Genomic DNA, 70,167 nt, shown 5'->3' with positions numbered 1-70,167 from the left:
CAGGTACACATGTCATACACAGGCATGCAACTGGCAAAATCCTCATACACATTAAAAGTAAGATTAGTCAATCTTTAAACAATGTCTTATCACATTGGTTGTACATAATAATTGATTTTTCTGTGATGTTTTTATATGTGTGTATAAGATATTTTTGGTCATACTCACCCTTTAATTTCCTCTCATGTCCCCTTCCTGTTCCCCCAACTGTCCCTTTGGTCTTCTCAGTCTACTCTCCCTCTGCTTTTGTGTGAACTTTGTTATTTATAGATGCCAGGGTGACAAGTCATTTATAGAAGCATGGGAATCCTTACTGGTGACCACAACACTGAACAAAATGTCTCTCCAGATGCAGCACAACTCAGAGCAGATAGATTTCCAGGGAGGTGTGGCACCTCTTCAGCCCTTCCCTCCATGAAGGGAGGGTGCACAGGCTGCTCTTGTGCAGGGATCATTAAAGCTCTCAGGGCTGCTGAGAGGTCCACAGTGCCACTGTGAGGCCAGGCTGGAGAACAGCCTTTCACATCATCCCGCCCTTCCTGCTCTCACATCCTTTCTTCCCCTCCTGTGAGGTGTTTGTGACCCTTGGATGGGGTGATATGGATGCTTGGTCTAGTAACTGCGTTTCCCCATGCTTTGGGCTCATCCTCCTGGGACCACATTTGGTGGCCTGGTTGGGGAACTCTCCTCTTGCCTCCTTTGGTCCCCCTTTCCTCTCTGGCTTGTGGCAGTTGTTGGAGCAGGCCATAGCAGGCAACTAAAGATTTCTGTTTGGGGAGGTTTCGCAGTGAGATCCAAAGGCCTTCAGACTGTGAATCTGAAAGTAATGAGCCCTTTTCCCCAGCAGAGCTTAGCTTGTACCCTGACATACCACGACCTCTGCCTGACTACTGAAGCTGGTTTAGAGTTCCAGGCCACCCAAGCACTTTTCAGACTGAGCCATTTGCAGGGTCAACAGACACTCAATTGCATGTAGCATGGGGGTGGGTGGGTGGGGGAAGCGAGACAAAAAGCATGTATGGGAAGTCCCAACTGACTGTGTGAAAATGCCTTTGCAATTTTAGGGGAGGGATACATGTATGGTAAGGGTCCCTGTATAGTTCCTGATAGCAGCGCATGCTCAGAAGCTTGTTTCATTCAGTTCTTGTTGTCTAAGCAGAAGACAGTTTATTGAAGTGGCAGCCAGAATCTTCAAAAGTCAGTTTTGGTTGCTGAGAAGATGGCTCAGTGGGTAAAGCCACTTGCTGTGCAAGCATGAGGACCAGAACTCCCATCCCTAGTACCCAGTGGGACACCTACTCCAGTCCTCTGCAGACCAATCCTACCAAGGACCAGAGTGAGACCCCAGACAGCTCCAACCTCTTTGTGTACAAAATGTCCTCTTCACATATTTGCAAATACCATATTTTCTGGTGTATAAGATGACTCCTGACTTTAACTTATCTGGTTAAAATATAGTTTGGAATATACTCACCATATAAGACTACCCTTGGTCCAATGCACACCCTGTACAGCAGACTCGGGCTGCAAACTCTAAGTTTAAGCTGTAGGTCGTCCTATATGCCAGAAAATAGCTACAAAGTATCAAGATGGAGATGAGTGCCTGGGGGACATATAAAGACATCGTGCTGGTAGGTGGGAGCTGGGTGGGAGATGCAAATTGGGTGATAATTGGGGCCCTTGATGTTGATTCTGCAAAAAACAAAAGTCAGAGAAATCCTGGATAAAGTTAAAATCATACCTCCATCAGCACCTTCCTCCGACAGGCAACCAGAGGAACTCATGTGTAATAACTGTTTTACAAAGTCCCGAGGGGAGGGAGAAGTATATGCGTGATGTCTTTGCAGAGCGTATTTCATTACAAACAAAAGCAAGTATCTATCAAACCATCAAATAATTTGATATGTGTCCTGTGGTTAGAACTTTCTGGATGTTGTGAAAACTGGTAATGTTTAATTCTGCCAGAGGAATGTAGTGAACCCTTTCAAAGTGATGGTGGAGGTCATGAAAAGGCAGCTATAATGGAGGAGGAAAAGGCTAGAAGTCAACAGTGATGCATACAGACTTGGGTCTCATTAGTAGGCCATGTAAGCCTCGGTTATTGGTTAATAGGGAATACGAGACGCTGAGAAGTGGGATGGAAAGAGCAATCCTTGTGGTCATCACTGGGTCTCCAGACAAGGACTCTCTCTGCCCAGGAATCACTCACTCAGTCTATTAAATGTGATGAAGTGCCTTCTGATAAAGTAGGTAGCAGCTACTTGGCCTTTCCTTCTGCAGCTTTAAGAATACAAGATGCAGCCAGTGACTGCAATCTGCTATGGAATTATTCAGATCTCTCATTAGTTCCGCATCATCCTTCCATTCATCCATAATACCCTTTGCTACAAGATTAATGCGTGTCAAGGTCATTTTCCTTCTGTCCAGGAGGAAGGAGGACTTTCCACTGATGTTGAATCACCAGGACGCACCAACTATTTGTCCTTGGTTGTGCTGAGAAAGCCTGGTGGCCTGTAAAGTGAAGTCACCTGCAGACCACACACAAAACCATCATTCTTCTCTTCTGATAGACCCATCATCTCCTGAAAGGCCAAGTCTTGCTCCACCATCTTAGTGGCCACTATCATTTACACATGACTTGTTCCTTGTTAGCCATTGGGTACCATGTTACTCAAGGTTGGGCCAGGCTCGGCTCTTTCTCACAAATACATTCACCATCTCATTCCCACATGTGCTCTGCCCTTCCTCCCTCTTGCCAACTGTCTTTGCCTCTGTGGTCTATCCCACACTTACCACTGGTCTTGGTCTTGTACCATTTGATGTTAGCCAGCTTATTCCTGAACTCCTGCCCCAAGCCCAAGGTTTCCAGCCAGTGGGTCAAACATATCCACACTTCAGTGACATTTGCGGTCTTTCCCAGTTACTCAAAGGCTTGGCCTTGTTTTCATTATCAAACTGAAGAAAAAAACGTTCCACCTACTGAGGACTGTCCTTCACACTCTGGCTGTCCAGGTGTGGTATGGGCCTTGACAATGGAGTTGCGACTAAGGGAGTATGTATCTGTGAGAGAAACATGTAGGTGAGTCCAGTGTGGGAGCAGACCATGTTGCTGTGACCTCAAGCATCCTTCTGAATCACAAAAGTCAAGAAAGCCTCTGTTCAAAATATCTACCAGTTCTGCAGGGTTAATTCTGTGCCATCTCTGCCTGTCTTCAGTTGGTGGGACCGCTCAGATGCACACTGTGTCATGAGTTTTATCAAGTGTTGAGTCATTAAATATATCAAGAGGCTGAAAAGGGGGACTGGTGAAAATTTAAAGCCAGCTTGGGTAATGGAATGTGATCCAGCCACTCAATCAGTCAATCAATCACTCAGTCAATGAAAAAAAAAATCAGAAGGCAGCATGTGTAGTAGTGTGTGGGCTGTGGCCTGATGCATGACAGGAAGGAAAGTTAGGGGTGAGTGAGAGGGAAAGCTGGAAGAGTTATGGACCTGAGGTTGGGAAGGGATGGATGGTTTGTGGAGTACAGTGCCTGCTGTCCTGCCCTGTGTCCTCTAGACTGTGTATCCTACTGCAGTGACTTTCTCTCTGTTGTCTGTTTTTCTCTCTGTGACATTGGAAGGGAAAGAGTAGGGTGCTGTCTGTTGTACACAGACATGCTAGAGACAACCTTATGTCCTAGGGAACAGGGCACTAAATTGAGGCAGTGTGGCCAACCAGGAATCAGGCTCCTCCATGCTGGTCCCAGTGTCCAGGTTCCATGGATCACCTGGACTCACCTGTCAGACACCCAACCAGGCCAACCAGTAGAACCACTGAGTGGAGCACAGAGCCTGGGTGCTATGACTGACCTTGGTCACTCCTGCACAGGGCATGGGTGGTTTCTTCAGACCCAGCAGACACCTGTGCTGAGACTTGAGCTGCCAAGAAACCCCAATGCCCAAGAGGCTCTGACTCACAGAAAAACTCTTGCAGTTCATTCTGTCAGAGTGTCTGGTGTTTTTCCACAAGAAAGATCACCTCTCCACTACCCCACAAACCACAAACCACAACCCCCACCCACCCCCTCTGCCACAGGTCTCTCTTTCTTTTCTAAAGCTGTCTAAGGTCTCTGGCTCTGGTCCCCACCCAGCCACACCCTGGTCCTCATTCCCCCATACCGCCATGCTCTCTATCCCTGCACTCACACTCAGGGCTGCAGCAGGACAGATGGGCAAAGAGCACTGAAAGGCAAAAAGGATGCCTGCTGGGCCAGGTGCTGGGCCTTCCCTACCAGCACCATAAAGGAAGGATAAGGCATGACAGCTGCTTTTCAGAAGCCTAAACATACTGTGAGAATTCACACATCCTTTCTCTCAACTCTGTATTTGACAGTTGTTGCTATTTTCAGCATGAAAAGGAGAGAGTGCTGGGCCGACAGCATTTATATCATTTTCGTCTTGATTCCTGATATCCTGATGGAAGGTCCTGTGGGAAGTCAGTCTTGGGCCTCTGCAGCATGGTCACGCCCCTTTCTCTGTAGTCAGGGTTATTAGTGTTATGAAGAAACACCATGAGGAAAACAAATTAGGGATGAAACTCCAGCTTGTGTCAAGTTGACATAAAATAAGCACAACTGTCACTTGTCACCTTGACACACAAACACAAAACTTTTCCTTTTCTTGTTTGGACACAACACTTTTCTTATTTAAACACTTATTTCTTTACTCCCTTTACAGCCTGATCCCAGGCCCCTGGTACCTAAACCACACAAAAGAGTCAACAAAGGGACTCAGAAACTCTCCCTCAGGAACATTGGCACACAAATAAGCAATAAATTACGTTCATACAGGCTAGGGCCCAGTTTCTGTGTGCGAACTCAGGAAACACTTCCTACAAGATTTCACCTCAGTGATCTTGCTCTCTCCTTCATCCCAGCTGATGCTCAGCCCCACCTGACCAGAACCCACTGTCCCAGCAAAGCAAAGGTTTGCTTTTCTTCTTCTGGTCTCTGGTTAACCACAGCTGATTCTTCACCTCCAGCTGACCAGATACCACACATTCTTGCACCGATGGCTTGGTAGAGCCCTTGCTTCCCTCTGAATCTTCACTAGCCAGGCTGCCATCTTCTGCACTGCTCTCAATACTGCCATCTTCTGCACTGCTCTCAATATTCTTCTTTTCCAAGCTATCACAGAATGGCTCACTGAGCTCTCAACACTCAGGGACTGCTCTAGACCATTTCAAAAATCTTCCACAATCTTGGTCCAAGTACATCATTGGTTCTGTGACAGCAGGACCCTACAATCCTGGGCCAAGTTCTGTGCTAGTTAGAGTGATTATTGCTTGAGGAAACTGTTGGGGTATGGGTGACCTGCTGAAGAAAGACATCAAAGCAGTATGCAAAAAGCAAACAGCATTCATTCTGCAGAAGTTCCAGCAAGCAGGGATCCCCTCTCTCCTCAAAAGGACGACCATGAAATGAGCACTCAGGGTCAATTTATACACAGTCAGAGGGATTTGTGATTAAAATGGATTGGTCAGAAGTGGGTCAGAGCATAAGAGGGGATTCAGGATTGGCTGCTTGTTTGGTTACTGGGGACTTTTTGAGTTATTGAGATTTTGGTTCTTAACTCAGGAGTAAGCCTTTGATTTGATTGGATAGGACCAGTTGTGTTCTTTACCAAGGCCATGAAGTAATAAAAACACTGTATCTGGTCATTTTTGACCTGTAAGCTGATTGGCTGCCCAAGAGCTGACTATGAATCATGGGTTTTCCAGGAATTGTTTTCCTGAAACAGGATATCGGCCTAGGTAGGCAGAGTGAAAACTTGAAGCCTGTCACAGAGTTGAACTAGGCGAGGAACAAACTGTGGTATCTTGTGGGATCTGGGTTTCCTGGGGGAGAATCCCCTCAAAACATCAGGGTGAAAAGCAAGGTGAGGGGAAAATACTTGATTTGTCTTATACTTCCGCATCTTAGTCTATCACTGAAGAAAGTCAGAGCAGGAAGTCAAGCAGGAGCTGATACAGAGGCCATGGAGGAGAGCTGCTGACTCCCTTGTTCCCATTGCTTACTCAACCTGCTTCCTTATAGAACCGAGCAGTGGTGGCCATGCCAGCGGTGGCCCCACTGACACTGGGCTGGAACCTCCCACATTAATCATTAAATTGCTAATTGGCATATAAAACTGCCCAGAGCTCAGTCTTCTAGAGACATTTTCTCAACTGAGGCTCCCTCCACTCTGACAGCTCCATCTTGTGTGAGGGTGACACAAGGGTGGCTTGTAGTCAGTTTCAGGTGCAAGTGTCCATAGCATCTTTGGTTTCATGCAAATGTCCATAGTTATCTTGGTGTCAATCTGCAAAGCCATGTGAGCCATTTAGCTCTGGAGTGAAGCTGAATGTCAGTACCTCGGTTCAGGAGGGTTCTTTTCTGAGGATGCCCAGAAAGGAGGCAGAGTTGGTGAGCAAGGGTGGAGAGCCTGGGTCTGACACCCTGAAGGGCACTTTCAGGCTCACTGTTGTAACTCGGATAGGATCCTCTGTGGCTCTTAGATCCTGCCTTCTAACTCACTCCAGGATGTATTCTGAAAAACTGGCTAGATTTAATGTTCATATCACACTAAAGAAAACACTTATTTCCTTGTATCACAGTTTTTCTCTTGGACCCATTGCCGAAATGAGAGCACTGGGTTGCCAGTGACACATCAACCGTATCCTATAATTAAACCTCTCTGGTCATGGTTCAGGCAATGATTCTCTGACTCTTATAACTAAGCCTTCATGGCTCTGTGACAGGCCCCTCAGCTGTGAGAGGGCTGCCCTGCGTACTCAGCAGATCCTCTCACAGGAAACCCTGCTCAGATTCTGGCTTCCTTGTTAAAGGCTTCTCTCTGCTGTCCACTCCTACCCTCTGACCTCTTGTTTTTTCTCCCATCCTGGTCAGTCTCAGCCTGCAGGATTCTCTCACAGACTTTTTCTCCTGCCTAGATGTGTACTTTCCCTCACCTTTGCTGCATACCTCTGTACAGGAATTTAAGGAACAATTAGAAACTGCCCTCTTCCGCTCCAACAGTCTCTGATAATACTAAGGGAGTTTCTTCTGTAACCCAAGTCAACCTAAGAGTTTTACTTCTCAGTTCTTGACTTCACTGCACCCCTCTATTGGTTCTTAATGAGCTCTGTGCCTGAGACACCTTTTCCCCACTTTGTCCTGACTAAGTGTGCACTCTGATGAACACCAATCCTGACCCATACTCCTCACTTTTCCTGTTACAGAGTAAGGAATTGCTCCCATGGGTAAAAACAAGAAACCTTCCCTCAAAGGGATGAGACACTTTATTCTGGAGGTAAATATGAAAGACCATGGGCAGGCTCCCAGAGTAACCTCAGATTTAAGCTCCCCATAATTTTATGTGGCAGCTGTTTTATGAACTTCTTATAGCAAAGAACCAAGGAAAGCCATAAGTCAATAATCTTTCAAATATATCTGTATAGACACCAGGCAGATGGGTCATAGCAAGTCTGAGAGATCTCAACTTTGGGCCTCAGACACTCTCTGATAAAATTATTAGCTATGGGGTTGGGGGAATCTAGATGCCTTTTCATGCATTGTAAGAACATAACTAATAGTCACAAGAATATTAGTTTTCTCACATATGGACATAGGCAGTAAATGGGTCCTAAAGGGACTAAACAATCTACCTGCTATAACCAGGGTCATTATCACAACCTGGTTTCAGCTGAGTTTTCAAGTTCTTAAGCCATCTATACTCTAATAAATCCTTATCTTAACTCTGAATTATTCCCAGCTCTGAGCCTATCAACCCCTTTGCAGCCTGTATGGGAAGCTTTTCCTCCACACCAACCTCTTATGAGATGCAGAGGCTATTGTGTCTCAGTATATGATTGGACAGACACTCAAGGATGTCACTGGATACAACCATAAGTGCAGCTTAAACTCTGACCCCACGTTTTCAGGATAAGCTCCAGTTATAAAAGCAGGGCAGTAAGTTTACCTTACAATCTTCCACAGGATGCAAAGTGATGCATGGGATATGTCTGAACCAGCTCCTCTCAGGCACTGCTCATCCCTCCAACTGTCTTCAAGGACAAGACTTGTCTCTGTGGGTTCATCTGAGAAAGGTAAGAGCGCTCAGCCTGCAAAGGCTGACTGTGAAGATAGCATTGTGGCAGTGTGATCCATCACTACCTTCTACCCCAGCACCTATCTGTCAGCACTGAGGACTTCTAGACCTCTGCGTGACGTCACAGTCTGGCCCTCAACCTCAAGCAACAACCACCCTTCCCTTCTCCAAAATGTAGGTCAATCCTCTGTTAAGTGTTATGGTCTATCACCCAATGGCAGCTCAGCAACGCTAGCCAGGGCTCTCAGTGCCCCATTCTCAGCACTAAAGAGAGCCTTTCCCAAAGGAAGCCATCGACAGCATTTGTCCATGAATGATCTGATGACCAGGAGGGCAGAAATGCAGATTCAAAAAGGCCCTCCCTCAAAAATAAAATCAAAATATGTTCTTTTCTTAGCCAGAACCTAATGCTTGGAGTCTCACCTAGTTCCTCGGGCTACCTCATGCAATTAGAGGGTGAATCCTACCCAGTCCTGCCATCTCAGGCCAGTGGTTGAACAATGGTCCTATAAAAGGTATTATCTGAGAAGACATGAGCTATTCCCCCTTCCCCTTAACTATTCAGATAGCAACATACAAATGGCCCAGTAGACAAGGCCAGGCCTTAGCTCATAACTATAGTTAAAAACCCCCATTTCCTCTCAGTGGTAGTGTGTCTTGAGAAGTCAGTTTCTGTTTCGGTTTACAATGTCTGTCCTTTTCATGAGTGTTTAAGTGACCGTGTAGGCTTGTGGAGACCAAACATTACCTTTGCATGTCATTCCTCAGGACTCAGTGTACACTGTGTTCATAGCCTCTGGACTAGAACACACCAATTCAAATAGTCTGACTGCTCAAGTCCTCATGCTTGTGCTGGGGGTGGGGGGCGAGGAGGGTGCTTACCATATCACTGAGTGATCTCTTTCTCCCTTTTTTTCACTAAGACGTTTCCATCATTTTTGGTCAGCTGGATGTAAGATTTCTATGCCTATGCCATGGCCTCCTTGTAGTTCTTGGCATGACAGTGCCCGCTGGGACAGTTATCATCACATGTACGGAACCTTGGCCACTGTGTGTTCTGTGGATTGCTAGAGGCAGCCTTGTTTTAGGATTTGTCTTTACTCATCTTTCTTAACCAAGCTAACTATCATTTTCTTCAGTTTTCTTTCATACAGTAGAAATTCTTACCATAGGATAATTCTATATCCAATGTACATAGAAATAATCATGAGAAACAACCTACGTGTCCCTCAGTAGAAGAATGGATAAAGAAACTCTGGTACATCTACATTATGGAATACTACTCAGCTATTAAAAACAAGGAATTTCCAAATTTTGTGGACAAATGGCTTGAACTAGAAATTGTCATAATGAGTGAGTTCACACAGAAGCAAGAAGAGCTAAATGGTATATACTCACTTATATCAAGACACTAGTCCAAGTTGTACGTCCCCATGAAAAACTGTACCTACCAGGAAAGTGGGTAAGAGGGGAGGACATCCTATTGAGACTTTAGGTGTGAGAAGCCTGGGAGAATGAGGAAATAGAAGGATCCAGCGGGTCCTGGAAAACTACAGGCGAGTCTGGGCCCTGGGGTCCTCCGCAAACTATGGCAACAGCCAAGGAAAATATAGGCAGTAAACCTCGAACCCCTACCCGGACTAGCCGATGGACAGAACATTCTCCACTGTTGAGTGGAGAAGGAGATCTGACTTTCACACAAACTCTGGTGCCCCATATTTGAACATGTCCCTTGGATGGAGATGCCTGGTGGCACTCAGAGGAAGGACAATAGGTCACCAAGGAAAGACCTGATACCCTATGAGCATATACTGGGGGAGGAGGTCCCCCTCAGACACAGACATAAGGGAGGGGAGTAGGGGGGAAGTGGGAGGAAGGGAGGAATGAGAGGATACAAGGGATGGGCTAACAACTGAGATGTAATATGAATAAATTAATAAAAAATATTTAAAAAAAGAAATCATCATGAGTGTATGATCTGAGCTTTGCTCACTTTTTCTAACTTATTATTTACTTTTGCTAACCCACTCCTCCTGAGAGGCTGGGGGAAGTCTCCCCTGTTCCTAACACATTGGGCAGATGTCACCCTGAGCAGTGTGATATGACACTGTGGTTGGTGTGAGGCAAGCATTGGTCAGTGGCGCAAGCTTAGTCTCTGTTGGTGAGTGTTTGGTCTGGACGCTGAGTTTTATTTCTATCAGCAGACCTTTCATTTGTTTGAGGGAAAAAACAGGTTTTTTGCCAATGTACTGTTCTCTCACTGGACTCCTATAGTGAGAATGAATTCTGAATAAGTGAGTAATGCCAAGAATCAGTGCTCCTCTGTGAGTCTTCACTTACAGGGTCCATCCAATTCACAGCTGTAACTGGCAAGTTCTTCCAATCACCTTTGACAGCTGGCCCCTGGCCCACATAGGCTCTTTTACTCCAGTACTCAAAGCTGACATTATTTCCCAGTTTTCCTGCTTTCATCTGTCAAGTTCTGGTATTACAGGAAGCTGCTACCCATCTCGTATGCTAAAAGAAATCTTTAATTTAAGACTAGTATGTGTGAGTGTTGACTTACAGACTGTCAGGTATATATGTTGGAATGACATAGCTGGGTCACGTAGTACTTTTATTTTTGTTAAATTTTATCTTGTATTTGGGTGGGGTGTGCATACACACGTGACAGAGGACAACCTTTGAATCTTTCTGTTTGGTTGGTGGGTTTTAGTTTTTTTTTTGCCCATTATGTGTCTGTGGGTTTTGGGAAGTAAACTCAGGTTGTCAGTCTTTCACAGCAAATGATTTTTTCTGCTAAGCCGTCTCATCTGCCACAGATCTCAAGCTTTTAACATCAATTCAGCTAAGAACAATACAGCTAAAGGGTCTAGTCTCTGCAATGGAAACCTTAAAACAAGAAATGGCATTGTTGTTGGGGCCAGGGAGAAAGAAACAGTTTCTTCCTGGTTGGCTCTGAGGCCTGATCCACAGGAGGGAATTCATGCCTGGTTCTGGAAACCTGCAAACACCCAGGGCTGGGCTGTCACAGGCCCTACAGAGGAACTAGCTATTTTCCTATAAATGTTCACTCTGACAAACTGCTTCTAAATATTTACATTGACACCCTGGGCCTTTTGATGCTTTCTGCCTTGGTCAGAAGGGCCTCTTTCCTGCACTGGGCACCAGTTAATCCTGAGGCCTGATCACAGTGCTGAGATAAAGTGGCTGTTGTGCTGAGCCCTGAGTGGGACATGGATATTGACTCAGCTCTGAGCTCCAAAAGCATGTCAATAGAGAGAGATGGCAGAATGTGAGAACCAGAGGGGGTGAGGGGTGCTGTGACATGAAGTGGATATTATGCTTTGAATTCAGAACAGCTGTAGTTACCTGCATAAGGTCAGGCCAGTCAGAATTCGGGTGAGGAGCAGTGGGCAGCTGATGGCTGATGCGGGTTTGAGGGTCATTTTTTCTTTGGGTTTATGGTTGCTGCTAGGTGTCCTGTGCACCAGAGAAAGTTAAAGGGCAAGAGTGAGGCATAGATATGATCAAAATACATTATATACACATATGAGCCTCTCAGAGAAGAACTCAAAGTGGTTTATGTGAGGCATGGGCTGGTGAGATGGCTTTTTAATAACAGTGCTTGCTGTCAACATGATGACCTGAGTTTCATGTGATGCCATTGTCACTGAAGAGGTGGCCACATGAAAGACAAAGGATGTTGTGGGCATAAGGTTATTGTGAAATTCAAGTCATGATTTCTGTACCCTCATATCTGGTTGTAATCCTTGTTCTGAGAATCTCCTGTGTCAATGTTGTATATGCATTGCTCCCCTAATATGCCAACAAAGCAGCTTATAGACAGTCCATAAGCAGGGAAGAAAATAGGGCTCAACTTCGTGTCAGCCAGGGAGAGGTAGTTAGAGGAAGAAGAAGGAAATTCCGCCATGGGACAGGTCAAAGTGACATCAGCAGAGAGCAGCTAGAACAGAGAACGCTACGGAGTGCAAGTATCTCTGGGATGTACACTAGGAAGGAGCCAGATTAGCTTGCAGGGTTAAGAATAGAGTAATAACTGCTCAGTGATTGTGTTGTGAAGTTTACTGTTAAACAAATATAAATGAGTCTCAATTATTTGTATGATAGCCAGGTTAAGAGAGAAAACAAAAACCTAACACAGCTTTCTAAAAATAACTGTAGCATGATAGGCATACTTTTTAAACCTATTTTTATTTTAGTTTCTTATATATCTTTCTCCCTTCTCCAGTCCAATGCCTTCTAACACCCCAACACCAGGTAGGAGAGGAAGAAAGTTAGTCTGGAGGAGGGGTGTAGTTCCCTTTGGCTACCGCCTGCTGTTTTGGTTCATTGTGTTAGGCAGGGCAATGCCATTCTCCATCATCAGGATCCGCAGCCATCAAGAACTAAGGCAGTAGTAGCCTTCTCTTCCTCCTCAGACTGGCTCCTCCAAGCATCCCTCTCACAGCCTTCCTTCCTCTCTCTCTGGGCTCTTGAATGTCTTCCCACTGGCAAAGACCCCGTCTCTGCATCAGGCATTAGCCTGTTAACACCATTCCTGAGCTCTCTCAGGAGACAGTTACCAGCTGTGGACAAGCGGGAGCAGCACGCACATCCCAAACCTGGAATTAAAACAAAAGCATGTTTATAGAACATCACTGAGTTTTTAATGAAACCAAAATTTCCACCATAGGATGTAAATATCTCATTCATGCTTATAATGGTTCCATGTTAAGGTCATGTTTTAGAGATACTTGGTTAAATGAAACATATTGCTATTTTTTTTTTTAAAGAACCAAGAAAGTGTTGGTGTTTGTCCTAAAATGGCCACTCTCAGACATGCATCCCAATGTCCAAAAAACTAAATGCTTTTTTGTTAATTGTGTTTTAATTTTATTAGTATGTGTGTGTGCGTGCCTGAGTGTCTGTACATGCAATGCATCTGTACAGAAACACATAAAAGTCAGAATAAAGAGTAGATTCCATGAAACTGGAGTTACACATGGTTGTGAGATGCCATGTGGGTACTGTGAGTTGAACCTGGGCTCTCTGACAGAGCAGAAAGTGTTCCTAACAGAGGAGCCATCACAGCCATTTGGCTGCCGAAAGACAAAATTCTGAAACGTGTTCATGTGCTTCCTCGCCTATGTGCTCTTTCCTGTTACTCACATGGCCACGTCTTTGGGTAAAGAAAGGTGAACTTAACCCGTATCTACCCCGAGGATGCAGTTGATGAACTGCACGGAGATCTGACATTTATCAATCACCTCCTGCAAGGCCACTGACAGTCCCTCTCTACCGAGCGCGTCTGTGGAGCTGTGTCCCTGTGGTCACCCTGCTGTCCAATAGCCAATCACAAGCCCTGGGAAATTCTCCTGCTTCTGTTATGACAGTAACAGCATCAAAATACAAGAACTTTACAGAGACACCAAACTCATATGCTGAGCTGAAGGAAACGGGACAACATGGCATTCTTGAGCTGCCCTGAGGCTGAGGGTGACTGGCGGGCTCTGGGGAAGAGATGATCAACCCTGGAGGTGCTGGATCTGAACTGGAGATGTCCTTTACATTCCTACCTACAGACAGGCACATCAGACTTCATCCTTTGTGCTGCACAAGTGCCCAGGACATATTAGTACAGATTTTACTCCAGGGTCCTGTTTGTGGTATTTCATGAATTAGCACATTCTGCTGTGGTTTGGGCCCATCAGTGACAACACACACACTGACACACACACACACACACACACACACACATAAACTGTGATCACATACATAATTAAATCCCACTAAACTCCAATAAATCCATGCCCCTTATATATAAATGTCACCAGCCACTCCAGCTACATCTAACATGGAGGAACTATGAGGCAGTGAGTTCAATGCACAGTGATAACTGACCGTGAGCAAGTATCTCTTGCAAATTATTCAGAACCACAAGTACACTCAAGACAAGGCTGTCTGTAAAGAGCATGGCAGCTGGTCCTACAAGTGAGGCATGAGGAATCTTGATTGATTCAGTGGATGGACAGACACTCTTGTGCCTGAGCAGAAGTCAATCATGCATTGGGCACGTAGCCAGACTAGGAGGATTGGGAATATAGAGCAGGTAGTGAGACACTTGCTGTGCAACAATGAGGATCTGAATTTGAATTTTCAACCTCCCAGTCAAGGGCTGGGCGTGGCTGGGTGAGCCTGTCCTTTCAGCCATACAGGAGGTAGAAGCAAGAGGATCAATGAAGCTTTAAGGTGCCAGTCTAGCTCTGGTTCAGTGATAGACCTTGTCTCACAGGGAATATGGTGGATTTTGTTCTATCTATTGTGTACATGGTGCATAGAAAGTGCACACATACATATATCACACATATACATATCAAACAAAACTGAAAGAAAACAAAGCCTGTTTGCAATCAAGGATTGATCTCACACTGTTGCTTCTCGTGGTCTAGCAGATACAGCAGGGGATGGGCAGCATTTGTGACGTTCAGGAGAATTATCAAGCTGCATCCTATCATCCTCAGAAATCAAGCAGATTTAAATCACAGTCTTGGGGAACCTTTTGTTGGGTTATGAGAAGATAATACTTCATTTCATTTTTCCTGTCCCTTGTTTGGATCCTTGGTCCTTGGACTCTCTGTCACCTCAGGAGGACTTTCCTGTTTCATCCTCCCCTGACAGTGCTATGCTAACTCTTGTAGCCTCCTGTGCCCAGCAACAGTCATCTGCACATCACTGTAGAGTGTGAGTTCACACCTAAGAAGGAGCATCGCTCTAGGGACAGATAGCCTCTGGGATGGGCAGTGGATTGGATGAGACCATAGGGACCCCTCTCCTATGTGCTTACCAGACAAAGCCTCCCAACACCAAGAGTGAGAACCCAGCCTGTTTCTTTGCCATCCGCAAACACAACAGACTACTACGGTGATGACTCCAAGGACTACTGTTGCTCCTAGAGACCAACCCAAAATGTTGGTCCATGGAACCTCAGTGGCTGATGAAAGTTGCGTACTATTTACTGCAGTCGGATTCTCAGTGGCAGATGCAAGTTGGGTAGTAGTCTGTGTAGTAGCTGGACTCTGGGTGGCACAGATAGGCTGGTTGGTATCTGCGGTCTTCGTTGGTGATTCTTTAAAATATTCAGAAGGAAAAGCATAAATAAGGCTAAAAACATGCTTCCATTAGCAACTTCTCTCTCTAGGCAGCACAAGGAGCTCATGTGTGATAACTAAGTTACCAGATCCTCAATAGAGAGACAAATAGGCTGTGTGTAAGATGTCCTTACAGAGTTGATTTCCCTAACCAAGAAAGCAAAGGACCATTGAACCATCAAAGGATGTGACATATTTACTGTGATTAGAACTTTCTGGATGTTGGCACAACTGGTGATGTTCAATAGAGGCAGAAAAAGATAATGAAGCTTTAAAAAGGGATGGTGAAGCTGGTGGAAGGGCAGCTATAATGGAGGAAGAAAAGGATAGAAGTGTAAGTGATACAGGCTTGGCTCTCATTTGCAGGCCATGTAGAGCCTGGGTCATTGGTTAATAGGAAATGGAAAACATGAGGAGGTGAGAAGGAAAGAGGAATCTCTGTGGTCACCGCTGGGTCTCCAGACAAGGACACTGCCCAGGAATCTCTCTCAGTCTATTAAATTTGATGAAGTGCCCTCTGATAAACTAGGTAATACCTACCTGGCCATTCCTTCTGCTCCATTAGGAATTCATTGAGCTTTTGACTCCATTCCGCTATGAAATTATTTAGATGTTTTTTTAAATCCACATCATCCTTCCATTCATCCATGATACCCCTTGGTCCATTAATCAGTGTCCAAGTCATACGCCTTGTGTCCACAGAGAAGGAAGACTTTCCACTGATGTTGAAATGCCAGGAGGCATCAAAAACTTGTCCTAGGTTGTGCTGAGAAATCATGGTTGCCAGTAAAGTGGAGTCACCTGCAGACCAGACACAAAATCATCATTCTTCTCTTCTGATAGATTCATCATCTTCTAAAAGGTCAAGTTTTGTTCCACCATCTTAGTGGGCACTATAATTTACACATGGCTTGTTCCTTGTTAGTCATTGGGTACTATGTAATTTGAGGTTAGGCCAGGCTCGCCTCTTCCCCACAAATACATCCACCATGCAATACCCACATGTGCCCTGCTCTTCCTTCATCTTGTCAACTGTCTCTGCCTCTGTAGTCTATCCCACACTCACCACTGGTCTTGGTCTTGTCCCAGTTATGCAGCCTATCCCTGAACTCCTGCCCCAAGGTGTCCAGCCACTGTGTCAAAGATTTCCATTCTTCTGTGGCACTTATCCTCTTTCCAAGATGACCCAAAGGAGTGGCCTTGTTTTTATTATCAAACTGAAGGAAAACCATTCCATCCACGGAGCAGTTGACTACAATCCAGCGCTCTCCAATTTGGGTAGAAGCATTGACAATGAAGTTGCAACAAAGCGAGTGCAGATCTGTGAGACAAATATGAAGGTGAGATCCAAAGGGAGGGAGCAGACTACGTTTCTATGACCCCAAGACTCCCTCTCAAGCACAAAACTCGGGAAGACAAGCCTCTATTCAAGATGTCCACCAGCTCAGCCTCCTTAAGTCTGTGCCATGTTTGACTGTCTTTGCTTGGTGGCACCCTTCAGATGCACAGCATGTCACCAGGAGGATGTATCTCAGAAGTACTTTCAGTGGGTTTGATCAAATGTCGAAGTATAAAGTATATCAGAGAGTATCTATGCTCTCAGGACTTAAAATCTAGCTGAACACACAGGGGAAAAGGAGGCACCATAGAACACAGGGTAAATGAATATGGAGCCTGGCTGTTCAGTAAATGCTCCTGGAGAAATGCTGCAACTTGGCATGGAAAGGGGAGCTGCCCCCGGCAAACACACTGTTCATCTGTGTTCCCACTTGGTCACTTAACACAACAATGCTGGGCATCAGCTCCCATGTTCTCCCACACTAAACCGCACATCTAATTCATTCTCAAGCAGAGATCTCTGCCTGTCTGTGACCTGCTTGAAGCCACATCTCCCTCCTCTTCTTTAGGCAGCCCTTGTTCCCCAGACATTTTACTCACAGCTAAACATGCTCAATGCTATAGAGCTATTCTGTGAAGCTGACTGCACAAAGAATCAGGAAAAACCTAGTGAGGCATGGGCATATACATGGTTGTGAGCAGCCACTTCACAACTCAGCCTTCACCTCATGCTTTAGACACACAGGTTTTTAGTGGTCAGCAAACAGCCACGATTTTCTGCAGCTGATGCCCATGTGCTACAGGAATGACTTGTGGGAACCTAGTCAGAGGCTGGTCCATACTGCATGGATCACGGAATCCAGACCCTTTAAACTGGTCTCCCTCCAGCTCCCTCCCACTCCCCTCCTCCCTACGGCCTCTTCTCACAATTTTTCTTCTCATCGCCACATTTTCCTCCAAGTCTACTTTCTGTCTCTTACCCCTAAGATGTGAAATGGATTCCTTTTCATCCCTGAGGTTCTTTCTCATCTCAATAGACAGTTTGATGGGCCTGCACGGGAACCCTCTGCAGTCCCAGAACTCTCATTTGATTGTGAGCAAAAAGCCAACAAGGCCCACACAGCAAAGTGGAGATGACAAAACGAGCATAAGCTTTCTCTAAGAAAAATCCATTTAGGAGCTGGGTCAATGGATGGAGTGCGCATGGCTGAAGAAGGAGCAATGAATGGCAAATGCATGTCAACTAAAGCAACATGGCAGCGTCGGGTACCTGTGCTTGGAGGAAGATGGAGCCAGAGCACTGTGAGTGCATTGGACAAGTGATGTGTCACTGGAAATGGCACCGGGTTCCACCAAAAGGAGAGGCCCCAGTGCCAAGGATGAGGAAAATAAACAACAGAGCTCCAAAGAGGACACCTACAGGAGACAGCACCCCCTGAAGAGTGCTGAGCTCAAACTAGCACAGGAAAGACTCACAGCTCTCAACACCAATTTCAATTGATCGAAACTGTTTCTGCTCATAGGAAAACAGCCATAACTCACCAAAAAGGACCCTAGCCTTCAGAAGATATCAATGACAAAATGGAAACAAGAAAAGAAAGTTGTCTTGTTTTCCCAAAGGGAAGTTGATCAATTTTGTGTGTTTGGAATTTTTTCCTGAGGACTGACCAACATCCCAGCTTTGGACAAAGCTTCTTTATGGAAACACTATAGACAGGCCACACCTGCCAAAAAACCAGCCAGGCTGCCTGCTCACCTTCTCTTCTCTATCTGTCCCCCAGATCCAATACCCCAGTCTCACCCCCAGCTCTACAGCAGAACAACCATGGCAGCCTTCCCTGCCCCCTCCTCCAGCTCCCATCTGCAGGGTATCCTACACATCCTCCACTTACAACCTCCCTTCCACAACTGGTGCCTCTTTTCCTGCCTGTTCCATGCCCACATCTCCAACAGGCTAAGCTGATGATCCCTGCTCACCCAAGGATCATTTCTCCCAGGAATACAAGTTTGGCTGAGGTGGACATATACATCTCCTGTGCTCCTGGGACTCAATACCCCCAGCCTCATCCCCAGCTCTGTAGAAGGAAACCAGCTGTGCTATCCCTTTCCTCTCTGACCCCATCCCCAAGGGATCACAGGGACTTTCTCCCCTAACCTTCCTTCAGCAAGGTCATCCCAGTATCCCAGGCTCCAACACCAACAAGCATTCCCTGTCAACACACCAATGGAGTAGGTCAGAAACCAGACAACACACAGCCATCACACTCTGAAATCCAGGGAGGAAAGAGAAACCGAGGAAGAAAACACCCACCAAAGACAAATGCAGAAATCAGCACCTGGAATTACAATCATCCCCAACTCAGAGGCCTGGGGGCCATAGCAAAACCACAATCAATAACAGGCAGGGCAGTGTGTCTGCAGGAGAGCCCAGCTATCCTACCACACCAGGCCCTGAATATACCAGCTTAGTTAAAGCACAAGAAAATACCTTAGAAGCAACTTGATGAAGACACAGAGGTCCTTAAAGAGGAAATAAATTCCTGAAAGAAATTCAGAAAAACACAAATAGCTGAAGGAAACAAAGCAGGTCAAGGCCTAAAAAAGGGATCTAGAATTGATACAGAAAACAGAAATGGATGGAGTTCTAGAAATGACAAATTTAAGAATTTTAATAGAAACTACACAGACAAGTTTTACCAAGAGAAGAAAAGAGATGGAAGAGAGAATCTCAGTAAGTAGTGAAGACACTACAGAAGAAATGGATACATTGGTCAAAGAAAATGTTAAATTTAAAGAAAAACCTGCTGACACAAAACGTCCAGGAAATCTACCCTCCTGATCATCAACTGAGAGAGACAGATATAGTATGGTTTGCCAATTTGGATTTTTTTTTTTTAATACAAGGTTTCTGTGTGCAGTCCTGGCTGTCCTGGACTGTCTTTGTAGACTAGGCTGGCCTAGAATTCCCTGAGATCCACCTGCCTCTGCTTCTCAAGTGCTGGCATTAAGGTGTATGCTACCACTGCCCTGCCAGTTTGGAATTATTTATTTCCTGACTTAAAAAAATAAATAAATAAAACTTCCACATAAATGAATACCATTGTCTCAGGCTGCCTCAGGAGGCCTGGAGTACAAGGTCAGAGCATCCATATGGCCCCACTCTATACCATTTAACTGTCCTACAAAGTGGGAATTGGTGCCAGGTCCTCTGCTCTGACTTGTGTGCTGAGAAGGGATGGGTTTGCTGGAGAGAGCCCTCAGCCAAGCCTATGTGTTGTGTACGTTGCCAGCTAGTGAAGGAGGGTTCAAAGCCGGTCCTGAGTGGAATAGTAAAGGGGGGTGAGCTGGATGGTGGTTCAACAATAACCCAAGGGGGTTGTATATCCTGCGGCGGCCACACAGGCTCTTATTTCTTACAATCAGGTGCAAGTTTCTAGCTTAGGCTACCGAGTGAGGTCAAGGCTAGCCTGGGCTACAGAGTGAACTTCTCCATCAACAGTCACAGACCTTTGTGTGGAGGGCTGAGAGTGTGTGGAGCAGCCCTGGCTGCATGTGGCAAGCCACAGTGAGAAGTTTACAAGCAAAGAGGCTCAAGAATGGCCTAGACAAAGCTAGTTTGGGTACAGAGGGGAAAGGCTGGGGTGAGGGCTAGAAGGAGCTTGGGATCCAGATTCTTCTGGAAAGAGTCTCTGGACTGAGGGGCCCTGTCCTCCCACATTGTCCCCCTGTCACTCCCCCTCAGGATCACAAGCAGGGAATTCACTGGCTAGTCCTAGACACAGACACCTGGGCCTCCCCCCTCCCCTTGGAAACTCAACCTCTAGCCCTGAACACATCCATCCTTCCTGTCCTGTCTCCTCAACCCCCACCTCCTCCCTCAGTAGGCTTGCCCAATGGGATCCCCAGAACTCACCTTGTAGCCCTGAACCCAGACAGACAGGCAGCACAGACAGAACAAGCAGGGCTGTGATCAGCTCCATAGTTTTTTTCTCTGTTCCAGGGGTGAGATTTGAGCTGCCTGAAATGGAGGGAGGGGAAGCCCATCAGTCACTCTGTGATGATAGCCCCACCCACAGAAAGTTCTAAGGAGCCCACTCACCAGAGCAGAGAGACCCTCTGCAGCAAAGCTGGACAGAAGGCAAAGAAAGTGGCCCCAGGGAGCTGCAGCTGAAGGGCCCCAGGCACAGCCAGAGCTGGCAGGAGGACTCTTCAGTGTGGCTGGGTAGCTGAGCTCCAGCTCCTTCTGAGTTGGCTCACTTCCCACAAAGCCAGGCCCTCCCGAGCAGAGCACCTCCGCCAAAGCTGCCCTCAAGTGAGATTGTGCCAGGCCCTCCCTCTCCCCAGCTCTGCGGGGCACTGCTGCGGCCAAAGTTGCACTTTAAGGTCCTTAAAACACTGTCCCTGCCAGCTCGCCACCGCTGCGCCCTGCCTTTCCCTCTTCGCGGGCCCGGGCGCCGGCGCGGGAGCGGGCGGGGCGCGGGGCGCTGCCCCACCGGAAGCACTGGGAGGCCGACTGCCAGAAGTAGGCTGGCTTGTACTCGGTGAGTGAAGGGAGCCCGGTGATTCAGTCCCCTGCATCTAGGCTTGGGACTCCTTAAGGGCACCTCCAACTGGGAGCTGAGGCCAACAGGCAGAGCAGGGGCCACGCTGGGGTCCTATTCACTGCTAGCTGAGGGAAACTTGTTGCCTGCACTCCCTTCAGGGCAGATAGCGCTCCCTCCCCCTTTCCTCCAGGATGCTCCTTGAGACTCAGGGCCAGCAGCCTCATTGCAAAAGCTCCCTGTCCCTTTCCTTTCAGCTCTCCAATGGCCACTGCCTGCTCCACTCTCCCCTGAGATAAATAAAGTTGCCTTTTCCTATACCTAGACTGCACTAGTTCTCTCCTCTTTATTTATGCCTTTCTAGGACCCAACACAACCAGATAGGCAAGGAACACTGGCTACTGGCTACTGGCTGCAGTGTGCATGCTTTTGTGGTGTCCACTGTCCTCCCCCCGCCCCCCCCCCCACACACATAGGCTCACCCTCCACCCCACCACCTGTGCACCTCCAGCTGCCTGCTGTCTCCCTAGGGATCCTTCTGACACCTCTCTGGCTGTGGCTGTCCATCTTCCCAACCCCACATCCTCTCCTCCCATCTGCAGCTCTGTGTTCTGTCTGCTCTTGTCTTTGTTGTGGGTGTCTAAATTTTTATTATTATTTTATTAATTGATTGATTGATGCACATTGCTGTTTTGCCTGAATTTATGTCTGTGTAAGGGTGCATGCCTGGAACAGTAGTTACAGTTGTGAGCCTCCTTGTGAGTGCTGAGAATTGAACCAGGGTCCTCTGGAAGAGCAGCCAGTGCTCTTAACCACCAAGCCATCCCTCTAGTGACTTGTCATCTTTTCTACGTTTTAAAAAGCCTGAGGAGTCCTGCCCTACCAGGGAAGTGAGAGTTGTGCTGTCTGGCCTCAAGCTGACTCCAGTGACCTGCTCTAAGCTTCTGGCTCTTTCTCATTCTCTGCCTCATTCTGTCTTCACCTTAGGTCTCTCCCTCTGCAGCCTGTATCTCTCTTACTGTCCAGGTAAAAAGGCGCTCTCTTTTCACTTGGTCCTCAGCTGGAGCGATTTATCTGTCTGTTGGGTCACGCCAGTCATTGCAGTGCAAAAGAGTCTAGTTTGTATGGATTCATAAAGAACTAATGGTACCTTAATAAACAAAAGTCGAGTAATATCAGCTGAAAGATACAGGATGGTGGGAAAAACTACTGAATTCCTCTACAAGCTTCCAAAACCTGGGGATCCTCCTGTGTCCGGGATGACAGGCACAAAGCATCCTTTCTGAACTATTACTTGTGGGGGTCTATGAAGGATGAAATGCAGACTCTCTTGCTGACAAGATATGCATTTTCTTAGCTGCTCCTGGAACCACCCTTCATTGCAGCTCTTGGGAGGCAGAGGCAGGCAGATGTGTGTTGAGTTAAAGGCCAGGCAGAGCTGCATGGGTCAAGAGTGTCTCAAAAAGCCATAAGTACACAAGCAAACAAATAATGCCTAAAATCAGTTTCATACACAACGTCCACCACTGGCAGGCAGGAGGTGAGTGACTCTGTCCACACTTGGTGTTTGTGTCTTCTTTTCCTGAGTGTAGTGAAGGGCAGGGGTGTTGCTCAAGGTCCAAAACCATGCCCACACACTCTGTGTTCATCCCTGGGCAAGGGGTGCCAGATAACAGGCAAGGCTGTGGTTCTTTAGCTGTTTTCATCTTTTGTTTGAGACAAAGGGGTTCACTGACTTGGGGAATAGCAAGAAGTAGGCTAGGCTGGCTGACCACTGAGCCCCAAGAGTCCACTGGTCTCCACCTAAGCAAATCTGAGATTCTCAGCAAGCTCCACTACAAGCCCCATTCTAAACTTGGGTCCTAGGAGTCAGACTTGAGCCTCCATGAGAGGCAAGCACTCTGTGACTCAGCTATCTCTCCACCCTCAGCTTCTTTCCACCTAAAGAGTTTCTGGTGGGTGAGCTTCTCAGTTGTAGTATTCGTCCAGTCACTCATGCAGCAAAGCAACCACTGGTCAAATACCATTCATACACCTCAAGTGCATCTGTGAGGCTGCTGTAGAGATGAGCCAGAGTGAGCTGTTGAATCTGGAACACTCCCTACGCAGGGTCTTCTACACACACACACACACACACACACACACACACACACACACACACACACACTTGCCAGGGAACTTCCTGAAGGGAACTCAGAGGAGAGTTATAGCTGTGTCCCCACAGGCTTAGCTTGAGGTCTACGTGATTGAGATTCGGATGCCCGCTATGGAAACACTGTGAGGAAACACAGACATCTTTATGTACTTAGAGTTTCTGTACTTGTTCTAAGTGATTGCTTACGTGCCATTTGCTCTGCCAGGAAAGCTGCTAGCTGTGCCTATGATTTAATGTACTTATTATCTACCTTAACCCATATTGTGGTCTGAGTGATGTAAGTGTGTGTGTGTGTATGTGTGTGTGGGTTTGTGTGTGTGTGTGTTTCCATGATAAGGTTCCCTCCAAAGGGGTTAATACAAATTGGCGCCTATATAAAGGTATACATATAAATTTAGTCTAACATTCCTTCTAATTCCCTGGATGTCACCAAATATCACAAATTAGTTACTTTGACTTTGATAATATATAAACTTGACCTATACCAACCATACAAGGTCACCAGAGAATTAAAGAGAGGTGCTAAAACAATCAATCAATACCACTTCATCACCCTTTGAAGCCATTTCAAGCTACATGTGTAAAGAACAGGAAGTGGTGAGGTGTGGCCTATGTCCAGGATTTGAAGACTTTAAGCGAAGAACCTCCCAAGAACTTTTAGAAAATACAGTACAGTATAAAGTACCCAGTAAATGTGAGAAAGTGACATGAAATATTATACTTGTGAAAATATGGTCACAAGAAAAAGGAAATGCTTTTGAAGAAGAAAAGGTTTCCATAGTGAATGAATTTATTTTCTAAACACAAACCCAGAAGGTTAGTCTTTGTTACAAGAAGATTTGCTAACTTATAAAATGCTATTTAAAAACAAAAATCAAATAAGCAAACAAATGTTTAAAGATAAAAAAATTTCAGCCGGGCATGGTGGCTCAAGCCTTTAATACCAGCATTGGGGGAGGCAGAGGCAGACAGACCTCTGAGAGTTCAAGGCCTGGCTGGGCTACAAAGTGAGTCCAGGACATCCAGGGCTACACAGAGGTCAGGGAGACCGTCCAGGTTGGACTCTAAGCAGTATATTTTCAGCATCCTAAGAGGAGGGTCCTCTGTGCTTCCAAGGGAGGACACATGGACAGCAAGAGCTTTACTCACCACAATAGGGGGCACAGGTAATAAATGGAAATTAATGGAGTCCTCTCAAGGCCCCAGAAGTAACTGTTGGGACTTGAGCTGACCTCAACAAAACAAAGTTACTTTGTGACACAACCATACCCTTAAATGTACAACCAGAAGAGGAATAAACAACAACAACAACAATAACACAACATCACAAAATTAAATCCTGCAGTCTCCCCCTGGGATTCTCACTTCACCTGGATAGTTTGGAAACCTGGTGTTTTAAGCCCTACAAAGAGTCTTTCCAGCAGCCAGCTTTAAGCCCCTGTAAAATGCTTACCAGGCCCCCAAGGCTCTCAAGTAAGGGACCATCTACTGGGTGTCAGAAAACTGAATCAGCAAGTACCAGCCACTTCCCTTCCACACTGCAGACATTACTCTAGACCCTGTCCATCTTCACATCCTGCCTGCTTTACTGCCAGGCCCCAATGCTGGGGGTCATTGTGTGGTGACATGATTCACACTCTTGTGGTACATGACTGTGACCCTCAGAGGTTATAGAATCTGAGGCTCATCTTCATAAAAGCTCATCCCTCTCCCCAAGCTAAACCATTTGCCTTCTGTAAGGCTCTCTAGCTGATGTGTATGGGGGGGTTAGTAGTTATGTGTATTTGTCCCATGGTTTCCATGTGACCCATGTGCATGTCATCATCTGGAGAGAAAGTGGCTTCCTTACAGCCCATGATACCCTGATTGTACATGTTCTTCAGTTCTGGACACACTAAAAGCAATCTGGCTTGCAATACACTCAGGCAACCCTTATGCATTACAAGATTGACCAGAAAGACCTCCTGACATTTCTTTGAGTAGAAACCAAACCCATCCACAGGCCAGACAGAGAGCTTGTCCTCGCCCTATGCTGCCTGAGTTCCCAGTACCCCTCTCCCTTGCCTTCAATATACTCCCTAAGGACTCAACAGGCTTGAGAGTAGGACTCTGCAGACATGACAGAGGGATGGTCACTGACACCATAGAGGAAGCTTTTGCTCCAGCTGATGTCATTCCCGCCAGCAGTCTGCAGGACACAGGATGGGAATCAGGAGTGGTGGCCTTCCATCTCTGCTGTTCTTGAGGATGACTTCCCCTTTTGTGTCCTAGGGCACTCAGCTGGGACTCCTCAGAGCCTTGTGGAATTTTGTTTATTCAGTAAATCAGGTAGGAAATGAAGCTAGGCTGCCTGACAAACCAATACTCTTAGCCCTCAGGAGCCTGAAGAAGGGGATCTCTGCAAATGAAAGGCAGCCTAGGTTGCTGAATGTGACCTTTCCAGACAAAAGAAAAAAAGAAACAAACAAATAAGGTTGTGTAATATTATCCTTCCACAGAATAAGTGAATGAATGAATGAATGAATGAAATAGAAATAAAAGAGGCAGCAGGTGTAGTACTGTGTGGGCTGTGACCTGTTGTATGATGGGAAGGGAACTTAGGGGTGAGTGGGAGGGAAAGCTAGAGGGATTGTGGGCCTGAGGTTGGGGAGGGACCTTGTAGAGTGCAGTACCTGCCATCTGGCCCTGTGTCCTCTGGACCCTGTTCTCCTACTACAGTGTCTTCTTTGTCTGTTGTTCTCTCTGAGATCTGGGAGGGGAAACAGTAGAGTGCTGTCTGTTGCCCAGACATGCTAGAAACAGTCTTATCTCCTGGGGGACAGGGCACTAAATTGAGGCAGTGTGGCCAACCAGGAATCAGGCTCCTCCATGCTGGTCCCAGTGTCCAGGTTCCATGGACCACCTGGACTCACCTGCCAGAAAGCACCCAGGCCAACCAGTAGAACAACTGAGTGGAGCACAGAGCCTGGGTGCTATGGCTGACCTTGGTCACTCCTGCACAGGGCATGGGTGGTTTTTCAGACCCAGACATCTGTGCTGAGACTTGAGCTGCCAAGGGAGAGCAATGCCCAAGAGGCTCTGACTCACAGAGGAACTCTTGCCATTCCTTTGGTCACAGTGTCTGCTGTTGCCCCACAACAAATCCCTCCTAACTTCCTCCCCACCCCCACCCCTGGTCTCTCCTCCTTTTCTAAGGTCTCTGGCTCTGGTCCCCACCCAGCCACACCCTGGTCCTCATTCTTGCCACACTGCCATGTTCTCTTCCCTGCACTCACAGACAGGGCTGCAGCAGGACATATGGACAACGAACACTGAAAGACAAAAAGAGGATGCCTGCTGGCCCAGGTGCTGGGCCTGCCCTCCCAGCACCAGAAAGGAAGGATAAGGCAGTTTGTTTGTAGTCTTCCAGAACTCCTCCTCTTCACCCTGGCTGTCTTCCAGCGTCAGGGGAAATGCAGCTTGAAGGCATGTTTTTTTTTCACCAGTGCTTTCCTGGGCTGCAGGACTCTCAGAGAAAAGTTAAAGCTTCCATTTTTGTGTGGTTTCCATGTCCCAACTCCCCCAAGTGAAACATTGCTTAAACACAATCACCTCCTTTGTCCTTTGAGCTACTTTCTAGAGTTTTGTTATGGAATAGAATGTGGCAAGGAGGTGCCATGGCAGGCCCATGACAAGATGTGTCCCTGAGAAATTACAACCAGCAACAGATATGATAGAAGGACATTTATTGGTGGGAGGATGAGGACTGAAGGCCTGGAAAAGGGGTAGAGGCAGAGGAGTGAGTATAGACAGACAGACAGACAGGTGCAGAGCCATGAGGGCAGAGAAGGGCAGAAAAGAGGAGAGAATGCCAAGAACACACACACACACAGAGAGAGAGAGAGAGAGAGAGAGAGAGAGAGAGAGAGAGACAGACAGACAGACAGACAGACAGACAGACAGAGGCAGAGAAAAAGAGAGAGACAGAGACGTAGAGACACAGAGAGACAGAGACAGAGATCTGGGGGTGGCCAGCTGTCTATCCTTTTATTAGGCAGCTCAGACCTGTTGCACCTGGGGACAGTGGCAGGTTGTGGCCTCAGCAATTGCTAGGTCCATGAGGGCAGGCCAGCTGAATCACCTATGTGCTAACAGAGTTGTCATAATTGATTTCAAGTCATTGCCTGTGTGCTATTTGGTCAGCAGATGGAGCTGCTAGCTGCAACTGTGACGTGATATATTTATCTTCTATGTTTGGACACAATTTAGTGCTATACCCTGAATATGAATGAAGTCCCCCAAAGCGGATGAATTCAACCTGGTTTTGGAAAAACAAGAGACTATGTGATCTTGTGCTTTCAATTCGTAAGGCATTAGCAAAGGCCACAAATTTGTTATTATAAATTTGACCATATACAACCTTGACCTAACACAAATCTCCTACAAACAAACAATGTCCCCTGACGATTTAAGTTGTGTGTTAAATGCAAGTGGCCACCAAGCCAGAGGATGCTCTCCAGGTGCAGATGCAAGTGGTAGTGAGCCACCTGTGGGTCCTGGGAAGTAATGGAACTCTGGTTCTCTGCCAGAGAAGCCAGTTCTATTAAAAGGTGAGTCATCTCTGTAGCCACTAAGTTACAGGTTGAAATGAATTAACTGATAACAACAGAAACCTTCATACCATTTTAAACTAAATCAATAAATTACTAATCAGGAGAGCTATTCTAACTATATAAATGAGAACCAAGACAGTGTCATATATCCTTTGCATTTCATGTTAGAGTGACATTTTCATATATATATAAAATATATCTCAGCTCTATTAACCACTGCATTTCCCTCCCCTTTCCATTCCCATTGGACTCTCTGCTCTTTAGGGTGCGCTTGCTTCTACTTCCGCCTCTGTGTGCGTTCTCATGTGTGCCTCACTTAGTTTAATTAGGGTTATCTGAGTGTGGGTGAGGGGTTAAGTACAGGAACATGGGCGACTTAAGAGGGACTGCACCACTGATAAAAATAGTCTCCCCTCCAGCTGCACTAGCTGCAGACACATCCTCAGAGAGATTTGATGCCTCTTGGGCCCCTCCCTCCACGAAGGGACGGTGCACAGGCTGCTCTTGTGCAGGGATCATGAGAGTTCTTAGTGCTTCTGGGAGTGAGGCCATGCTGGAGAACAGCCTTTCATGTCATTCCACCCTTCCTGCTCTCACTTCCATTCTTCCCCTCCTGTGAGGTGTTTGTGACCCTTGCATGGGATGATATGGATGTTTGGTCTAGGAACTGCATTTCCCCAAGCTTTGGGCTCATCCCCCTAGGACCACCATTGGTGGCCTGGTTAGGGAACTCTCCTCTGCCTTCCTCTAGTTCCTCTGATGTTTGTGGCAGTTGGAGCTGTCCATGATCAGGTGATGATTTCTGTCTGAGGAGGCTTTGGAGAGACACCCAAAGGCCTCCGGGCTGCAGGCTCAACCATCTTCAGTATTCTGGAGACAGGGGATATTAGGATGTAAGTTAAGTCTTCTCTGCAAGGGTCATGGGCACATGTACTTTTAATATTTGTATCTTATGGTGAAGGGAGCACGACAGCTGCTTTTCAGAAGCCTAAACATACTGTATGAAATGACACATCCTTTCTCTCAACTCTGTATTTGACAGTTGTTGCTATTTTCAGCATGAAAAGGAGAGAGTGCTGGGCCGACAGCATTTATATCACTTTCATTCCTGGACAGATATCCTGATGCAAAGGCCTGTGGGAAGTCAGTCTTGGGTCTCTGCAGCATGGTCAAGCCCTTTTCTCTGTAGTCAAGGTTATAACTGCTATGAAGAAGCACCATGAGAAAACAAATTAGGGATGAAACTCCAGCTTGTGTCAAGCTGATACAAAACTAGCACAACTGACACCTGTCACCTTGACACACAAACACAAAACTTTTCCTTTTCTTGTTTGGACACACGCTTTGCTTATTTAAACACTTATTTCTTTACTCCCTTTACAGCCTGATCCCAGGGCCCTGATACCTAAACCAGGCAAAGAGTCAACAAAGGGACTCGGAAAATCTCCCTCAGGAACATTGACACACAAATAAGCAATAAATTACATGCATACAGGCTAGGGCCCAGTTTCTGTGTGCTAACTCAGGAAACACTTCCTACAAGATTTCACCTCAGTGATCTTGCTCTCTACTTCATCCCAGCTGATGCTCCAGCCCCAGCTGACCAGAACCCACTGTCCCAGCAAAGCAAAGGTTTACTTTTCTTCTCCTGGTCTCTCCTTAATCACAGCTGATTCTTCACCTCCAGCTGATCAGACAGCACACATTCTTGCACCAATGGCTTGGTAGAGCCCTTGGTTCCCCCTGAGTCTTCACTAGCCAGGCCACCATCTTCTACTGAGCTCTCAACACTCAGTGACTGTTCTAGGCCATTTCAAAAATCTTCCACAATCCTGGCCCTAGTACATCATTGGTTCTGTGACAGCAGGACCCTACAATCCTGGGCCAAGTTCTGTGCTAGTTAGGGTGATTATTGCTTGAGGAAACTGTTGGGGTATGGGTGACCTGCTGAAGAAAGACATCAAAGCAGTATGCAAAAAGCAAAAAGCATTCATTCTGCAGAAGTTCCAGCAAGCAGGGATCACCTCTCTCCTCATGAGGACGACCATGAAATGAGCACTCAGGGTCAGTTTATACACAGTCAGAGGGATTTGTGACTAACTTTAATGGATTGGTCAGAAATGAGTCAGAGCATAGGAGGGGATTCAGGATTGGCTGCTTGTTTGGTTACTGGGGACTTTTTGAGTTATTGAGATTTTGGTTCTTAACTCAAGAGTAAGCCTTTGATTTGATTGGATAGGACCAGTTGTGTTCTTTACTAAGGCCTTGAAGTAATAAAAACACTGTATCTGGTCATTTTGACCTGTAGCTGATTGGCTGCCCAAGAGCTGACTGTGAATCATGGGTTTTCCAGGAATTGTTTTCCTGAAACAGGAAATCAGCCTAGGTAGGCAGAGTGAAAACTTGAAGCCTGTCACAGAGTTGAACTAGTCGAGAAACAAACTGCGGTATCTTGTGGGATCTGAGTTTCCTGGGGGAGAATCCCCTCAAAACATCAGGATGAAAAGCAAGGTGAGGGGAAAATGCTTGCTTTGTCTTATACTTCCGCATCTTAGTCTATCACTGAAGGAAGTCAGAGCAGGAAGTCAAGCAGGAGCTGATACAGAGGCCATGGAGGAGAGCTGCTGACTCCCTTGTTCCCATTGCTTACTCAACCTGCTTCCTTATAGAACCTAGCAGTGGTGGCCATCCCAGCGGTGGCCATCCCAGCAGTGGCCCCACTGACACTGGGCTGGAACCTCCCACATTAATCATTAAATTGCTAATTGGCTTATAAAACTGCCTAGAGCTCAGTCTTCTAGAGACATTTTCTCAACTGAGGCCCCCTCCACTCTGACAACTCCATCTTGTGTGAAGGTGACATATAACTAGCCAGCACACCCTCAGAGCTGGCTTGTAGTCAGTTTTAGGTGCAAATGTCCACAGTTATCTTGGTGTCAATCTGCAAAGCCATGTGGGTCATTTAGCTTTGGAGTGAAGCTGTGTGTCAGCATCTCGGTTCAGGAGGCTTCTTCTCTGAGGATGCCCAGAAAGAAGGCAGAGTTTGTGAGCAAGGGTGGAGAGCCTGGGTCTGACACCCTGAAGGGCACTTTCAGGCTCACTGTTGTAACTTGGATAGGATCCTCTGTGGCTCTTAGATCCTGCCTTCTAACTCACTCCAGGATGTATTCTGAAAAACTGGCTAGATTTAATGTTCATATCACACTAAGGAAAACACTTATTTCCTTGTGTCACAGTTTTTCTCTTGGACCCATTGCCGAAATGAGAGCACTGGGTTGCCAGTGACACATCAACCGTATCCTGTGATTAAACCTCTCTGGTCATGGTTCAGGCAATGATTCTGTGACTCTTATAGCTAAGCCTTCGTGGCTCTGTGACAGGCCCCTCAGCTGTGAGAGGGCTGCCCTGTGTACTCAGCAGATCCTCTCACAGGAAACCCTGCTCAGATTCTGGCTTCCTTGTTAAAGGCTTCTCTCTGCTGTCCAGTCCTACCCTCTGACCTCTTGTTTTTTCTCCCACCCTGGTCAGTCTCAGCCTGCAGGATTCTCTCACAGACTTTTTCTCCTGCCTAGATGTGTACTTTCCCTCACCTTTGCTGCATAACTCTGTACAGGAACTTAAGGAACAATTAGAAACTGTCCTCTTCCCCTCCAACAGTCTCTGATAATACTAAGGGAGTTTCTTCTGTCAACCTAAGAGTTTTACTTCTCAGTTCTTGACTTCACTGCACCCCTCTATTGGTTCTTAATGAGCTCTGTGCCTGAGACACCTTTTCCCCACTTTGTCCTGACTAAGTGTGCACTCTGATGAACACCAATCCTGACCCATACTCCTCACTTTTCCTGTTACAGAGTAAGGAGTTGCTCCCATGGGTAAAAACAAGAAACGTTCCCTCAAAGGGATGAGATACTTTATTCTGGAGGTAAATATGAAAGACCATGGGCAGGCTCCCAGAGTGACCTCAGATTTAGGCTCCCCATAATTTTATGTGGCAGCTGTTTTATGAACTTGTTATAGCAAAGAAACAAGGAAACTCATAAGTCAATAATCTTTCAAATATATCTGTATAGACACCAGACAGATGGGTCATACCAAGTCTGAGAAATCTCAACTTTGGGCCTCAGACACTCTCTGATAAAATTATTACCTATAGGGTTGGGGAAATCTAGAGGGCTATTTCATATATTGGCAGAACATAACTAATAATCACAAGAATATTAGTTTTCTCACATATGGACATAGGCAGTAAATGGGTCCTAAAGAGACTAAACAATCTACCTGCTATAACCAGGGTTATTATCACAACCTGGTTTCTGCTGAGATATTAAGTTCTTAAGCCATCTACACTCTAATAAATCCTTATCTTAACTCTGAATTATTCCCAGCTCTGAGCCTATCAACCCCTTTGCAGCCTGTATGGGAAGCTTTTCCTCCACACCAACCTCTTATGAGATGCAGAGGCTATTGTGTCTCAGTATATGATTGGACAGACACTCAAGGATGTCGCTGGATACAACCATAAGTACAGCTTAAACTCTGACCCCACGTTTTCAGGACAAGCTCCCATTATAAAAGCAGGGCAGTAAGTTTACCTTACATTTCCTCCACAGGATGCAAAGCGATGCATGGGATATGTCTGGACCAGCTCCTCTCAGGCACTGCTCATCCCTCCAACTGTCTTCAAGGACAAGACTTGTCTCTGTGGGTTCATCTGAGAAAGGTAAGAGCGCTCAGCCTGCAAAGGCTGACTGTGAAGATAGCATTGTGGCAGTGTGATCCATCACTACCTTCTACCCCAGCACCTATCTGTCAGCACTGAGGACTTCTAGACCTCTGCATGACGTCACAGTCTGGCCCTCAACCTCAGGCAACAACCACCCTTCCCTTCTCCAAAATGTAGGTCAATCCTCTGTTAAGTGTTATGGTCTATCACCCAATGACAGCTCAGCAACCCTAGCCAGGGCTCTCAGTGCCCCATTCTCAGCACTAAAGAGAGCCTTTCCCAAAGGAAGCCATCGACAGCATTTGTCCATGAATGATCTGATGACCAGGAGGGCAGAAATGCAGATTCAAAAAGGCCCTCACTCAAAAATAAAATCAAAATATGTTCTTTTCTTAGCCAGAACCTAATGCTTGGAGTCTCACCTAGTTCCTCGGGCTACCTCTTACAATTAGGGGGTGAATCCTACCCAGTCCTGTCATCTCAGGTCAGTGGTTGAACAATGGTCCTATAAAAGGTATTATCTGAGAAGACATGAGCTATTCTCCCTTCCCCTTAACTATTCAGATAGCAACATACAAATGGCCCAGTAGACAAGGCCAGGCCTTAGCTCATAACTATAATTTAAAACCTCCATTCCTTCTCAGTGGTAGTGTGTCTTGAGAAGTCAGTTTCTGTCTTGGTTTACAATGTCTGTCTTTTTCATGTATGTTTAAGTGATGACTGTGTAGGCTTGTGGAGACCAAACATTACCTTTGCATGTCATTCTTCAAGATTCAGTGTGCACTGTGTTCATAGCCTCTGGACTAGAACACACCAATTCAAATAGTCTGGATGCTCAAGTCCTCATGCTTGTGCGGGGGGTGGGGGGGCGGGTACTCACCATGTCACTGAGTGATTTCTTTCTCCCTTTTTCCACTAAGACATTTCCATCATTTTTGGTCAGCTGGTCTCTGTTGATGAGTGTTTGGTCTGGACGCTGAGTTTTACTTCTATCAGCAGACCTTTCATTTGTTTGAGGGAAAAAACAGTTTCTTTGTCAATGTACTGTTCTCTCACTGGACTCCTATAGTGAGAATGAATTCTGAATAAGTGAGTAATGCCAAGAATCAGTGCTCCTCTGTGAGTCTTCACTTACAGGGTCCATCCAATTCACAGCTGTAATTGGCAAGTTCTTCCAATCACCTTTGACAGCTGGCCCCTGGCCCACATAGGCTCTTTTACTCCAGTACTCAAAGCTGACATTATTTCCCAGTCTTCCTGCTTTCATCTGTCAAGTTCTGGTATTACAGGAAGGTGCTACCCATCTCGTATGCTAAAAGAAATCTTTAATTTAAGACTAGTATGTGTGAGTGTTGACTTACAGACTGTCAGATATATATGTTGGAATGACATAGCTGGGTCACATAGTACTTTTATTTTTATTTGTTAAATTTTATCTTGTATTTGGGTGGGGTGTGCACACACACGTGACAGAGGACAACCTTTGAATCTTTCTGTTTGGTTGGTGGGTTTTAGGTTTTTTGCCCATTATGTGTCTGTGGGTTTTGGGAAGTAAACTCAGGTTGTCAGTCTTTCACAGCAAATGATTTTTTCTGCTAAGCCGTCTCATCTACCACAGATCTCAAGCTTTTAACATCAATTCAGCTAAGAGCATTACAGCTAAAGGGTCTAGTCTCTGCCATGGAAACCTTAAAACAAGAAACGGGACGGCTGTTGGGGCTAGGGAGAAAAAAACAGTTTCTTCCTGTTTGGCTCTGAGGCCTGATCCACAGGAGGGAATTCATGCCTGGTTCTGGAAACCTGCAAACACCCAGGGCTGGGCTGTCACAGGCCCTACAGAGGAACTAGCTATTTTCCTATAAATGTTCACTCTGACAAACTGCTTCTAAATATTTACATTGACACCCTGGGCCTTTTGCTACTTTCCACCTTGGTCAGAAGGGCCTCTTTCCTGCACTGGGCACCAGTTAATCCTGAGGCCTGATCACAGTGCTGAGATAAAGTGGCTGTTGTGCTGAGCCCTGAGTGGGACATGGGTATTAGCTCAGCTCCAAGCTCCGAATGCACGTCAATAGAGAGAGATGACAGAATGTGAGAGGCAGAAGAGGGAGGGTTGCTGTGACATGAAGTGGACATTATGCTTTGAACTCAGAACAGCTGTAGTTACCTGCACAAGGTCAGGCCAGTCAGAACTCAGGTGTGGATGGGGAGGATTGGGAGGCCCCACACTTAGCTGAGGAGCAGTGAGCAGCTGATGGCTGATGCGGGTTTGAGGGTCATTTTTCTTTGGGGTTATGGCTGCTTCTAGGTGTCCTGTGCACCAGAGAAAGTTAAAGGGCAAGAGTGAGGCATAGATATGCTCAAAATACATTATATACACATATGAGCCTCTCAGAGAATGACTCAAAGTGGTTTACGTGAGGCATGGGCTGGTGCGATGGCTTTTTGATAACAGTGCTTGCTGTCAGCATGATGACCTGAGTTTCATGTGATGCCATTGTCACTGAAGAGGTGGCCACATGAAAGACAAAGGATGTTGTAGGCATAACGTTATTGTGAAATTCAAGTCATGATTTCTGTACCCTCATATCTGGTTGTAATCCTTGTTCTGAGAATCTCCTGTGTCAATGTTGTATATGCATTGCTCCCCTAATATGCCAACAAAGCAGCTTATAGACAGTCCATAAGCAGGGAAGAAAATAGGGCTCAACTTTGTGTCAGCCAGGGAGAGGTAGTTAGAGGAAGAAGAAGGAGATTCCGCCATGGGACAGGTCAAAGTGACATCAGCAGAGAGCGGCTAGAACAGGGAACGCTACGGAGTGCAAGTATCTCTGGGATGTACACTAGGAAGGAGCCAGATTAGCTTGCAGGGTTAAGAATAGAGTAATAACTGCTCAGTGATTGTGTTGTGAAGTTTATTGTTAAACAAATATAAATGAGTCTCAATTATTTGTATGATAGCCAGGTTAAGAGAGAAAACAAAAACCTAACACAGCTTTCTAAAAATAACTGTAGCATTATAGGCATACTTTTTAAACCTATTTTTATTTTAGTTTCTTATATATCTTTCTCCCTTCTCCAGTCCAATGCCTTCTAACACCCCAACACCAGGTAGGAGAGGAAGAAAGTTAGTCTGGAGGAGGGGTGTAGTTCCCTTTGGCTACTGCCTGCTGTTTTGGTTCATTGTGTTAGGCAGGGCAATGCCATTCTCCATCATCAGGATGCGCAGCCATCAAGAACTAAGGCAGTAGTAGCCTTCTCTTCCTCCTCAGACTGGCTCCTCCAAGCATCCCTCTCACAGCCTTCCTTCCTCTCTCTCTGGGCTCTTGAATGTCTTCCCACTGGCAAAGACCCCGCCTCTGCATCAGGCATTAGCCTGTTAACACCATTCCTGAGCTCTCTCAGGAGACAGTTACCAGCTGTGGACAAGCGGGAGCAGCATGCACATCCCAAACCTGGAATTAAAACAAAAGCATGTTTATTGAACATCACTGAGTTTTTAATGAAACCAAAATTTCCACCATAGGATGTAAATATCTCATTCATGCTTATAGTGGTTCCATGTTAAGGTCATGTTTTAGAGATACTTGGTTAAATAAAACATATTGCTAAATTTTTTTAAAGAACCAAGAAAAAGTATTGGTGTTTGTCCTAAAATGGCCACTCTCAGACATGCATCCCAATGTCCAAAAGACTAAATGCTTTTTTGTTAATTGTGTTTTAATTTTATTAGTGTGTGTGTGTGCGCGCCTGAGTGTCTGTACATGCAATGCATCTGTACAGAAACACATAAAAGTCAGAATAAAGAGTAGATTCCATGAAACTGGAGTTACACATGGTTGTGAGATGCCATGTGGGTACTGTGAGTTGAACCTGGGCTCTCTGACAGAGCAGAAAGTGTTCCTAACAGAGGAGCCATCACAGCCATTTGGCTGCCGAAAGACAAAATTCTGAAACGTGTTCATGTGCTTCCTCGCCTATGTGCTCTTTCCTGTTACTCACATGGCCACGTCTTTGGGTAAAGAAAGGTGAACTTAACCAGTATCTACGCCAAGGACACAGTTGATGAACTGCACTGAGATCTGACACTCATCAAGCTCCTCCTGCAAGGCCACTGACAGTCCCTCTCTACCGAGCGCGTCTGTGGAGCTGTGTCCCTGTGGTCACCCTGCTGTCCAATAGCCAATCACAAGCCCTGGGAAATTCTCCTGCTTCTGCTATGACAGTAACAGCATCAAAATACGAGAACTTTACAGAGACACCAAACTCATATGCTGAGCTGAGGGAAACGGGACAACGTGGCATTCTTGAGCTGCCCTGAGGCTGAGGGTGACTGGCGGGCTCTGGGGAAGAGATGATCAACCCTGGAGGTGCTGGATCTGAACTGGAGGTGTCCTTTACATTCCGACCTACCGACAGGCACAACACACTTCATCCTTTGTGCTGCACAAGTGCCCAGGACATATTAGTACAGATTTTACTCCAGGGTCCTGTTTGTGGTATTTCATGAATTAGCACATTCTGCTGTTGTTTGTGTCCAGCAGCGACAACACACACACACACACACACACACACACACACACACAAACATAAACTGTGATCAAATACATAATTAAATCCCATTAAATTCCAATAAATCCATGCCCCTTATATATAAATGTCACCAGCCACTCCGACTACATCTAACATGGAGGAACTATGAGGCAGTGAGTTCAATGCACAGTGATAACTGACCGTGAGCAAGTATCTCTTGCAAATTATTCAGAACCACAAGTACACACAAGACAAGGGTGTCTGTAAAGAGCATGGCAGCTGGTCCTACAAGTGAGGCATGAGGAATCTTGATTGATTCAGTGGATGGACAGACACTCTTGTGCCTGAGCAGAAGTCAATCGTGCATTGGGCACGTAGCCAGACTATCCCCAGACATCATCTGGAGGATTGGGAATATGGAGCAGGTGGGGAGACACTTGCTGTGCAACAATGAGGATCTGAATTTGAATTTTCAACCTCCCAGTCGAGGGCTGGGCGTGGCTGGGTGAGCCTGGCCTTTCAGCCATACAGGAGGTAGAAGCAAGAGGATCAATGAAGCTTTAAGGTGCCAGTCTAGCTCTGGTTCAGTGATAGACCTTGTCTCACAGGGAATATGGTGGATTTTGTTCTATCTATTGTGTACAAGGTGCATAGAAAGTGCACACATGCATATATCACACATACACATATCAAACAAAACTGAAAGAAAACAAAGCCTGTTTGCAATCAAGGATTGATCTCACACTGTTGCTTCTCGTGGTCTAGGCAGACACAGCAGGGGATGGGCAGCATCTCTGATGTTAAGGAGACTTATCAAGCTGCATCCTATCATCCTCAGAAATCAAGCAGATTTAAATCACAGTCTTGGGGAACCTTTTGTTGGGTTATGAGAAGATAATACTTCATTTCATTTTTCCTGTCCCTTGTTTGGATCCTTGGTCCTTGGACTCTCTGTCACTTCAGGAGGACTTTCCTGTTTCATCCTCCCCTGACAGTGCTATGCTAACTCTTGTAGCCTCCTGTGCCCAACAACAGTCATCTCCACATCACTGTGGAATGTGAGCCACACCTAAGAAGGAGCATCGCTCTAGGGGACAGATAGCCTCTGGGATGGGCAGTGGATTGGATGAGACCATAGGGATGCCTCTCCTATGTCCTTACCAGACAAAGCCTCCCAACACCAAGAGTGAGAACCCAGCCTGTTCCTTCACCATCTGCAAACAGAACAGACTACTGCGATGATGACTCCATGACTGCTGCTGCTCCTAGAGACCAACCCACAATGTTGGGCATGGAACCTGATGAAAGTTGGGTACTATTTACTGCAGTCGGATTCTCAGTGGCAGATGCAAGTTGGGTAGTAGTCTCTGTAGCTGGACTCTGGGTGGCACAGATAGGCTGGTTGGTATCTGCGGTCTTCGTTGGTGATTCTTTAAAATATTCAGAAAAAAAAGCATAAATAAGGCTAAAAACATGCTTCCATTAGCAACTTCTCTCTCAAGGCAGCACAAGGAGCTCATGTGTGATAACTTAAGTTACCAGATCCTCAATAGAGAGACAAATAGGCTGTGTGTAAGATGTCCTTACAGAGTTGATTTCACTAACCAAGAAAGCAAAGGACCATTGAACCATCAAAGGATGTGACATATTTACTGTGATTAGAACTTTCTGGATGTTGGCACAACTGGTGATGTTCAATAGCGGCAGAAAAAGATAATGAAGCTTTAAAAAGGGATGGTGAAGCTGGTGGAAGGGCAGCTATAATGGAGGAAGAAAAGGATAGAAGTGTAAGTGATACAGGCTTGGCTCTCATTTGCAGGCCATGTAGAGCCTGGGTCATTGGTTAATAGGAAATGGAAAACATGAGGCGGTGAGAAGGAAAGAGGAATCTCTGTGGTCACCGCTGGGTCTCCAGACAAGGACACTGCCCAGAAATCTCCCTCAGTCGATTAAATTTGATGAAGTGCCCTCTGATAAACTAGGTAATACGTACCTGGCCATTCCTTCTGCTGCCTTAAGAATTCATTGTGCCTTTGACTCCATTCTGCTATGAAATTATTTAGATGTTTTTTTAAATCCGCATCATCCTTCCATTCATCCATGATACCCCTTGGTCCATTAATCAATGTCCAAGTCATACGCCTTGGGTCCACAGAGAAGGAGGACTTTCCACTGATGTTGAATTGCCAGAAGGCATCTAAAACTTCTCCTTGGTTGTGCTGAGACCTCATGGTTGCCAGTAATATCGGGTAGCCTGCAGACCAGACACAAAACCATCATTCTTCTCTTCTGATAGATCCATCATCTCCTGAAAGGTCAAGTCTTGTTCCACCATCTTAGTGACCACTAACATTTACACATGGCTTGTTCCTTGTTAGTCATTGGGTATTATGTAATTCGAGGTTGGGCCAGGCTTGGCTCTTCCCCACATATACATCCACCAAGCAATACCCACACGTGCCCTGCTCTTCCTTCATCTTGTCAACTGTCTCTGCCTCTGTAGTCTATCCCACACTCACCACTGGCCTTGGTCTTGTCCCAGTTATGCAGCCTATCCCTGAACTTCTGCCCCAAGGTGTCCAGCCACTGTGTCAAAGATTTCCATTCTTCTGTGGCACTTATCCTCTTTCCAAGGTGACCCAAAGGAGTGGCCTTGTTTTTATTATCAAACCGAAGGAAAACCATTTCATCCACGGAGCAGTTGACTACAATCCAGCGCTTTCCAATTTGGGTAGAAGCATTGACAATGAAGTTGCAACTAAGCGAATGCAGATCTGTGAGACAAATATGAAAGTGAGATCCAAAGGGGGGGGGGGCAGACCATGTTTCTATGACCCCAAGACTCCCTCTCAAGCACAAAACTCGGGAAGACAAGCCTCTATTCAAGATGTCCACCAGCTCAGCCTCCTTAAGTCTGTGCCATGTTTGACTGTCTTAGGTTGGTGGCACCCTTCAGATGCACACCATGTCACCAGGAGGATGTATCTCAGAAGTACTTTCAGTGGGTTTGATCAAATGTCGAAGTATAAAGTATATCAGAGAGTATCTATCCTCTCAGGACTTAAAATCTAGCTGAACACACAGGGGAAAAGGAGGCATCATAGAACACAGGGTAAATGAATATGGAGCCTGGCTGTTCAGTAAATGCTCCTGTAGAAATGCTGCAACTTGGCATGGAAAAGGGAGCTGCCCCCGGCAAACACAGTGTTCATCCATGTTCCCACTTGGTCACTTCACACAACAATGCTGGGCATCAGCTCCCATGTTCTCCCACACTAAACCGCACATCTAATTCATTCTCAAGCAGAGATCTCTGCCTGTCTGTGACCTGCTTGAAGCCACATCTCCCTCCTCTTCTTTAGGCAGCCCTTGTTCCCCAGACATTTTACTCACAGCTAAACATGCTCAATGCTATAGAGCTATTCTGTGAAGCTGACTGCACAAAGAATCAGGAAAAACCTAGCGAGGCATGGGCATATACTCTCTGCATGTGCAAGCACTAAAACCTACAATTAAATAGCATTGTTAAAAGCAAAAAGGATGTTAAAAAAAAAAAACAAATCAACCTCTTTCCATTCCTCCTCCCCCAAACCTTCTGCTGTGAGGTAGACTGCTGGAGGTTTGGGGACTCCCTTCCTGTCCCCTTCAAACAGCTTCCTCTTTCCCTTCTCCTCTCTCACACTTACACCTCATTCTCTTCCTATCTCCATGGTCCCCCCTTCCCCACTCTACTTTCCCTTCATATCACTCCTCGGGCTTGAGTTTGTCCTTGAGTGGCTGGAATTCTTCTTCACCAGAAGACTTGGTGGAGATGAACCTGAGCCCCTTTAAGCTTGACAACTAACTAGCTTTGCTGCTGGGAACTAAAGGTCACCAACTCAGAACTTGGGTGGAGGAGGATGAACTATGCATCAGGTAGCTCGAAGAAAAGTCCCCTTACAAGATTGAGGAGAGGCAACTGTTTTGCTAAATGAGAACAGTGAATTATGAAGCTGATTTAATGAAACCATCCCTGACTTCCAGATATTTGCCTAGTAAATAGTAATAGTAGAAGTAGTAGCAGTAGTAGTTGTTGTTGTTGTTATTGTTGTTGTCATCATCTTAGGATGCAGTATTTATATACAGAGTTTTGTCTTTAGTAAGAAAAGCATTTTGATAACCTCTTACAAGTATGCCATGGTAGTGTTGATTAGAAAAAGACTGCAAACAGCTTGAGCCTCTTGAAATCATCTACACAGGCTTTCCAGTGACCCAGGTTCTCCTGCCTCTGCCTTCCTAGTACTGACAATCAAAGCACACAGACCACACCTGGCTCTTTTACAGGTGGTTTAGGGACCAACTCAGGTCCACATGGTTGTGAGCAGCCACGTCACAACTCAGCCTTCACCTCATGCTTTAGACACGCAGGTTTTTAGTGGTCAGCAAACAGGCACGATTTTCTGCAGCTGATGCCCATGGGCTACAGGAATGACTTGTGGGAACCTAGTTAGAGGCTGGTCCATACTGCATGGAACACAGAATCCTCTAAAACTGGTCCCCCTCCAGCCCCCTTCCACCCCCCTCCCCCCACGGCTTCCTCTACAATTTTTTCTACACATCTCCACATTTTCTTTCAAGTCTACTTTCCATCTCATACCCCTAAGGTATTGAAATTTATTTCTTTTGATCCCGGAGGTTCTTTCTCATCTCAATAGAAAGTTTGATGGGCATGAACGGGAATCCTCTGCAGTCCCAGAACTCTCACTTGGTTGTGAGCAACAAGCCAACACAACCCATACATTAAAGTGAGCAACAAGCCAACACAACCCATACATTAAAGTGGAGATGACAAAACGAGCATAAGCTTTCTCTAAGAAAAATCCATTTAGGAGCTGGGTCAATGGATGGAGTGAGCATGGCTGAAGAAGGAGCAATGAATGGCAAATGCATGTCAACTAAAGCAACATGGCAGCGTCGGGTACCTGTGCTTGGAGGAAGATGGAGCCAGAGCACTGTGAGTGCATTAGACAAGTGATGTGTCACTGGAAATGGCACCAGGTTCCACCAAAAGGAGAGAGCCCAGTGCATAGGATGAAGGTAATGAACAGAGCTCCAAAGAGGACACTTACAGGAGACAGCACCCCCTGAAGAGTGCTGAGCTCAAACTAGCACAGGAAAGACTCACAGCTCTCAACACCAATTTCAATTGATCAAAACCTGCAAATACGAAAACAGCCATAACTCACCAAAAGGACCCAATTCTTTAGAAGACATCAACGACAAAATGGAATCAAGAAAAGAAAATTTTCTCATTTTTTCCAAAGCAAAATTCCCCAATTTTGTGTGTTTGGAATTTTTTCCAGAGGACTGACCAAGATCCCATCTTTGGACAAAGCTTCTTTATGGAAACACTATAGAACGGCCACACCTGCTAAAAAACCAGCCAGGCTGCCTGCTGACCTTCTCTTCTCTATCTGTACCCCAGATCCAATACCCCAGTCTCACCCCCAGCTCTACAGCAGAACAACCATGGCAGCCTTCCCTGCCCCCTCCTCCAGCTCCCATCTGCAGGGTATCCTACACATCCTCCACTTATAACCTCCCTTCCACAAATAGTTCCTTTTTTTCCTGCCTGTTCCATGCCCCCAACTCCAACAGGCTAAGCTGATGATCCCTGCTAGCCCAAGGATCATTTCTCCCAGGACAACTATGGTGAAAATAGACCAATACATCCCTATGGTCCTGGGATGAAATTCCCCCAGCCTCATCCCCAGCTTTGTAGAAGGAAACCAGCTGTGCTATTCCTTTCTTGTCTGACCCCATGCCCAAGGGATCACAGGGACTTTCTCTTCCAACTTTCCTTCAGCCATGTCATCCCAGTATCCCAAGCTCCAATACCAGCAAGCATTTCCTGTGAACATACCAACGGAGCAGGGAGAAAACAGGAAACAAAGAACAAAGCACCCACTAAACAAAGACAAATATAGAAATGAACACGTGACCCTACAATCAACCCAAACTCAGATGCCTGGATGCCAGTGCAAAAATAAAATCAGTAACTGTCAGAGCAGTGTGTCTGCAGAAGAGCCCAGCTACCCTACCATACCAGGCCCCGAATATCCTAACATAGTTAAAGCCCAAGAAAAAGATGTTAGAGTCAATTCTGTGAAGATACAGAGGTCCTTACAAAGGAAATCAATAAATTCCTTAAGGAAATTCAGGAGTACACAGATAGCTGAAGGAAACAAAAACAGTTGAAGGCCTAAAGATGAAAACAGAATTAATACAGAAAAGAGATACCGAAAGAATTCTGGAAATGACAGATTTTAGAATTTGAACAAGAACTAGAGAGAGAAGCTTCACCAACAAAAGACAAGAGATGAATGAGAGAATCTCAGGGGTGAAGATACCACAAAGGAAATGGATACATTGTTCACAGAAAATGTTAAATCTAAAACACTCCTGATAGAAAACACTCAGGATATCTAGCACCCTGGTCACCCACTGAGAGAGGCAAATGTCCTATGGTTTGCTTATTTGGATTTTTTTTTTTTTGATGCAGTGTTTCTGTGTGTAGTCCCGGCTCCCCTGAACTGGTTTTGTAGACGAGGCTGGCCTCGAACTCATAGAGATCCACCTACCTCTGCCTCCAAAGTGCTAGAATTAAAGGTGTGCGCCACCACTGCCCTGCCAATTTGAAATTATTTATTACCTGACGTTAAAAGAAAAGAAAAGAAAAACCTACTTCCTTCTAAATGAATACCATTATTTCAGGCTGCCTCAGGAGGCCTGGAGTGCAAAGCCAGAGCATCCAAACGCCCACTATGCACCATTTAACAGTCCTACAAAGTGGGAATAGTGCCTTTCCCTCTGCTCTGGCTTGTGTGTTGAGAAGGGATGGGTTTGCTGGAGAGAGCCCCCAGTCAAGTGTAGGGAAAGAGGGTCCTAAAGCTCTTTTCTCAGTAGAATAATGAGGAAGGAAATGGAGGCGATCTGGGTGGTTCAAACGTAACCCAAGTGGATTGTATATTCTGCCGTGGTTGCACAGGCTCTCATTTCCTGTGTTGGAGTGCAAGTTTCTAGCTTGGACTACACGGTGATTTCAAGGCTAGCGTGGGCTACAGAGTGAACTCCTCCATCAAAAGTCACAGACCTTTGTGTGGAGGCCTGTGAATGTGTGGAGCAGCCCTGGCTGCATGTGGCAAGCCACACTGAGAAGTTTAAAACAAAGAGGCCCAAAATGGCCTAGACAAAGCTAGTTTGGGTACAGAGGGGAAAGGCTGGGGTGAGGGCAAGAAGCAACTTGGGATCCAGACTCTTCCGGAAAGAGTCTCTGGACTGAGGAGGCCCTGTCCTCCCACACTGTGCCCCTGTCATTTCCCCTCAGAATCACATCCAGGGAGCTCACTGGCTAGTCCTAGATACAGACCCTTGGGCCTTTCCCTCCCCTTGGAAACTCAACCTCTAGCCCTGAACACAAACAAACTGTAGTCCATCCATCCTTCCTGTCCTGTCTCCCCAACCCCCACCTCGGCCCTCAGTAGGCCTGCTCAGTGGGATCCCCAGAACTCACCTTCTAGACTTGAATTCAGACAGACAGGCAGCACAGACAGAACAATCAGGAGTATGATCATGGTTTTTTCTCTGTTCCAGGGGTGAGATTTGAGCTGTCTGAAATGGAGGGAGGGGAAGCCCATCAGTCACTCTGTGATGTTGGCCCCACCCACAGAAAGTTCTCAAGGAGCCCACTCACCAGCGTAGAGGGACCTTCTGCAGCAAAGCTGGACAGAAGGCAAAGAAAGTGGCCCCAGGGAGCTGCAGCTGAAGGGTCCATAGGCTCCCAGCAAGAGCTCCCAGCCTGCCTCCTCAGTGAGGCTGCCTGCCAATGGTCCTGCCCAGACAGCTCTGAGAGGGCCCTCCTCTGGCCCCACCCAATTTGACCAAGTGACTGAAGTCCCTGGGCGGGACCAAGATAAATTCTGACAGAGACTCACATTGTACAGTGAAAGAAGCAGGGTGACTCAGTGCTCTTCACCTAGGGTTGGGACTCTGGAAAGCACTGGTGAGGTTCTCAAAATTACTTAAATACACAAACAAAAACAGTTTCATCCACAATGTCACCACCAGAAGGCAGGAATTGAGTGACTCTGCCACTTGCTGCTTGTGTTTTCTTTTCCTTTGTGTTTGGTCAAGGACAGGGGTGGTGCTCAGTCTGAGGTCATGCCCACACACTCTGTGCTCATGCCTGGGCAGGGGGTGCCAGAGAATAAGCAAGGCTGTGATTCTTTAGATGTTTCCATCTTTTGTTTGAGACAGAGGGGTTCACTGACTTGAAGATTAGCAAGAGGCAGGCTAGGCTGGCTGACCACTGAGCCCCAAGAATTCACTGGTCTCCACCTAAGCAAATCTGAGATTCTCAGCAAGCTCCACTACAAGCCCCATTCTAAACTTGGGTCCTAGGAGTCAGACTTGAGCCTCCATGAGAGGAAAGCACTCTGTGACTCAGCTTCCTCTCCACCCTCAGCTTCTTTCCACCTAAAGAGTTTCTGGTGGGTGAGCTTCTCATTTGTAGTATTCGTCCAGTCACTCATGCAGCAAAGCAACCACTGGTCAAATTCCATTAATACACCTCAAGTGCATCAGTGAGGCTGCTGTAGAGATGAGCCAGAGTGGGCTGTTGTATCTGGGACCTTCCCTACCCAGGGCTCTTCTGCACGTGCGTGCACACCACACACACACACACACACACACACACACACACACACACACACACACTGGCCAGGGAACTTCCTGAAGGGAACTCAGAGGAGAGTTATAGCTGTGTCCCCACAGGCTTAGCTTGAGGTCTACGTGATTGAGATTCTGATGCTCACTATGGAAACACTGTGAGGAAACACAGACATCTTTATGTACTTAGAGTTTCTGTAGTTGTTCTAAGTGATTGCTTATGTGCCATTTGCTCTGCCAGCAAAGCTGCTAGCTGTGCCTATGATTTGATGTACTTGTTATCTACCTTAACCCATATTGTGGTCTGTGTGATGTAAGTGTGTGTGTGTGTGTGTGTGTGTGTGTGTGTTTCCATGATAAGGTTCCCTCCAAAGGGATTAATACAAATTGGCTTCCATATAAAGATATACATATAAATTTAGTCTACATTCCTTTTAATTTGCTGGATCTAAGCAAATGTAACAAATCAGTTACTTTAACTTTGATCTCACATAAACTTGACCTATACCAACTATACAATGTCACCAGAGAATTAAAGGGAGGTGCTAAAACAATCAATCAATACCACTTCCTCACCCTTTAAAGCCATCTCAAGCTACATGTGTAAATGACAGAAAATGGTGAGATGTGTGGCCTATGTCCAGGTTTTTAAGGTTTTAAGTGAAGAGCCTCCAAAATGTGAAAAAATTTACAAGAGAAAGTGAAACAGAAAATACCCAGTAAATGTGAGAAAGACATATGAAATATTGTACTTCTCAGACCGGGAGTGAGGACCGGACCGCACCGACTCTGGGCAGGCTTGACCCAACATCTGGATATGTGGAACCCTAACGCTGGGCCGAATCCATACCCACCCCAGGCCGTGTGCCCAGGAGGTTCCAATCCCGCCTGCCCACCGCCTATCAATCCAGCCTTTCCTCCTGGCCCCTGCCAGCCAGGGATTCCCCAGGGGAACCCAGCATTCCCTCCGTGTCGTCCACCTTACCCTGTACCACAACCAGGCTGTCCAGGGTACCGTCCCTCAGGCCCCTACCCTCCCCCGTACCCACCCCCCGCTCCTTGCATGTGCCCTGTGAATCCTCTGGCTCCCAGCATGGTAGGCCCAGGCATAGTGGTGGACAAGAAGACTCACAAGAAAATGAAGAAAGAGCATAAAAAAAAGCACAAGCAACACAAACACGGAAAGCATTCCTCCTCCTCCTCCTCCTCCTCCTCCTCCTCCTCCTCCTCCTCCTCCTCCTCCTCCTCCTCCTCCTCCTCCTCTTCCAGCAGTGACTCTGACTGAGCGCAGGGTCTGGACCCTCCTCCCCTCAGGTGTCAGCAGCAGCGCCACGCTCCCATCAAACCTCGGCTGTCAGCCGTCTGCACCCACCCCGAGCCCACCTGTGCCTTCCTTCCCCGGCTGTTCAGTCCTGGCTGTCCAGAGTGAACGGGGAGACTGCCCCGGGCTAGCGAAAGCTGCCTTCTCCCTGCTTCATAATATCAATGTAGCAAAGGAAATCTCTGAGCTGAATGGTGAAAGCAATTTTAAGATCTGCACAATGTGATTTTTTTTTCTCCTTCATTTTCTTTCCTAATACTTGTGACTGGGTGTGTGTGTGTATGAAAATTTACGATGAGAAAGCTGTACTTTTCCAACGGTGGCACATGATGGTGATTGAGTGGGCACTATGTTCCCCCCAGCAGGCGAAGCTGCCGGGAAGTAGAGTCCGTTTGCCTGGCGAGCTCGTTTGGAACCTAATCTATTCTTTAGTTCAATATGTTATCTCACATGGCTCTAAGTCCCAAATAAATGCTCCTCTCCCCCCCCCCAAAAAAAAAAAAGAAAGAAAGAAATATTGTACTTCTAAAAAACAGTCACAATAAAAAGGAAATGCTTTTGAACAAGAAAAGATTTCTGTGGTGAATGAATTTATTGAACACAAACCCAGACAGTTAGTCTATGTTACAAGAAGATTTGCTAACTTATAAAATGCTGCTTAAAAACAAACAAAAAAAAGTCTTAAAGAACAAAAATTTTAAGCCGGGCATGGTTCCTTTTATACCAGCATTTGGGGAGGTGGAGGAAGACGGATCTCTGAGTGTTCAAGGCCAGGATGGCCTACAAAGTGAGTCTAGGATAGCCAGAACTACACAGAGGTCTGGAAGACTGTCAAGGTTGGACTCTAAGCAGTTTATTTTCAGCATCCTAAAAGGAGGGTCCTCTGTTCTTCCAAGGGAGGACACATGGACAGCAAGAGCTTTACCCACCACAATAGGGGGCACAGGTAATAAATGGAAATTAATGGAGTCCTCTCAAGGCCCCAGAAGTAACTGTTGGGACTTGAGCTGACCTCAACAAAACAAAGTTACTCTGTGACACAACCATACCCTTAAATGTACAACCAGAAGAGGAATAAACAACAACAACAACAATAACACAACATCACAAAATTAAATCCTGCAGTCTCCCCCTGGGATTCTCACTTCACCTGGATAGTTTGGAAACCTGGTGTTTTAAGCCCTACAAAGAGTCTTTCCAGCAGCCAGCTTTAAGCCCCTGTAAAATGCTTACCAGGCCCCCAAGGCTCTCAAGTAAGGGACCATCTACTGGGTGTCAGAAAACTGAATCAGCAAGTACCAGCCACTTCCCTTCCACACTGCAGATTCCTCTAGACCCTGTCCATCTTCACATCCTGCCTGCTTTACTGCGAGGACCCAATGCTGTAGGGTCATTGTGTGGTGACATGGTTCAGGCTCTTGTGGTACCTGACTATGACCTTCGCAGAGGTTATAGAATCTGAGGCTCATCTTGAAAACTCAAGGTTAGATTCCATCTCCCCACAAACATCATGTAAACCACTTCCCTTCTGTAAGGCTCTCTAGCTAATGTGTATGGGGGAGGGGAAGGTTAGTGGTTATGTGTATTTCTCCCATAGTTTCCATGTGACCCATGTGCATGTCATCATCTGGAGAGAAAATGGCTTCCTTACTGCCCATGATACCCTGATTGTACATGTTCCTAAGTTCTGGATGCACTAAAAGCAATCTGGCTTGCAATACACTCAGGCAGCCTTTATGCATTACAAGGTTGACCAGAAAGACCTCCTGACATTTCTTTGAGTAGAAACCAAACCCATCATTAGGCCAGACAGAGAATTTGACTCAACCCTGGGCTGCCCGAGTTCCCAGTGCCCCTCTCCCTTGCCTTCAATATACTCCCGAAGGACTCAACAGGCTTGAGAGTAGGACTCTGCAGACATGGCAGAGGGATGGTCACTGACACCATAGAAGAAGCTTTTGCTCCAGCTGATGTCATCCCCGCCAGCAGTCTGCAGGACACAGGATGGGAATCAGGAGTGGTGGCCTTCCACCTCTGCAGTTCTTGGGGATGACTTCCCCTTTTGTGTCCCAGGGCACTCAGCTGGGACTCCCCTCATCCTTCTTTTTTTTTTCCTGCGAGCTCTTACATTCCACAGTTCCTCAGACTTTGTTCTTGGTGGAGTCTTTAGGTGTCTGGCTTCACCACAAGCTCTTGAGTGGACACAGGCCTAGTGGTGGAATCACCAGTGAGAAGTGTGAGTGCAAACCTGGACACAGGGTCCAAGGCTCAACAGCACATGGCCACCACAAGTGCTCAGGATTCTCAAATTCTTTCAGGCCTTGCACGGTCCTCCCAACACATGCTGCTGCTATATCAAGGAAAATAGGTCAGGGTGAGCCTCCAGCTAGCCACACAAAGACACTCAAATTGCTGTCGTCTAAGCCCCGGGCCTGTCATACAATGTGAGACAGTGAGCTTGGGGTCTCATGCCTCCTCTAGAACAACAACAAATATCTTTTCTGAGGGCAGACAAGTCACCTGTCATCATCCGAGACACATTCATGTCAGGCGCCTCAGGCCTGTGTGTTCTGTCTGTCTGATGTTTCCCATGCCCTCCAGGCAGAGATCAGATAGCAAGGCCCATCTGATCCACCACTCTGCTCTAAGCCTTGGCCCCAAAGTTGGTTCAGCTACTGGACTGAAGTCCTTGTCTGCTGTCAAAAATGATCTCTAACTGTCTTTGGAATTGTGTGGTCCCTGGGAGTCGGATAAAACCACGCAAGACAGGCTTTCAGGCTAGAGAGCAGCAGACACGAAAAGGAGAGTCCTCACTGAGCCCTGCTAACCTTCTCACAGCACTTAAAGAAATGGTCCTTTTTGAAACTGCTGAGTTTGCCTGGATGGATGTGTATGGTTTTGGGGCTGACCTGCCCGGGGTCACAGGCAATGAATAAACACAGAAATATGTTCAGAACCACTGGGATCTGGTGGGATGCGGGCTCTTATGGTGATGCACCAGCTGCAGCCAGAAATCTCAGCAGGGTTGTTGTGTGCATCAGGGTAAGGAGGCAGGTTAGCTAATCTGTAGAGGCCTCTGTAGGGGAAGAAGTCTCAGTCTGCAGTCATTCGGGGTCCAGGAGCTGCAGGGGACACTCAGTACACACACTGTCAACACTGATTGCCCACACCATGGGGAAAGGCCTTGCCATGTTTGACTCCTTCCCGAGGAGGACTAAGGCTGTCACTGAGTACTAGGGTAAGAACAGCCCCAGGTACAGAACTACCTCTTCAGGGTCACCTCCTTATGTAACCTTGGAGATTGAATATATCTTAAAATCCTCCCACAAGCCATAATGACAGTGGGCGCTCTCTGGATCAGACCTTATAAACTCTGCTTGGTCATGTTGCATAGGAGGTCACCATGGGCTCACCTGTCCAGAGTTAAAGTCTGCTCCACCCCCCAAAAGCTGTGATGCCCTGATCCTATGACAGACTGGCAATGCTAAACAGCCCTGCGCTCTTTCTAAACAATGAACTAAGACCAGAAGAAAATGGATCTTTGTTGTTTTCTTTGTCAGTGTTTGACTTTATGGAATTTTAGGGGCCTAAGTAGAGACAAATATACCAAAAATTAAAAATCCCCCACTGTGATAATGAGACCCTAAGAGCTTAGAACTGGAACCAGTTACTTGTTGATGCCTTGTACAAACAGCTAGACCATAACCTCTAGTGAACCCTGGCACTTTATGCCAATGATCAGGAAGGACAAATGATGTTATATTTGCCACCTAATAGGCTGATGCCCACATCTTGCCTCTTAAAATGTCCCAAAAGACAATGCAAGGTTATTTCTTTCAACTACTGTAAAAGATCCCCTCTCCTCTCAAGGGTGCAATTTTTCTCTCTGATGACCGCCCTGCTGTGACTTTGTCCACAGAATATATTCCTGCAAGTGTACACATGTATGGTGGTCATGTATGTGCATGTGGAGGACAGAGATCTACCTTGGGGATCCACTTCTTAGGGTGTCATCCACTTTGGGTTTTGTTTATTTATTTTAGTCAGTCTCTCGCTGATCCAGAACCCATAAATTAGACTGTGCTGGTTGATGGCCATGAGTCCCAAGGCTCCACCTGTCTCCTCTTGGCTGGAACTACATGCATATGCCAGCACCCCAAGCCTTTTCTCTCTTTGGCATTGGTTGTTAAGATAGAACTCAGATCTTCCTGATTTTATGCAAGACGTACATTACCGTCTGACCTATTTCTCTACCCAGCCTCAATTCTTTATGAAAAGTTAAAGTTTTGATGCTCCATCCCAGGCCAACGTGCTGTCAATGTTGATGGAGATGCGGACCTGTCCAGGATGAAGGGTGGTACCAGGCAGAGAGGCCTGAGAGATGTAGGTAGGGGGTCTACAGGCCAGTGGAAGGTGGGTCCTTCGGCCTTAAGCTTGGGGGGGGCAGTCTGTTGTGCATCATCACTGCAGAAGCATGCTAAGGCCCAGGTTATGGTGTTCCTTCTCAGCCTGCAGTAGGGACCAGAAGCGCTCTGCTGGGTGGGTCTGGTCTGCTTGTCATCCTCAGATGCACCCTCGTCCTTCTCAGCCTCTTGCAGAAAGTGTCCCTCCTCCTCCAGGAAGAAAGCCCTAAGTTTCTTATAGTCAGTTAGGGCTTGCTTTCTTTGGTCCATAACATGCCTCCTCAATACAGCAGCTGCTGATTCTGCCTAGTCATTCAGGTCCCAGGCATCATTTCTGTCCTTTCTCGTGATTTCCACAGGTCCCTTGTTCTCCTTGTTGTGTGTCACCTTCCTCCAGCGGGGTTCCCACTTGGGTAGCTCCTGGCCAGGGGCCATACAGTCTGAGCACAGTAGATCTCTGCTGGCTCAACACAGCAACTACAAAGGGCCTTTAGCTGCCAGGAACGTCACATGAGGGCGCCCTGGCCACTTCCTTGAGCACCAGGAAGCAGCAGCTGGGAGGAGGACAGCGGGACTCCATGGCCAGCTGCCAGCACTCCATGTCCTCCTGGGCCCAGAAGCTCACCATGCACGCCTGGCAGAAATGTGGGCCAACGTGGTCCCACAGTGGCTCCTAGGGCGCTGAGTCAGTGCACATGCTGACACAAGGCTCAGATGGCCTCAGTGTGACCTCAGGGAGCACCAGGACTGGTGGCAGCGCTCAGAGGACTTGGGCAAAGAGAGCACAGACCGGCCTGGAATCAATCATCCAGAGAGGTGTCCTGCTTTTTGGTCAGACACGTAGTTCCATTGTTCAGCAGTGTTTTCTATTTTCTTTGGGGGCATCAATGTGCTTAGGCCTGGACCTGTTCCCAGTAGATTCCAGCCAGTCCTGGGATTCCTTTCCCAGTGTGTCCCACCCTGCCTGAGACCACTTAGCAGCTCCGAAGCCCCTGGTTTTTGTTTTGCCATGGCTCAGCCTAGTGTGGCCATGTCCCCCTAGTATCCAGGAACCAAACTTTGCACCGTCCCCTTTGGTGCCCATGACGGGGCGAGCTCTCCAGACATCCCTCCCTCAGCAAGGCTCTGGGGCATACCAGTTCCCTCTGTCAGTGCCAGGGAAGAGGGATACAGGAAACCCTGGGGTGTGGCTGGAACCCGACTTTTGGGGAGAAAAGAAGATGAAGCATTCTCTGCCTTCCAGAGGGGCTGCATCTCTCCCTTTGGGTCTTGCTGTGCCAGATCCTGGGAGCCCACTGGCTTTGCCTCCCAGGCCACCTTTCCTCCCAGCTTGTGCCTCTTGGGCATCACAAGCATACCCAAAGTGCTCCCTACTTATTTTTTTTTTTAACCACCTCTCATGAAAGGGACCTTCTTCCCTGCAGAAAAGCAATAGGGGCTGCACCTCGAGGCCACCTGGTGCTTCACTTCGCTGTATTTTTGGCTTTTGCTCACCTCATATTTTCTCTAGTGGGTGAATTTCACAAAACTCGTGATATAGCGGTAGGGTGGTTGCTTGCACCATCGTGTGTGTAGATAACTAGTGTGAGAAACAAAACCCAGCCATCATGCCGTGGTACATCACTCAAACAAAAAGACCACTGAGATTGGATCCCCTGGGCTCCTTTTAAAGCCAGTTAGGGATATTTCTAGCCATGGTCATTCACCTTCGTTAGATTCGGTTGAGTTCATGGTAAAGGGTACTTGTATGTTCCTGATTGGTTCCTACATTTGGGAAATTACGGTCACCTCCTATCTAGTTTAGTCCCAGGACAGATGTCGGGGGCAGTTGCTGATTGGTTGCCTTTTTCCCCTGCCTTTTTCCAGAAGCCTGGCTGCTGCTTCTGGGAAACTGAAGCTTAGGCCTAACATGCAGGCCCAATTTAAAATGCAGTGAGTTAGGACCTCTCAAAATCAGACAATGTTGACAAAAAAGAGCACACAGAATTTCAGACATAGCTGCCTGAAGACTGATAACCACAGCCCAAGGGGCAGAGTTGTTTCTCCCAGAAACCCCAACCTTGACTCTGCTGAGGCAGTGGCTCCAACCAGACTGGCCATGTCAAGTCTGCTCCTGGACTGGGACATAGAAAAGAAATTCCATTTTCTGCTTTTATTCAGACCTCTGAGAAAGGCTTAGGTCTGGCTGGCTTCCCACAGGTCCTGGGGATGGAAATTACCAGACTGCTGAGTCATCTCTTCAGACCCTTTAAAACTTTGGTATCCATTCTGGTCTGGGAAATATTTTTAGCTCTGCACATCCTTTTATTTCCTAGATGAGAGCATCCTTGGGAGTTGTAATCCTAAATTACTAGCTTATCTCATCTTGATCTGACCTTTCACCCTATGGGGTGTCTGGGATCTCTAGAGGTCAGCTCCACTCTAGAACACCTTTTTTCCCTTGGTCTATCACTCATCTTCTTCTGTGAGCTAGAATCTTTTCCAAGATGTTTTTCTTCATTTTTATTTCATTTTCTTAAGATTGGCTTTAATGTTTATAATAATTATTTGTGTGAGCTTGTGCATCTAGGTGCCATGAATCCAGAAGAGGGCATCAGGTCACACGGAGCTGGAGTCACAGGCAGTCGTGAGCTTCCTGGTGGGTGCTGCAACCCAATTCTGAGCCTCTGAAGACTAGCAAATGCTCTTCAGCACTGAGGCATTTTCCAACCCCAGACACTTTTCTTCAGCCTGTCAGATAGTTTCTTGGTGTAGTGGAATTCTATAGTCTACCAATGTGAGGTCCAATGGTATGTTTTACAGTTTAATTACTGTGCCTAAGAGACCCATGAAACACAAAGGCCTGTGATCTGTAAGCCCCTTGCCCAAGGATAGATACTTCCTGAAATGCTGGAGGCTGGCGTGAATCGGAGGTAACAATGCTTTTACTTCCACAGATTTTTTTTTGAGTGTTTCCTACTTTAATGTGGGGGGAAGAAGGCATCATGTAGCCTGATTTACAAGCAAGCTCTCATACAGTAACAGCTTTATTGGAAATTGGGCCTTCAAACTTGGTGACAAGTGCCCTTAGAGTTATCTCCATAAAACATTTAAAAATGACATTATAGAGGCAGAGAATCCCAAATCTCAGAAGGCATTTAAACAGGTTAACAAATGAAACTACTGGTCTTGAAATAGACAAAACAACAGTGTGGCTGAGATGGAAACTATTTGCTTCTGTACCTTGGGGAACAATGGATTTCTTGATATTAATGTAGTGCTTCACAGGCATTTGCCCTTTTAAGGAAACTGATGGCTACTGTCCTATTATACCCAGAGTTTTCTTATCCTGTGGCTTCCTATGATATCAGTAAACTTACATTCCGGGGAAATTATGTGTTCATCTTATCTGAGGCCAGATATAGACCTGTGTTGGATCCTACTCATAAATTCCAGGTGGTTTGCTTTGTGGAGAGGCCTAAATTATCTTCAGTGGATCCTTTTAGAATAAATGGGTACAATGTGACTTCCTTTGGTATGGCACTCAAGTAATAGGACAACAGGTTTTCACTTCTATAAACAACTACTGGCTCCTAGAGGAGGGTGGATGCAGGCACAGGGAGGAGGGAAGTGCAAGGGCGCAGGAGGGCAGCCCTGGCAGACCTGAAGAAAAAAAAAAACACTACTGGATGTGCTTAGTCTCCTGGGGACAGGAGCATGTAGACAGGGTTTTGTTTTTTGGTTTTTTTAGTTCCTCCAACCCACTACTGAAGGCTGCTTTCCTAGGAACCATGGGCCTGGCCAGAGTACATCCACCTGGCCAGTATTTAATTAAAGCTTGCTCCAACTTTGAGCTTAAAATGTGATATTGTTCTTATTCTTAACCCATGGGGTTAGCATCACCTATGTGAGTAAGCAGAGAGTTGTGCTCTGAGGTTTGCTTCTTCCTTTCTTCTCTGCTTTATGTCTTTTTTTTTTCCTTTTAAATTAATTTTTATTATCTGCTAAAATTGTTTTTTTGGCATGCCCAACTAAAATACACATGCAGACTCAAATTTCAATACCATGATTATGTATTAAGAGCTGATAAACGCATACTATTTATACACTTGAGTACTCTAAACATCTTAAAACGGATTAAAATGACATCTTTGGGAATGTTGAATGTTTCATAAGCTTTATATACATAGATTTTGATAAGAACTTCCTTCCAAAACAGATCTTTGTTTATATAATGCATACATAAATTCATATGAGCTGAAACCCTTCGCAGATAAGGCAGTGTGCCTTCCCAGCCCCCTAACCTCTGACTCTTGATCTTCCTGGAGTTGAGGCTTCCCTCATTCCAGCCCAAGAGTGAGGCAGCTCACTGAACAGTGTAAGGTCACACTGTAGGATGAGGTAGGCCCTGAGTCAACAGAGAAGTTCAGTCTTTGCCAAGGTGGATGAATTCTGTTTAAACTGTCAAATGGTTTCATTTGATTGGCAGAAACTTGTGGATTTCCCAATTACTTTGCCAAAGCCTGTTTACTCAGTTGATTCCTCTAACAAGTTTAGGATGCATAGGGTCACAACTGCAAAGTGTGCTCACATGACTTTACGCTGTACACAATCACAAGGACACCCATGTTTGGAAACATTGTTAAATAATAAAAGTAAGCAGCAACATGTACTATAGAAAAAAAAAAGCCCACTCCTACTTACTACACCTGGGAGGGGCATGATTATTGGTCGTGTAGAAGGCATGCCTAACTGCCTCAAAAAAGTATACAAGGTTCATCTGAGCCTTATGCTGATTTCATAGTTTATTTTCTACCACTGATTAAAATTTTTATCATCTTTTGCCAAAGCTAAGTCCAAATCAGTGGGGCCAGGTGACGTCTTGACCTGGCAGCTCAACTCAGCTGAAGGATGTTTGTCAGCAGCATGTCACAGTCATAAGCATCTGTCCGTTTGACATCAGCGCTCCCAAATGGAGCAACTGTGTACAAGTGAAGCGAGCAATCCAAAGCAACATGAGAATTACAGGGGACTGAAATTCCTAATTTTCATTATTTTTACTTATTTAGTCTTGTTTTTGAGACAGTCCAAGGCTGGCCTTGAACTAACAGAGATCCACATGCCTCTGCCTCCTTGTGCTGGAATTAACGACATGTGTGTTCACACCTGGCTCAACTCCTCACTTTCAGTAATGGAGAGAACAACCAGATATCACTAAGGAAACAGGGCTTGCATTCTACTCTGGACCATCCAGACCCCAAACTGTGCACAGAACCATACAGCGTGCCTTGTTTTCCAAGTGTGCATAGGATTCTTCCCAGGAGAGGCCTTGCCAAAATATGCAGTATTTAAATAAAGTTAAGATTAATAAAATGTAAATTATCTTCTCCAGAGAAAACAGACCAAACCAGAAATTAGGAAACAGAAACAAAATAGAGAAATCCACAAAAATAACATTAAACAATGCATTATATTTTAAAATGTCATTCCTGCCACTCAGCAGCTTCATTGGAATTGTGTTGGTTTGTCTCCATATGGGAAGCCCATCTAGGACCCTATAGGTATTGGTACCTGTGCAGACTGTGCAGAGCTGTGCATGCTGCTTCAGTCCCTGTCAGTTCATATGAGCTTTGCTCATGCTGACATAAACATCCTTGTTTTCTCTGTGTCCTGCATCTCCTCTGGCTCTTACATTCTTTCTGCCTACTCTTCCACTGGGTTCACAGAGCTCTGAGAGGAGGGATTTGTAGGAGACATCTCATATAGAGCTGGGTGTTCCAATGTCTCTTGCTCTCTGCATAATGGCTGCCTGTGGGTCTCTATATTAAAACAAGACATTTCTAAATGCAGTACTTTATTCATTGAGATAGTCATTCCTGCATATATTTATTTTGATGATATGTATGATACACACACACACACACACACACACACACACATATATATACATATATATGACTAGAGAGATGGCTCAGTGGCTAAGATCATTGGCTCCTCTTCCAGAGTTCCTAGATTCAATTCTCAGCACCCACATGAAGGCTCACAACTGTCACTCGAGTTCTAGGGGGTCAGATGTCTCTCTGGCTTCCGCCAGCATTGCCCAACATGGTACATATACATATGCGCAGGCAAAACACCCACAAATATATAATAAAATGAATATTAAAGCCCAGTGCTGTGGTACACACCTGTAATTCCAGCATTCTGGAAGGCAGAGGCAAGCAGATCTCTGTGAGTTCAAGGCCAGCCTGGTCTACAGAGTGAGTACAGGACATCTAAGGCTTTGTGTACAGACAAATCTTGTATCAATAAGCCAAAAAAAAAAATAAAAATAAACAAATAAACAATAATGATGAATACATATAAAATAACCATAAATCTTTAAACTGAAGAAGGAAAACCTTACTACTGTAAACACTGAAAAAGGCATTTCTTCTTCAAGATGGTTCCTGAGCCACAGGAACAGGGAATGGGATACAGATATCCTGTTTGTGGGAAGTACTCTGCAGACACATAATCTCTGCACGTTGACCATAAATGACACACTTTTTAATTATTATTATTAATTTTTCAGCTAAGGTGTCTATGTATAGTCCTGCCTGTGCTGGAACTCCCTCTGTAGACCAGGTTCCTCTACCTCAGAGATGTGCGTGACTCCGCCCCCAGAATGCTGGGGTTAAAGGCATTAGCCACCAAGCCCAGATAAAACACATTTCTAATCAATATGTACAAAATAAAAGAAAAGGGAAATGCATAAATAATGATATGAGCACCCAGTGTAAATCTAGAAAGGTGGAATAAATCTCAGCAAGAATTAAAGAAGAAACAGAAACAATAAAGTAAATCAATGAATGAAAACTAAGTTCTTTTCAAAGTTTAGTGAACATGACAGATCTTCAGACTGACTAAGAACAAAGAGAATACTACAACCATTTAATCTCAAACAAGAGGCATCGCCACAAACCTTGTGAAGTAAAATAATTACAAAAGAATACGCTGAAATTTTCAGGTAAAAATTGCATAATGTAGACATGCACACATTTGCAGAAATCTGAACATCTGTAAAGCAGTCATGTGAAGAAACTGTAAAAACATCTAAATAGCAAGATGATTTTAAAGACACCAAGTCAGCAGTCAGACAGCTCTAGAGAGGAAAATGGAGGATGGACATTACTGTTCTGAGGTATTCACCAGGGAAGACTACTGGGACGTGTTTCATTTTTAATAAATTAGTTTATTTATTAACTTATATCCCGCCAGCAGTCCCCGCCCCCTTCCCCAGCCTGTTTACTTCATGTTTAAGCCAATGGAAACTCTCTATTATCTGATGACTACTCTGGGTCCTCAAGATCCCAGTGTAGCATGGGGCCTTTCTCAGGGAGAGGTTTTAGGCACAAAAAACATGTTCTGGGTTGACAGAATTCAGTTAAACATAAACAGTTAGCCAAAAGCAGAGCTACAGAAGCCAAAAAGCAAGGTTAGTGCATTTAGAGACTTTTCCAGCACTTTGGACCTTGATGGATTAGGACTTTCTTTTCATTTTGGCAGATGGTCCTGCAGATGTGCTGAGTTCTATAGCCTGAGTGTCACTTCCATCATGGAGTCAGTTGTGCTAAGGTCTGGGGGCCCTCTTGTAGTTACCAGTGACTTCTACTAAACAACTAGTCCTCTGTTTCCATTTCCTGTGATTAGTTGTTGTAGGTTTCCTGTAGTGATGCCTCAGACACTTTGATAGTGCCAGTCTGCTTAATGCCACTAAGTTTTACAGATTAACCTGGTTGAAATAGTCATTTTTAAAGCTCTAATACTTTGCTAGCACACCTTTAGAGCTTAAAATCCAATGACCAGTCAGGTACCTTTAAGCCTAACGCTGTGAAGGTAGAGACAGGTGGATCTCTGTGACTTCCAGGCCAGCCTCAAAAGTGAAACCCTGGGGATGGGCATGGTGGCACACGCCTTTAATTCCAGCACTCAGGAGGCAGAGGCAGTGGGATGACTGTGAGTTCAAGGCCAGCCTGGTCTACAAAGTGAGTCTAGGACAGCCAAGGCTACACAGAGAAACCCTGTCTCAAAAAACTAAAAAATGGGAAAAAAAGTGAGACCCTGCTTCAGAGAAATTATTTTCAACATTGAGTTATAACACTTTATATTCTCCATATTTTTAGGATCCTTATTTTATTGATATTTTTTATTTGTTGTCTCTAGTGCATGTATCCCATATACATGCTAGAGCACTTGTGAAAATGTGTCCAAGTGGAGGACAGAGGAAATATTTGAATTCTCTCTCCCCTCTGATACAGGTTCTGAGTGTGAAAAGAGAAGCTTCTCTGAGCGCAGCGGAGAGCAGCACCAATAAAAAACCTGATCAGAGGGCATGGAGTCAGTTGTGACAGCTTTCCCCAACCTTCCAGCTCTCACAGCCAGGTACCTCTGCAGGGGCGGCCAGCCTGTGGCAGCACTGAGCAGCTACAGAGTTCTCTGCCTCACCAATGTGCCTGTGGCCACCGCTAGACTACCTGCAGCATACCACCCAAGCCATTCTATAATAAAAGCAGTATTATGAAATATACCTTTATGTCATAAAATACTTTTTTTTCATAGTAGTCACAAATATAGCAGATGTATTTCTTCTTTTGAAGAAGATGAGGAGGCTGCATAGTACAGGCTCCTCTTAGTGTGTCTCACACTGACACAGTCACTGCTAAGTTGTATACACAGGAGTGAGAACTTCACACTCCCACTAAGGAGATCCAATTATCCTGTTTCCTGTGCTTGGCATGGGTACAAACTTCTTCAAGTTCCATGTTAAGGGCAAATCCCCCCTCTCCCCCAGGGAGCACCAAGACAGAAGGCACAAGGTGGAAAGAAGACAAAGTGACTAGCACAGAATGAAAGAACGTCAAATCCTGGGCCAACAACAGGATGATTTGTCTGGTTGAGGATGACGAAAAGGCAGAGTGGCTGCACCAGATGAATTCTCACCACCATCTCTGGAGCATCTTCAACCTGCAGCAAGGGAACACATCTTTTGTAGGGTTTGAAGACAGCCTGGGCCAGTTCTCCTGGGTGACCTGTACCAGTCTTCAGCACCCCAGCCACCCTCCCCGAGGGTCACTCATTCCCCTCCTCCCACCACCCCTGACCTCACATCCTGCAGCATCTACTGTCTTCCTCCCTCCTTCCCCTGTTCCAGCTCAGCCCCACGCCCTGCTGCAGAGCATGGAGTTCAGGAGAAAGCAGTGGTGACTAGCTGTGCTCCCTGACTCAGGGCCTGATGGGAGGAGCCAAAGGAGCTAGGAGGAGCCCTGTCCAGAGAGGGGCCTGGGTCCTCACTGTCCAGGTCCCGAGTAGGATTCCAGAAATCTCTTTCCCCTTCATTCTAAATCCCTCACTGTCTGAGTGTGGCACACACACCTGTGGCTATGGCTGTCCCTGCCTCACCTTGTCCCTCTGTGCAGTCCAGATGGGAGCAGTGGACTCTAGCAGCAGCTCTGTGCCACCGGGCTCCAGTAGGAATACTGCTCCATCTGCTGCTGCTGCTGCTGCTTCCTTTGTTTCTGGTTTACTTGTGTGAGTGCTCACCTGCACTTCTGTAAGTGCACTGTGTGAATGCCTGCTGTCCATGGAAAAGAAGGGGCTGGATCCCCTGGACATGGAGCTGTCGATGCTTGCGAGCTGCGAGTGGATGCTGGGCATGGACCCTGGCCTAACGCAGGAGCAACAAACGGTCCTGCCACTGGGCTGTCCCATTTTCACCTTCCTTATCTTTGTCTGTGGGATGGAATCCTCTCCCCTCTACATAGTAAGAGGAACTACCATGTTCTTCTCTTGTGTCCCTGCTGTTCCCACATCTGCAGCGCGGGAAACTCCTGATTAGGAACCTGCGCTGACCAGGCACCTGCTGTGTTCCCTTCTCAAACCCACTTGTCTGTGCCAAGATTTCTCTCCTGTCAGTCAAGGCTGAGCATGCAAAGCCATTGCCTCCTTTGTGAATAAGATGCTGCAGCTGAGGGTCAAGAGCAGGTCTCCTCGAAACCCTTCCAGTTTCCTCACTCCCCACCCATGCCTCCCTGACCCCACTCCCAACACTGAACCTGTTTTGGTTGATGATTCTCCTCAGAAAAATAGTAGAAGGAAGCAGGGGAGGATCAGCAGCAGGACAGACATGTTCAGCTTGGTGGCCGCGGAAGAAAGCAGGCCCGCATCTGCAGTAGTGGGCTGCGAGGCTGAAGTGGAAACACAAGTTGGGTCTTTGACCAGACCTCAAATCTGAGGAACTCTCACCTTAGATTCTGGGTCCTCGCGTAATTCAGAAGCACATAGATTTCCACCCGCTCTGCTATGAACAACTATTTGTAAGGGTCCTGAGGAGGAAGGGAGTGAGGATGTCCTGTTCCCCAAAAGAGTCATGGAGCTATGGTAGGGGAGGCAGCGTGATGATGGGACCTCATCTTTCCTGCTGGCAGGAGAGGAGCTGACATGGGAGGTCATGGCAGGGAAGAAGAAGGAGCTTGGTGAGAAGAAAGGGGACAGTGATTCTAGAATGAGGACAGGCCAGGAAATAGAAGGATGCCCAGAGTGTGACACCCAGAGAGAACCACGGGGAGTGACCAGTGTAAACACAGTTAATGAGATAGGAGATGGGGAGAAAGGAGATGACTGATGGGGACAATGGCCACTAATGTGAGACTCATGGTGATAAAATCTGCCCCCCCACACCACACACACACACACACACACACACACACACACACACATACACATAAACACACACACACCTCATCTTCACAGAAAGGTTCCTCTCCTCTTCCCAGTTACCTGTAGGCTCCAAATTTTCTTCCCAGTACAACTTGGCCTCCTCAAACCAGCTCTTGCATTCACCCTGCGACATCCGGTTTAGCAATAAAATTACTTCCTTGATTCTCTCTAATGTCTCTCTTGTCAAGTTGGATCCAGAATCCACTTTACTCTCCCAATCAGTATTTGAGCCAACGTGGAACATTTTGGGCCCGTTGAGGCTAAAGTCCCAGGATCCCGTGAAATGTCCATTTCCTTCACAACCGCAACATATCGTGGCCTGCAGAGTGAGGGGCTCTGTGCCCATTGGAAAGAGATCAGTCTCTGGCCTTGATGCATCCTGTTTGCCTACCTGCCCCTTTCCATCCTCTGACCTCACCCTACCCACCACAATTTGTTCTTGCAAATAAACATCTTATGTGGGATAACTTTTTTCCTCCTTCATGAAAACACTGAATGTCCCTAACCTGCCTGTCACAAATCTTGTTCTTTCCTTCAGGGGATCATCTGATATGTTCTTTTACTTATTTTGTAGCAATGGGGGGGGGTGAACCTAGGGCCTCATGCATGCTAGGCAAGCACAAAACCACTGAGCTACACCCCCGCCCTGTGGGGCCATTGGAAACTTACCTCGGATTGAATTAGTCTCCTTCCGTATTTCATACAGCACCTGTTTTAAGAGGTAATCTTCGTCTTTCAAAGTTTTAACCTTTTTCTCACAGAATTGTGAGACATCCAGTCTGTTCCACACAGGACATTCGTTCAGTTGACCTTGGACTTTGGACCACCATGGTCCAGATCCTGACCTGCCAATAGCAATGCTGCAGCAAAGAGAGGCACCAGCTGTGAAGGAAACATGCATTGAGGTTAGGCATAGTTCAAGGGACCCACAGACCATCTCTACCTGTGCCACCAAGAAAGTCCTTCTGGAAGGCTGGCTTAAAAACAAAACAAAACAAAAATCTATGTCTGAGCCCCCAATGGACAGAGCAAGCTTCACTTATTCCCTCTTGCTTGAAGATGCAGATCAAGCTGTGGCCCAACCCCTCCTCTCCATCAGGACAATTCTCTAATCTATTATCGCATCATCTTCCTGGCGATAGGCCCTGTTGGTTGTATCAGGCGACATTCTGGATTTATCCATCCTGGGTGATTTCGTGAAGCTGCCCATGGAGACTTTTGTGGGGACAGGATGGTGTGTGAGACTGCTGGGTCACTGTGGAGAAGGGTGAGGAGGAAATAAAGGGTTGTATTGATGGCACCCCTCCCTCAGATCCCTTTTCCTAGTGAGCTTTCACTGTCAATTTGATACAGCCTAGAGTCGCCTAAGCAGAGAGTCTCTACTCAGGGACAGCATTGATTGTTAGTGGTGTAGGAATACCCAGCCTACTGTGGGCATTACCATTCCCTAGGCAGGTGGTCCCTGGGTGGAAATGAAATCTAGCTATGCCTGAGCTAGTGATCCAGACAGCAAGTAGGATCCTCTATGCTTCTTGCTAAGCCTCTCTGGCTGCAAAGGGAGTTACTTCCTTATAGGTAGTAGTGGGTAGAAACTGTATTCCCCATGTGGAATCTCACTAAATATGGTACAGAAAAATACCACCAGGTGGAGAGGTTAGGAGTCAAAAGCATCAAGGTCAGTGGTCCATTGATGAATAAGGGGACACATCCTGAATCCTGACTGCTTAAGTCGGGAGGGTTATGGTAAATGGAACAAAAAGATCCTGAATACAGACAGATGTGGCTAGCCAGCCCAGATGTGGCTGCATTTTTAATAATTGAAGACAAAGCAAATGATCAAGAAACTGAAATCTGCCGACACAGGGCTCCTGTGTCCATTCTTTAAAACTGAACCACTGGGGCTAGAGAGGTGGCACAGCAGGTTAAGGGCACTTGTGGCTCTTGCAGAAGATCCAAGATTGATTCTCAGCAACAAAGCTTGGCAGCTCACCACTGCCTGTAACTGTAGTTGCGAAAGGATCAAACGCCATCTTTTAGCCTCCGAGAGTACCAAGTACAGACATGGTGCAGGTATGCACCTGCGGTCAAAACACTCATATGCATATAATAAATCAACAGGCCCTTTAAACTGAACCACTTCAAAGCCAGACCCAGGTTGCCTTCCTAGGAGAGCAGATCAGGTCCCAGCCAGAAAGGACCACTCACCTTTGCATCCAGTACAGCCCAATCTGTAGTGCTTTGTCACCGCCCTGTCACTCAGGGATGAAGCCCTAGATGCCACCCAGAATGCCTAGTGTGGTGTTTTGGATGACCCCGTCTGCTCTAGAGTAAGACATTTGAGTCTGGCCCCCAGTTGGTGGCAGCTGTTTGGACAGTTTTAGGAAGTGTGGCCTTGCTGAAGGAAGTATGACAGTAGAGGTGTGGTTTTTAAAAGCCATTCCCCTTTCTTCATCTTTGGACCTTGCTTGAGGTTTAAGATGTGGGCTCTCAGCTGGACATGGTATCCTATGCCTCTAAGTCCCATCACATAGGAGGCAGAGACTGGTGGATCTTTATGAGTCTGAGGTCAACCTGTTCTACATAGAGTTCCATGACAACAAAAACTACACAGTGAGACCCTATCTCAAAAAACAAAAACAAAAACAAAAAAACCAGAAAACGAACAAACAAAACAAAACAAAAAAGAGATAAGTTCCTAGCTTGCTGCTCCAGCCACCATACCTGCCTTGTTCCATGCTTCCCTGATTAGAGGTGAGGGACTCTGTTCCCTCTGAAACAAAAGTTCCCCCACAGCTTTTTTTCTGCATGTTGCTGTAGTTGTGGTATTTTATCACAGCAATAGGAGAGCAAGTAATGCCCACTGTCACAGAAATATTGAAGTGTTTGCCTGTCAGACAGTCTCAGTTATACCTGCTCAACTCTGCTCTTGTAGCTTGAAAGAGTCAGAGACAGTTTCTCTATAAAGAGCAAGACCAGACCTGCATCTAGGGCTCTAAGACACAGGACAATCAGTCAGCCTGAGGCTTCAGTGCTAGGAAATGGCCCTGGGTGGAGTTCATAGCAGTTCCTTGGGTAGAAGCCAGCCTGGACCACCTGCAGCAGGGAAAATGGATTCTGTTTCAAGGTGGCTCCTGACATAGTACTGGGCCCTGGGAGAGAGTGACCTCAGGACCTAGGCTATCAGAAAGGGCATCAGGCCTCAGGGAGACTCATGAGGTGAGCACTTTCCCTCTAGGTGGTTAGGTGGACAGGCCACAGTCAGACAAGACATCCTGAAGTGACACATTGCTGCAGGGTCACAGCAAATCACTGTGTGCTGAGAGCTGCCTAGCAGGGAGAGACAAGACTCTTGTCTGACAGAGCATCTCCTGTTCTCAGGAGAGTAGTGGAAATCTTATCTCATCTAGAGGAAGTGCCTGGGGTCTCTTCTCAAGTCAGCTACCACTTCTTCCTCAGCAAGTACCTCAGGCTTCAAGGGGTGTCCCCTATGTTCCTTGGGACCCAAGGAATCCCCTGGACAGCAATAGATTGAACAAGGGCCTTAAATACAGGCCCCCTCCTGTTGTCACAGGAAGCACAGAGGTCACTGCCACTTGGGAAACCTCTCTCTCTCTCTCTCTCTCTCTCTCTCTCTCTCTCTCTCTCTCTCTCTCTCTCTCTCTCTCTCTCTCTCTCTCCCTCCCTCCCTCCCCACCACCACCCATTTCTCTCTCTCCCCTCCCCCTTTCTATATAAATACCAACTATGTTGCGGCCTGTTTTTATTCATTACTATATAACTCAGGGGAGCGGCCTGAGACTCCCCCTTGGAGGGCTCCACGCTGCAGCCATCACACCAGGTGCTGGTGAACAGGTTTAGGCTTCCAGGTGGGACTGAGGGTTTCACTAGCTACTCCTTTCTGCTCCTTGCCCTCCTCATTTTCGTAGCCATTTTCTGCTCCGTCCATGGAAACCTTCCCCCTAACTTTGTCTAGGCACTGAAGAGGTTGGGGAAGAGCAGAGTGAGGGCCAGGGCGCCCAGACTTAAGTCCCAGTAACAGAGAAGAGGAGAAGCCTGGGAGCTCCCGGTGAGCAATACCGCGACCTCTGAGACTAGTAGGCGGCGCCCTCCGGAGTAAACTTACATCCCAGTAACTCACCAGCCCGCAGCATGGTGCACAGAAAGCTCAGTGAGACCAAAAGATTCGGCCTCAGGGAAAGAGCCTTTGCCATAGCTCTTCCGACAGATGTGATTGATTTCCGGAGCTGTGGAGAGAATCGCGGAGTCCTCTGTACCGCCTACAAAGGAGCCCGAGAACTGCGAAAAGTTCCGGGCGCCTGGAAGGTGAATTCAAGCCGCTAGGAAGGATCCCCCTGTGCCCGGTGACTCTGGCCCTCCCCCGGAACCATGGTCTCCCCCGGAACCATGGTCTCCCTCGGGAACCACGGTCTCCCTCAACCTCCGTGGAGGGACGAGCTAAGAACTGAATAGTGAGGACTATATTGTCCAGAGCCCCCACACCCCGGGTCCCTTCATCTCACTCACCAGCAGCTGCACCTACTGGCCCACGCACGCCGAGCTTGTATCCTGGTCTGAGTCTGTTTCTTGTCAAACCCACTAGTCCTGGGTGCTGCTGTGCCGTAGACACACCTCACCGGAACTCTTCCTCCGCCACAGAATAGCAGCTCCACCCCTGCCTTCCGCCGCGGCGGGCCGCGGCCGGCCACCGGCCGGCTCGGGGCGGGCCAGCCGCTTAGAAGAAGCCAGCGAGGCACACAACCTTGGCCAAGCCAGGGCGCACGGGACACAGGAATGCAGGAACAAAATTGATGCCATGTTCTATACATAAAGTATATTCTACATTTAATGCTGTAGTCTGAGAGTTTGTCCTCCAGGTGATCCCACTCCTTCCTGCGTTTCGGGATTGATCGCCCACTGCAACAAAATGGGCTTGCCAGCACTCTCCAGAAACTCCACCGGAACAATTTAAATACAATTACCACCCAATGATTCCCTGAGATAAAACAACTTCCCTGGAGATTCACCCTCCTGGACCCAATCTGCTTGAAGGTCTACATTCACGACCTGAGACTCACGACCCCCGCTTATGGTTTTTTTCCTTACTTCCCTGCGACCCCAACCCCTAATTACAGTTTTTCCTTATAAACCCTTGAAGCTCCGGTATCATTCTCCTATCCTGCTGCGTCAGGAAGGACAGTGATCCGAAGCTCTGAGCCGGTAATACAAGATCCTGCGTGTATTGCATCAGTATCAGGTCTTGGTGGGTTTTTTTTTGCGGGGGGGGGGGGCGGGAATGTCTCTGGATCTGGGTAATCTAGGCATAACAGGAACACAGGTGAGGGTGTGGTGAACGCGGTCTGAGACAGTGGCTCTCCACACCCCAACCAGAACCAGAAGCAGGGCAGCTCTGTGGCGCAGAGGAAGAAGGGTTCCAAAGCAGGGATGGTGTCAGGATCACAGGGGAGCCTGTCCCCTCACTGAGTCCGCTCTCTAGTTCCCTCCCACCTTTGCTATTCTTCTGGCAGTTGGCAAGGAAGGGGGAAGGGGAGGTGTGTCCTCTGGTCGCAGTTTTAATCCTTTAACCCAAAATTATATACAGATTACAAACAATGGTAATACTAACATTTAAATTGTCTCACTTACAAATTCTTTTTACTTTCTTTTTTTGTTTTTTGTTTGTTTGTCTGTTTGTTTTTCGAGACAGTGTTTCTCCGTGTAGCCTTGGCTGGGGTCCCCTAGCATCTGCCTCCCTGAGTGCTGGGATTAAAGGCATGAACCACCACCCGTATCGCCCCCGCCCCCGCCCCCACCTCTTGCGCCCAGATAGAGCTCAAAAAAGAACCAGAAAACACACCACAAAAACACTGTAAAATGCAAAAGGAATCTTTTTATTCAGGCCCGGCGGGCGCTGGGTCGCATCCGATCCCCAATTCAGAGATCTCAGAAAACGACCACAGGCGCCAGCTGAGGGACTTCTTACAGTAGACATGAGAAGGCGAAAGGAGGGTTCTAAAATCTACTACAAAGACGACAAGCTACAGAGAGGAAAGGCGCCAGGGCCGCTTACAATTTGTTGTTGTTGTTGTTGTTGTTATTGTTCTTTCTTTTTTCGCCATTTGTTCCAGGGAGTATAATCCCATCTCCAGGGGCCATTAAATAGGGCTGTCTCTTAGATTCGTTTCAAAGAGTTTTATGGACTTCAGATAAGCCATTTGTACTGCTATCATCCTAGTGCTAAAATCACGTGGAATTTGCTTAAAGGGCTCTGTGTGGGTTGGTTTGTTTGTTTGTTTGTTTGTTTTGTTTTTTGTTTTTATTTTTTAGATTTCCCCGCTCCCCAGGCAGGCGGCTGGGCACTTTTCGCCTGCACTTCCCCAGCGGCCCCCCGTTCTGCATTTAACGTTTCCCAGGCAGGTGCCCAGGGAACTCTCTAGCGGTTTCGCGGTCCTGTTTCCTGCTTCCCAGGAGGGCGCCTGGGCACTCTTCTTTCACACCCACCTGTCTCCCCACCCCCTTCTGATCTCCCTGTCCACCCCCCGCCCCCACGCCCAGCTATTTCAAGCCGCTGAGACGCGATTCTCAGCCCTTCCTTCTGCTTTCCTTACTTCAACCCAAGTGACTGCTGCCCACCTAAAGAATGCCAGACCAAGATCAAGGTTCCTCTAACCCCTGTCCTTGTCCCCTGTTTTCTGCTGGGCTCACAGATACTTCTGTGATATTGCCAGCCCGAAGAAACGAAGAAACCGTCCAGACCTTCAGGACGTTCTCCTTTTCTGATCAGATCAGACCTTAACACTTTGCCTTTCTCCTAGGACCATGTGTGAATTGCCCCCTTTCCTCTTTTGATTAAATAAGTAAATAAGTAAATGCCCTCCACCTACCTACCCAGACACTCTGCTGTCAGTGTTTTACACCCCTGTTGTGAGTGTTCCACTGGCAGGGCTGCCCTTGGCTGGAAGGAATAGGGCCCACCATCTCCCTGGGATCTGCCTGTGCCATGGCAGCTGCCATCATCCACATATACCCGATAGAGACTTTTGAGGCAAACTTATTCAGGCATAAGTGCCACAGCTAACAGCCTTGAACTCCTACCACAACAGATGAACTCTCTTGCTGGGTCCTGCTCCAAAACAGGAGCACTAGACCAAATGACTGCTATGCCTGGAGTGACTTGTACTGGGGGGCAGAATGCTCTGTCTGTGTAAATGTACCAAATGCTGTTTGAGATCATTGGTTAACACCTTCAAAAAACAAACAAAGCAAAACTCTGAATAGACAGTGCTCTTGAGATTTCAACCCACTAAGCAATTGAGTTGGTTCAATAATCTGTTTTCCTGCCCCCGCCCCGCCCCTTATCAGCCTGACTGTGCTGTCTTTTATTTGTTGAAGTTTGCACAATGCCTCATCCAATTTTTAAAATGGCAGATGAGAAACATTACAAAAATCACTGCCACTTGGGTCCTGAATAATCAATACCAAACTATACTCAGCATAAAAGACAATGACTACAATGACACCTCTCTTTATAACAAGAAGGAGTTGTGAGGCTCCGAGACTGTGCCACCAAGGGGAACTGGCACGGGATTGGCGAGGTGGAGCATGTTCCAGTCCCAGAAATCTCAAACTTGAGATTACATTTGTTGTTTTTGTTGGCTTAGCTCTTACTGGTTATTCTCTGTTGAGGCTCAGGAAATGAGTGAACTTCTATGGTCTCAGGATGTGAAACCCAGAAGCTTTAGGTGACCCTCCCAGGCTATAGAAAGAGAAGATTCCAAACCTGTCCTGAGGCCTGTAAGCTTTGCAGTTTCAGCTGTGATGTTTTGGGAGTCACAGCCTG

General features: G+C 46.6%; 3 protein-coding genes and 3 long non-coding RNA genes across 12 annotated transcripts in view; 3 read left to right on the top strand and 3 right to left on the bottom strand.

Annotated features, from left to right (window-relative positions):
• The window catches only part of LOC311594256, a 12,486-nt gene extending 2,460 nt beyond the window's left edge, over positions 1 to 10,026 (top strand). Inside the window, exons 2-4 of one of the 4 annotated variants that reach the window (XR_014778008.1) lie at positions 8,019 to 8,128; positions 8,528 to 8,645; positions 9,270 to 10,026. This is a non-coding gene — a long non-coding RNA (uncharacterized lncRNA). The other 3 variants (XR_014778007.1, XR_014778009.1, XR_014778010.1) reach the window with 3 other exon arrangements.
• A 2,228-nt stretch (positions 10,027 to 12,254) lies between these two features.
• LOC311594249 (retinoic acid early-inducible protein 1-epsilon-like) lies at positions 12,255 to 21,054 on the bottom strand. 2 transcript variants are annotated; one of them, XM_084775835.1, is made up of 5 exons: positions 20,533 to 21,054; positions 16,348 to 16,602; positions 15,822 to 16,082; positions 14,978 to 15,259; positions 12,255 to 12,755 (listed from the first exon to the last, which is right to left on the bottom strand). In XM_084775835.1, exons 1-5 carry the CDS (start codon positions 20,597 to 20,599, stop codon positions 12,517 to 12,519), a joined length of 1,104 nt encoding a protein of 367 aa, XP_084631961.1. In that variant the 5' UTR covers positions 20,600 to 21,054; the 3' UTR covers positions 12,255 to 12,516. The 2 variants fall into 2 exon arrangements, with proteins under 2 accessions (XP_084631961.1, XP_084631962.1); XM_084775836.1 differs by having other exon boundaries at positions 15,143 to 15,259.
• An 11,464-nt stretch (positions 21,055 to 32,518) lies between these two features.
• LOC311594257 lies at positions 32,519 to 60,140 on the top strand. The gene is made up of 2 exons (XR_014778011.1): positions 32,519 to 32,627; positions 59,873 to 60,140. It is a non-coding gene; the product is annotated as an uncharacterized lncRNA (long non-coding RNA).
• On the bottom strand, positions 35,706 to 39,374 carry LOC311594258. Its single transcript, XR_014778012.1, has 3 exons — positions 39,157 to 39,374; positions 38,325 to 38,593; positions 35,706 to 36,085 (listed from the first exon to the last, which is right to left on the bottom strand). It is a non-coding gene; the product is annotated as an uncharacterized lncRNA (long non-coding RNA).
• LOC311593306 (proline-rich protein 13-like) lies at positions 46,630 to 47,154 on the top strand (the record flags this gene model as incomplete). Its single annotated transcript, XM_084774526.1, has 1 exon — positions 46,630 to 47,154. Exon 1 carries the CDS (start codon positions 46,687 to 46,689, stop codon positions 47,152 to 47,154), a length of 468 nt encoding a protein of 155 aa, XP_084630652.1. The 5' UTR covers positions 46,630 to 46,686.
• Positions 60,141 to 60,271: 131 nt separating the features above from the next.
• Positions 60,272 to 66,952, bottom strand: LOC311594251 (UL16-binding protein 6-like). 3 transcript variants are annotated; one of them, XM_084775839.1, is made up of 6 exons: positions 66,855 to 66,952; positions 66,469 to 66,626; positions 63,000 to 63,212; positions 62,391 to 62,666; positions 61,667 to 61,798; positions 60,272 to 60,578 (listed from the first exon to the last, which is right to left on the bottom strand). In XM_084775839.1, the coding sequence occupies exons 2-5, from the start codon at positions 66,539 to 66,541 to the stop codon at positions 61,689 to 61,691; spliced, it is 672 nt and encodes a 223-aa protein (XP_084631965.1). In that variant the 5' UTR covers positions 66,542 to 66,626; positions 66,855 to 66,952; the 3' UTR covers positions 60,272 to 60,578; positions 61,667 to 61,688. The 3 variants fall into 3 exon arrangements, with proteins under 3 accessions (XP_084631965.1, XP_084631964.1, XP_084631966.1); XM_084775838.1 differs by having other exon boundaries at positions 66,469 to 66,574; XM_084775840.1 differs by having other exon boundaries at positions 66,469 to 66,607; positions 66,855 to 66,936.
• Positions 66,953 to 70,167: the final 3,215 nt, after the last annotated feature.

The sequence above is a fragment of the Acomys minous genome (genome assembly GCF_964271855.1).
Source record: "Acomys minous genome assembly, chromosome: 3".
NCBI lineage: Eukaryota > Metazoa > Chordata > Mammalia > Rodentia > Muridae > Acomys > Acomys minous.
The sequence above is the reverse complement of the archived record's forward strand: the minus strand, read 5'-3'. Positions and strand labels throughout refer to the sequence as shown.

What these genes read in the sequence shown, in the direction of transcription:
- LOC311594249 (XM_084775835.1), bottom strand. Translation starts at nt 20,599, where the DNA reads ATGGAGCTGATCACAGCCCTGCTTGTTCTGTCTGTGCTGCCTGTCTGT. An exon ending in GGACAAGACCAAGACCAGTG is followed by an intron (nt 16,083 to 16,347) that starts GTGAGTGTGGGA and finishes TCTGGTCTGCAG; the next exon opens with GTGACTCCACTTTACTGGCA. An exon ending in GGAGCAGAAGGAATGGCCAG is followed by an intron (nt 15,260 to 15,821) that starts GTAGGTATTACC and finishes AATATTTTAAAG; the next exon opens with AATCACCAACGAAGACCGCA.
- LOC311594251 (XM_084775839.1), bottom strand. Translation starts at nt 66,541, where the DNA reads ATGGCAAAGGCTCTTTCCCTGAGGCCGAATCTTTTGGTCTCACTGAGC. An exon ending in GTGCACCATGCTGCGGGCTG is followed by an intron (nt 63,213 to 66,468) that starts GTGAGTTACTGG and finishes TTTCCTTCACAG; the next exon opens with CTGGTGCCTCTCTTTGCTGC. An exon ending in GGAGACTAATTCAATCCGAG is followed by an intron (nt 62,667 to 62,999) that starts GTAAGTTTCCAA and finishes CAATGGGCACAG; the next exon opens with AGCCCCTCACTCTGCAGGCC.